The sequence below is a fragment of the Chiloscyllium punctatum genome, chromosome 50 (assembly GCF_047496795.1).
Source record: "Chiloscyllium punctatum isolate Juve2018m chromosome 50, sChiPun1.3, whole genome shotgun sequence".
Lineage (NCBI taxonomy): Eukaryota > Metazoa > Chordata > Chondrichthyes > Orectolobiformes > Hemiscylliidae > Chiloscyllium > Chiloscyllium punctatum.
Window position 1 is genome coordinate 51,351,329 of NC_092788.1, and position 72,089 is coordinate 51,423,417.

Consider the following 72,089-nt stretch of genomic DNA (forward strand, 5'->3'; position numbering starts at 1 on the left):
GGTTTAAAAGGGACTGAAGGGATAGCTTTTTCATGCACATGGTGATGTGTGTATGGAATGAGCTGAGAGAGAAAGTAACAGAGACTGATATTATGACAACATTTATAAGGTATCTGGATGGGAACATGAATAACAAGGGTTTTGAGGTACATGGGCCAAATGCTGATAAATGGGAGGGATGTGCTAGATCTTCTGGTCAGCATAGATACGTTGGACCGAAGGCTCTGCTTCCATGGTATCCATCTCTATGACTTGAAAAGAGTGTATGTTTTAGAAGAGGTGGTGCTGGAGGTTTTAAAACACAAAGGTATGGAAAGCCCTCGGACCTCATTAAGTGTATCACAGGACATTGTGGGATGCTAGGGAAGAAATGGTGGAGCCCCTAGCAAAGGTATTTGTACCATTGACAACCAAGTGTGAGGTGCTGGAAGGCTGGAGGGTGGCATAGTGGACAGTGAAGGAGGTTTACTCAGATTACAAATGGACCTTGATAATATGGGTGAATGGGCTGAAAAACCGTAGATGGTATTCAATCTGAATAAATGCAACGAATACATTTAGTACAACAAACAAGGGTAGAACTTATACAATTAATGTTCGGGGCCTCAGTTCGTGTTTTAATGCAGAGGGACCTCCAGGTTCAGGGAAATAATTCTTGAAGTTTGTATCACAGGATGGATAAGACAGTGCTTGGTATGTTTGACTATTGCTGAGTCTATTGATTGGAGGTTTTGGGACGTCATGTTGAGATTGTATGGACATTGGTGAGGCCTCTTCTGCAATACTCCATGCAAGTTGTGGCCGCCCAGTTATAGGGAGGATATTATTAAGCTGCACGGGTTCAGACGAGATTAACCAGGATGTTGCTGGGTATGGAAGGCTCGAGATTGAAAAATGGCTGGATAGGCTGAGTCCTTTTTATGAAAAAAATTAGATATATAGACCAATTTAATGGTAGGTGCCTTTTCCTCAGGGTGTGGGATTCTCAAGAGGAGAGACCACATTTTTAAAGTTAGAAGAGAGAGATTTTAAAAAAAAGGCATGGGGGCAAATTGTCACACAGAGGGTGGTTTGAGTGTAGAATGAACTTCCAGAGGAAGGGGTGCATGTGGGTACAATTACAACGTTTAAAAGACATTTGCATGAGTATGTGAGCCGGAATGGTTTGGAGGGATTTGGGCCAGCAAGAGGCAGCTGGGATAAGTTTAGTTTGAGATTATGGTGGGTATCAAATGAAGGGTCAGCTTCCATTCTTTATGGCTCTATGACAAGGATATGGGTTAATTCCATTATTTAAGAAAAGCTGCAATAGAAAACCAGGGAACTAAAGACCAATTAGCCTAATGGTGGGTAAGTTGTAGATGTGATCCTGCCAGACAGGAGTCACATTCATTTGGAAAAGGCAAGGATTGATGAAAGATAGTCAGCACGGCTTTGTGCAGACAAAGTCAGGTCTCATTAACTTGATACTTTTGTTGAAGTGGTGACCATACATTGTCTACACTAAAGTCAGCAGGGTCTTTGACAGGATTTAGCAAGATATACTGGTTCATAAGATTAGTTCACATGGGATCAGGGGGAACTAGCCAACTGGATGCAAAATTGGCTTGACAATAGGAGACAGAGGGCGGTGAGAAAGGGTTGCTGTTCAGACTGGAGTCCTGTGACCAGCGGTGTGCCAGAAGGTTCAGGGCTGGGTCCACTGATATGCATCACCTACACAAACGATTTGATTGAGAATATAGGAGTCATTGTTAATAAGTTTGTAGATGATCAAATTAATGGTGTAGTGGGCAGTGAGTACAGTTATCGAATACAGTGAATACACTGACCAACTGGGCAAGTGGACCAGGGAATGAAAGATGGAGTTTAATTCAGGTTTTGGATTTTGTTAAGACAAACCAGGGATGAATGACACAGTTAATGGGAGGGCCCCAGCCAGTGTTGTCGAACAGTGAGAGACCAAGGGGTACAGTTACAGGGTGGTGAAAGTGGCATTTAGGACACTTGCCGTCATTGTCCAGCGCTTTGTTAGATACGTTGGAGATATTTGTAACATTGTCCTAAATAGTTCTCTTGGGCAGAGGAGGCTACGGAGTGACGTTATAAAGTTTTACAAAACCATACAGTTACTAAGAATGGTGAATAGCCAAGGGGAAGTGAGTCTAAAACTAGAGGCTATAAACGGGAGGTGAGAGAGCAAAGATTTAAAGAGGGAGCTGAGGGGCAACGTTATCCACAGAGGATGGTGCATAGACGGAATGGACTGCCTGAGGTACATGGGAGAAACAAGAATAATTACAACATGGAAAAGACATTTGGGCAGGAACATGGAGAGGTACATGGAGAGGAGAAGGTCAGAAGAGAAAAGAGCCAAATGCAGGCAAATGAGACTCGTTCGGTATAGGAAACCTGGGCAGCATTGAGGAGTTGGACCACAGATTCTGTTTCCGTGCTGTATGACTCTGTATGCAGTTAAAGAGGATTAGAGTACCGAAATAAAGCATGTTGTAGACACTGAAGCACTTTACAGCAATAGGGATGGTAATCTAGAATGCAGTACCTTTCAAATATGCAGGGGGAGTACAGGGAAGGGAGGAGGTTACAGGGACAGGAACTGTTCTAGGAGTTACAAATTATTGAAGACACTGGTGCACAAGCCATGCCACAGATACAGTGTTACAGGTACTGAGTCTTAGTGCAGTGTTGGAGGGAGAACACAGAAGAGAAAGATCCCATGCAGCATTCCAAACGTCTTGTGGGAGGCCTGCTTTAACCTCTGTTGTACTGATGCTCACTAAGACAGCAGAGGCCTGGATTGATAGCTCTGAACTCCCGATGCTGTCTCACAACGTAAGTTAAAGTAGATGTGGTGATTGAGCCTGGGGTGTGTCTGTACAATGCTCCCCCTCCAGCACTGCATCTGTGTCATGTCTTGTTTGCCGGTGTTTGGAGCCCACTCATTGCTCCCTGCTCTGTGCACTGTGAGTGATCTCACCTCACTGCAGGATTTATTGAAGGCTCCAGATCTCTCTTCCCTTTGTCTCTTTGGCTGACCAAACATCTTCAATGTGGTGACAGATGAGACACCAAGCAGTTGGGAAGTCTATTGAGCCAGGAACTTCCCGAGTACCTACAGGAGACAGGGAAATAGACAGAATGGGACATTACACAGAATCGGACATTAGACTGATGCATTGAGGGTTACACAAGGAGAATGGTACTGAGTCCCACAGAGATCTGGAAAATCCCAAACTCCATCCCTGCTCTGTGTTGCTGTGTCTTTCTGGAGGTAGAAATCTGTTGACCCAGGATCTAGACTAACTGCAAGAGCAGGAAGCACTGACAGAGACTGCAATTAGACCCACACCGTGAGAGATACGACATAGAGAGATACCGAGTGATATCACTAGAGTGCTGGAAGGTATTGGGATCACAGAATCATGGGTTTAGCTTCATGATGCACTGGTTTCAGGGATGAGCAACCAGTGAGCAGGTGAAGTGATGCCCTAGTGGTATTATTGCTAGAGCATGTATCCCAAACCACAGCTAATGTTCAGGGGAGACAGATTTGAATCCCACCACAGAAATAGGGAATTTCAAATGAATAATTTCAAAAATAGTAAGTAAGAATCCATAAGTAAGTATGAAACCATTGCTGATGTACAAAAAACCCAAACACTTGTCCTTTAGATAAGGACATCTGCCCATCCTCACGTGGTCGGCACGACATACCCACAGCAAAGTGCTTGCCTCTCAATTACCCTCTGAAATGGCCGAGCAAGTTACTCAGCTCAAGGGCAGCTCGGGCTGGGCAAGAAAGGCTGGTCAGCCAGAGACACCCACATCCCATAACTGATTTAATAAATCGTCCATTAGGATGGTCCCACTGGAACTGGGTTGGGAGCAGTGTCCTGGCCAATCATGTCGGTAGGTTTATGGACAGGGCTTTAAACTGACAGAGAGGATGCAGGGCCAGGGTTCAGGTGAAAGGAGCTTTCCAAATCCAAAAAGAAAAGGTGAAGCATCGGAACAGCATGGGAATGTGGCTAAAGACAAGCAGAAAGGAACAGGATGGGACAAAGTTTAACTAAAACTGTACATCAGGGAATCGGTTTGTGACAGGAAATTGTGGGAAAGAGTAAAATATGACTTTTTTTTGGAATTGACGAATTCTCATCAATAAGGTAGATGGATTTGTGATGCAGTGATAAGAAGAGATTTTGTCACCAGGGAGACGTGGTTACAGGGCGAACAAAAGGTGAAACATAAATATTCAATGGTTCACAATCTTGTGGAAACTCAGGCAAAATCAGTAACGCTAACAATAATGGATAACAAAGGCATTACAGAGAAAGCATTTGGCCGCAGATCATGAAGTAGAGTCAGTCTGAATGTAAATTCTGGCTACTACTTGCCAAGGACACAAGCAGCAGAACAGTTTTTAGCCACCGAACAGTATTTCATTGCTCATCACTGCATTGAACAGGAACTCAATGGAATTTTTAACTAAGGCATTGTGATAATTTTGGGAAACTTCAATTTTCGCATAACCTGGGACAGTCAGATGGACAACTGTGATATTGGAAGAGGAGTTCCAAGAATTTTTTTTCAGTGTTGTTTTGAATAACACATTGGGCAACTGGCTAGGAACGTAACGATCTCAGATTGACCGTTGTGCGATGAAACTTAGTGAATGAGTCATATCACCTTAAGAGATCCTCTACGAAATTGTGCTAAGTGCAGTTTTAAGAAATATAATGTAAAGAGACTCACAGAAAGGACAAGTTACAACTAGAAATGAAAATAGCCAATTACTTGTGTTTGAGCAGACAAGTGACCAAGGTAAACAGGCTAAACAGACTGAAATATGTGTCTGTAAATGAACAGTGGAAAACATTTGAAGGAACAGTGTAAAACACTCAACAAAAGGACATTCCATTGAAACAGACAAAACCTCAGCAAGAAATTCCCACTGGTCCCTCACTCAGGACAGAATGCATCATATTAGATTATCAGGCTGAGAGGATCACCAAATTCTGCAATAAGGGAGTGTTTAGGTGTAATTTTTAAAGGAATTACAAAGGGTCGTCTAGCAGGAGGAAGTCAGATGGAAGGGGTACAATTGTCAGGGCTTATTGTCACAAAAGGAACAGGGAGAGATGAAGGGGATGGAGGTGGCGAGTGTTACAGAGAGTGGTCAGGGCCTGAACGTTGTTACAAGGTCAGTACGGATTGCTGCAGCTGGAGGGGTTTGCAGAGGTAGGGAGCGCCATGGGTATTTTTAGTTATTTATTCATGGGATGTGCGTGTCACTGCCTGGACTAGCATTCTTTGCCCCCACTGGTAATTACCCAGACGGCAGTTCAGAGTCAGCCATATTGCTGTGGGTCTGGAGTCACATGTAGGCCAGACCAGGATAGAATGTCAGTGGTCTTCCCTAAAGCAGGTAAGTGAACCAGGTGAGTTCTTCCTACTGATCAACAATGTTTTTTATGGAGGCCTCACCGATGTTTTGTGCAGAGTAAACATGACATCCCAACTCCGACTCTCAATGCTCTAACCAATGAGGGTAACCATCCCAAACACCTGCTTCACCAGCCTGTCTACCTGTGACACTACTTTCAAAGAACTGTGTACCTACATCCCTGGGTCTGATTGACCACACCACCCAGGGCCAAGCATTAACTTTACAAGTCCCACCCTGACTTGTTTTACCAAAATGGCACACTTCACATTTATCAAATTAAACTCCATCTGCTATTCTTCAGCCCACTATCCCAGCTGTACTGTTCATCCTGTAGAATCACAGATAACCTTCTTCACTGTCCACTTTACCACAAATTTCAGTATAACTCAAAAACAAAATCTTACTTTCCAGGATACCAATATTCCCATCCAAACCATTAGTCCAAATGACAAACAACAGGGGACCCACTGCACCGCTGGTCACATGCATCCAGTCAGAAAAACAACATGTCTCTCATCACCCTCTGTCTCCTATCATCAAGCCCAGTTTTGTATCCAGTTCCCCCACTCCTCCTGAATGCCATATCCTTTTACATTGATCTGAGCTCATTACCCACTTTACCATACGGAACAAAGAACACAGGACAGTGCAGCACCAGACCCTTCGGTCATGATGCCATACCAATATTTTATCCAAACGTAAGATCAAACTAACATACACACCCTTCATTTTATTATCCATGTGCCTATCCAGAAATATATTAAATGTCCCTAACTTTACTGCCACCTCTGGCAGTGCATTCCACTCGCCCACCACTCTGTATGTAACGAACCTACCTCGGAAATCTCCCCTTAACCACTCGCTAATCACCTTAAAATTACACACCCTTGTAATAGCTATTTATGTCAGGGTAAAAAATGTCTCTCACTATTCACTCTTTCTGTGCCTCTCATCATCTTGTTCACCTCTGCCAAGTCATCCTCACACGTCTTCACTCCAATGAGAAAAGCCTTAGCTCCCTCAACCTTTCTCCATAAGACATACTCTCCAGTACAGGCAGCATCCTGGTAAATCTCCTCTTTACCCTCTCTAAAGCTTCCACATCCATCCTGTAATGAAGAGACCAGAACTGAACACAATATTACCAGTGGGGTCCAGACAGGGCTCTATAGAGCTACAGCATAACCTCGCGGCTTTAAAACTCGATTCCCCCAGCTAATGAAATCCAACACAATATGTTCCTTCTTAACAAGACTATCATCTTGGGTGGCAAACTTTGAGGGATCTCTGGACCTGTTACCCAAGATCCTTCTGTTCCTCCACAGTGCCAAAGATCCTGCCTTTAACATTGCATTCTGCATTCAAATTCAATCTTTCAAAATGGATGACTTCACACTTTTCCAGATTGACTTCCATCTGCCACTTGTCAGCCCAGCTCTGCATCCTGTCATTGCCCCCTTGCAAACTACAACAGTCCTCCACACTATTCACCACTCCACCAACGCTTGTGTCATTGGCAAACTTACTAACCCACTCTTCCACTCACACATCCAAGTTATTCATAAACTCACAAAGAGCAGAGGTCCTGGAACCTCTCCCTGCAGAAAAACACTGGTCACTGAGCTCCAGGATGAATGCTTTTCATCTGTAATCACCCTCTGTCTTCTGGGAGCCATTAATTCCATATCCAGACAGAGAGGTTTCCCGGCAACCCATGTCTCTGTACTTTCTGAATTGAGCCTAAAAGGTGTTTTGTCACATTCTCAAAAGATTCAATAAGATTTATAAGGCATGATCAGCCCCTTACAAAGTCATGCTGACTATCTGTAATCAAACTATGGTTTGCCAAGGAATCATAAATCCTGTCTCGGAGTCCTCTCCAATAATCTGCACACCACAGACATAAGACTGAGAGGTCTGTAATTCCCAGGATTCCATTTCCTCAACAAGGGAATAAAATTTGCAACTCTCCAATCATATGGTCCGACTCCAGTGAACAGTGAGGGTGCAAAGTCATCGCCAAAGTGCAACAATCTCTTCCCTCGCTTCGTGCAGTAACTTTGGGCACATCCCATCTGGTTCAGCGGACTTATCTATCCTTATCTTTTACAAAATTCTCAGCATATCCTCATTCTTAACATCAACGTGTTCACGCATATCAGCCTGTTTTAGGCTGTCCTCACAAATATCCCTCTCAGCAGTGAATACTGAGGCATAGGATTCATTAAGGTCCTTCCCTACCTCCTCCGACTTCAGGTACTAGTTCCTCCATTATCCCTGACAGGCCCTACTCTCACTCTGGCCATCCTCTTGTTCCTCACTTAGGTGGAGACTGCCTTATGGGTTTCCTTAATCCTTCCCAACAATGATTTTTCATGTCCCTTTCTCGCTGTCCAAAGTCCACTCCTAAGTTCCTTCCTGGTACTTTCAGAGAATCCCTACAGTGTGGAAACAGGCCATTTGGCCCAACACCTCCATATCAACCCTGCAAACAGTATCCTACCCAGACTCATTCCCCCACCCTATTACTCTCCAATTGTCCTGACTAATGCACCACACCTACACATCCGTGAACACTATGGCTAATTTAACTTGGCTGAGTCACCTGACATACACATCCGTGGGCTGTGAGGGGAAACTGGCGCACCTGGAGGAAACCCAAGCAGACACAGGGAGAATGTACAAACTCCACACAGACAGTCGACTGAGGCTGGAATCAAAATGGAGTCAGTGGTGCTATGAGGTAGCAGTGCTAACCACTGAGCCATCGTGCTGCTCTATGTTACCCTCAAAAAAACTTTCTGACCCTTGCTTCCTCAACCTTAAATAAGCTTCCTTCTTCCTCTTGACTGGATGTTCGAAATCCCTTCGAACCATGTTAAATGCTTCGCTGTCCATGTGGACAATGTTGACTGCTCTGCCTTCATCTATCTCTTGGCCACCTCCTCGAAGAGTCAAACTGGTTTGTGAAACAGTGTTTTCCACTCACAAAGCGATGCTGACCACTTCGAATCAACCCTCGCCTTTGTTAATATATGTGGTACCTTTTTCTCATAATCTCCTCCAACAACTTCCCTACCACTGGGCTCACTGGGCTGTAATTTCCTGGCTTTTCCCTGCAGCCCTTAAGTGATGGAACAGCATTATCCTCCCTCCAGTCTTCCGGCAACACACTGCATCTGTTGATAATATAAATATTTCTGTTAGGGGCAGTGCAATCTCTCCCCTAGATTTCCACAATATTTTAGGATACACCTAATGAGCTACTGAGGATTGATCTAACTTTATTTGTTTTAAGATTCCAGCACTTTATCTTCTCTGTTGAGGATTCTTTCTAAGACATCACTATTTACTTCCCCATTTTCCCGAGCTTTCATGTCTTTCACCACAGTAAATACTGACAACACTATTTTGTCTAAAATCTCACCCACCTCCTCTGGTTCCACACATAGGCGAACTTATTCATATTTCAGAGGCCCTATTCTCTACGAAGTTACTCAAAAGCCCTTAATGAAATTTGTGTAAAGGTTTCTGATAATTCAAAGACACCATATCCCCCGTACCACTACACCCCTTCTATACCCATTCAATTCAGCCATTTATATTCACACAAACAAATTAAATCCAACAGGCTGAAAAACAAATTCTCTTTTATAAAATGTGTTTCTAAATGGCCAGTTATTGCATTTTAAAATATTCTTTCTAACAGTTTTAGTATGCTCCCGACTTAATGTCAGGCTAACACTATTTGGTTTCAGACTGGCAGGAGAAAGGGTTATGGGAGTTCTTGTTCATCAATCTAAAAAGGTTAGCTTCCAAGGTCTGCAGGTAATAGAGAAGTCAAATCAAATGCTGGCATTTATTGCAAAGGGAACGGAGTCTAAAAATAGGCAAACTAGCTAAAATTAGGCAAGGTTCAAGTTAGACCACACCTAGAATATTATGAACAGTTTGAGTGCCCGAAGAAAAGATACTGACGCATTGGAGGCAGGTCAGAGAAGCGTCACTCGGCTGATCCTGGGAATGGAGGGATTTTCTAGTGAGAAGAGGTGGAGGACGTGGACGCTGAATCCATTGAAGTTTAGACAATGAGAGTGAAATGGAATGAACCATCCAAGATTCTAAGGGGCTCTGATCGGGCAGATGCTGTGAAGTTAGAAAATAGAACAGTAGAGAACAGCAACAGGCCCTTCGGCCCACCATGGCTGTGCTGTGCAAGATGCTATTCTAACTCTTATCATCTGCCTGCACATGGTCCATATCCCGTATCCCTGTTCATGTTTCTGTCTAAATGCCACTTTGAAACTTTATTCACATTCTGTTGCTACGACCTCCCTCGGTAACCTCCACTCTCTATATTAAAAAAAACTTGTCACACGCATCTCGATTAAATGTCCTCTTTCTCACCTTAAACCTATGCATTCTAGTATCTAAAACTTACACGTTGGAAAAGAGATTCCGACTATCCACATTATCTATCCCTCTCCGTATGTTATATTCTTGTACCTGGTCTCCTGTCAGCCTCTGATACTCTCGCAAAACAATCCAACTTTGTTTAATTTCCTCTTACACCTAACACACCATGAAAAACCTAACACAGGCAACGTGCTGATAAACACCTTTTGTACCCTCTCCAAAGTCTCCCCATAATTCCTATTGCGTGGAGATGAGAACAGCACACAGTACTGCAAATGTGGCCAAGCAGAAGTTTAATACAATTACAACATCAGATGCCAACCACTATACCCAACGCTGTGACCGATGAAGGCCAGTGTTCTATTTGTTTTCTTTCCTGTCTGAAACACTTCTGTTGTCATTTTCAGGGAGTTAATGTCTTGCACCAAGATCTTTCTATATATCAACTTCCCTCAGTGTCCTTAATTTCCGCTTGAATCTGACATCACCTCACACTTGTCCAGATTAAACTCAATTTGCCATTTCTCTGCACATCTTTCCAACTGATCTGTAAAGCTCTGCAACCTTGGACATTCTTGTTCGTTAACCCCATCTCCACCAATTTTCATTTCACCTCCAATAATTATCTTTGTCATTTCCCTTCGTTTCAGTTGTGTGAGAATCTGGAACCAGAGACCATAAAATCCCATCAAGGGCTCATCTATTTAAGATGGAGATGAGGAGGAATGTCTTCACTCAGAGTGTAGTGACTCTTTGGGAATTCCTGACTGGAGGGGGCTGTCGAGGCTGGGTCATTAAGAATATTTCCAGCAGAGATGGTCAGATGTAAATGAATCAGGGAAACAAGGGCTTGGGGAAAAGGCAGGAAAGTAGAGTTGAAGAGTATCAGGTCAGCCATGATCAGATTGAAAGGCAGAGCATCCTCAATGGGCCAAATGGTCTAATTTCACTCCTACTTCTCATGATCGTAGCTCAAACTGAGCATCTACATTACAACATTGTGGGTCTCTGCTCAAAAAAACACCTTTAGATTAGGATTTTTAGATATTTATTATTACACAGTATTTGATCTACAATAGACAATTTTGTTGCTGGCTCCTTGATACGATGTCATGGAAAACCATCTCGTATACAATCCAGGATTCCATCCATTATAGCCCTGATATTCATTAGTTATCCAGTCGGGATGGAGACCACCGTCACACACAGTAACTATACTGCCCTTGCTCCAAGTATATTCAGTGTCCTGATCATAACCATCTTGACATTACCATCATTTTCTGGTGCCCATAAAATAATTCCTGCTAACGGTTGTTGCTGCTGTTTGCTCCACCCAAACAGACTCCAACATTTGATCTTCAGATCCATATGACTGTCTCATTAATGCATTAACATCATCCTTTCTTCACAACTTGTTGCCTTTTTGTATAGATCCCAACAACCCTTCAATATTCCCTTCCCAGCGATGGTGATTCTGCAGCTACATCTCCGGAATGACAGTCCCATCATATCTGTTCACTGTCATTCCATCTGCCTTATGGCGAATACAGGGAGTCATTCCTCAGTAGTGGGGGGTTGAACAGATGGATAGAGGTTACAGAGATAGGGAGGCTTACAGGGACACAAGGATGTTAGAGTTAAACAGAGTACATCTGATCAAGAATGTCAGCGGGACAAAGGTGTTTGGGGATTTGAGGAATTTACAGAGATAGAGGGAGCTGGATTAAATTCTGGAGATAGGGATTGGGATGGGTGTAGGGTGAGGCAGGCAGACTGAGAGGGACAGACAGGGGGTGTTTCCAAGAGAAGAGTCCTAAGAGAGGTATGGAAGGTTGTAGTGACGGAAGACGTTTACAGATATTCGAAGGCTTCTAGGTTCTGAAGGCTCATAGATAGGAAAGCAATGGAGAATGTCAGGTTACTGGGTTGGAGACAATTACACAGATGGGGAGGGTTGCTCAAACTGAAAGAGGTTCCTGTGGTTGGGAGGGTTGGGGGAGAACTAGGGTGAAATGTAAAGAGATTGATTTCTAAGAATTGGAGAAGAATAAGCAGATTATAGGTAGGTTTTGATACTAGATAAACTGGCATTGAAAGTGAGTCTTATCGGAATTGGAGAGTCATAAAGATTGGGGAAACTGCTAAAATTGGGAAATCGCCTGGAACTTCAAGAGATTACCCAACAAGGGAAGATCAAATGGGCTCCATAGATTGGGGGTTTTGACAGGACTAGAAGAGGGAATACAAATAGAGATGGATTTAGGGGTAGCAGGTGTTTATGGAGATAGTGAGGGGTTGGAACAGTTTACATAGACATGCACGTTTTTAGGCAGTACTAAGATACACAGGCTTAGTTAATGCAAGAATGGGAAGGTTAATGGGACTGGAAGACCGAAGAAAGTTACGGACAGTAGTGGTGGCTGCAGATATTAACAGATTACAGAGAGACTTGCAGATTAGAGAGAGTGTGGGCATCAGATTCTGACAAACATTGTAGGAACTGGAGTAGCCTTGGCAAACGGGCAGTTTGCAGTTATAGAAGGTGCTGAAGGGACTGGAAGCAGGAAAAGGTGTGTGGAAGGTTGTGGAGGCAGCTTGTGGTTTGAGATACGGATGGCTACAGAGACTGCAGGAGATCATACTGACAGGGAGTGTTCTCAGAGCAGGAGAAAGTAGCAGAAATAGAGAAAGTGCAGAGCCTGAAGTAGGTTCAGCAATCAGGAGGTTTCAAGCTGCAGGATAATGTTAACAAAACAGGGGCAGTTGTGGGGATTGGAGGACCATACAAATATAGGGAGAGCTTTTGACACTGCAGGATATATTACAGACATGGGGAGAGTTTCACAACTAAAGGGAATTAGAAACACCAGGAGGCTTTGAGGTTATTGGAGCAGCTTTGACTGCTCCAGGGAGAGATGTGGAGGCTGGAACAGGAGACAAAGTTAGGGAGGGTTTTAAGAATAAGGAGGACTTTTCAGAAAAACGGAGGGATGTAGGGATGGGACATGGTGAGAGTCACAGTGAGAATTACGGAAGCTCATGAAGGTAACGGAAATAAATAGTGTAGTCACATGGGGAGGACGTTAAAGATATAAAGGTATGTAGTGACTGAAGCAGATTACATGCACAAGGAGGGGAGCAGGGACCAGCAGAATTTACAGAGATTGAGTGCGCTTTAGAGAGGAAGAGTTTATCATCATCATTAGGATTATAGAGACAAAGTTCCATGATAGGGACGGTTGAACTGGAAGGTTTCTACAGACATGGAGGATGTTATCAGGTGGAGGAGGTTCCTGAAGTCAGGGGTTCCTTGGGAGATTACACGGATAGTGAGATTCTCAGGTAGGAGCCTGACATAGTTTCAAAGACAGGGAGGTATTTAGATCTGGAAGGGATTACACAGATCGGGACAGCTCAATGGAGTGAATAATTTTTCACAGACGAGGAAGGCTTGGAGGAGATGGAGACGTTTACCCAGATAGGAAAGGATGGAGAGGTTAAAGGCAAATACATTTACATGGAGGGTAGTATTGGTAGGAGGGGCTTACAGGGATAAACAGGACTCTCTGGGTTAACCAGGATGAAGGAATTTAGTTTCTACTGGAGACGTATAGGGATTAGGTTGTTAGGGATTGGAGAACCTGTCAGAGATAGAGAGCATTGTGGGGACTAGAAGAGATTCCAAACAGAGGAAAGATGATCGGGAATGGAGGATATTACAGGGATCACTAATACAGCATGGGCCAGGATTGATACCTGGGATCACCTGGGTTGTTTCAGTGAGGACCATACATCAGAGGGGAAAGAAATGTCCTCACAAGATAGTGGGATTGAAGCCACGAATATAGCTGTTCCTTGCCCAGCAGTGTCCCCACTCCCAACAATACAGAACCTCATCACCTCAGGATGTCTCCCACCCACAGCTTCCAACTTCATAGTCCGGGAACTCTGCACGGCCCGGTTCTAACTCCTTCCCAAGATCCACAAGCCTGACCACCCTGGCCGACTTATTGTCTCAGCATGCTCCTGCCCCACTGAACTCATCTCTACCTAACTCGACACTATCCTATCCCCCCAGTCCAGGAACTCCTCACATACGTTCGAGACACCACCCAAGCCCTACACCACCTCGATGACTTCCGTTTTCCTGGCCCCCAACGCCTCATGTTAACCATGGATATCCAATCCCTCTGCACCTCCATCCACCATGACTAGGGCCTCCAAGCCCTCTGTTTGTTCCTCTCCAGACGTCCCCAATAGTACCCTTCAACCGACACTCTCATTCGTTTTGCTGAACTGGTCCTCATCCTTAAGAATTTCTCCTTTGAATCCTCCCACTTCCTCCAGACAAAAGGGGTAGCCATGGACACACGTATGGGTTCCAGCTATGCCTGTTTCTTTGTTGGCTACGTTGAGCAGTTGATCTTCCGTAATTACACCGGCACCTCTCCCCACCTCATCCTCCGCTACATTGATGACTGCATTGGCGCCACCTCGTGCTCCCGTGAGGAGGTTGAGCAATTCATCAACTTCACCAACACATTCCAACCTGAAATTAAAGTTACCTGGACCATCTCTGACACCTCCCTCCCTTTCCTGGACCTCTCCATCTCCATTAATGACGACCGACTTGACACTGACATTTTTTACAAACCCACCGACTCCCACAGCTACCTGGATTACACCTCTTCCCACCCTACCTCTTGCAAAAATGCCATCCCGTATTCCCAATTCCTCCGCCTCTGCCGGATCTGCTCCCAGGAGGACCAGTTCCACCACAGAACACACCAGATTGCCTCCTTCTTTAGAGACCACAATTTCCCTTCCCACGTGGTTAAAGATGCCCTCCAACGCATCTCATCCACATCCCGCACCTCTGCCCTCAGACCCCACCCCTCCAACCGTAACAAGGACAGAACGCCCCTGGTTCTCACCTTCCACCCTACCAACCTTGGCATAAACCAAATCATCCGCCGACATTTCTGCCACCTCTAAATAGACCCCAACACCAGGGATATATGTCCCTCCCCACCCCTTTCTGCCTTCCGCAAAGACCGTTCCCTCCGCGACTACCTGGTCAGGTCCATGCCCCCAAACAACCCACCCTCCAATCCTGGCACTTTCCCCTGCCACCGCAGGAATTGTAAAACCTGTGCCCACACCTCCTCCCTCACCTCTATGCAAGGCCCTAAAGCAGCCTTCCACATCCATCAAAGTTTTACTTGCACATCCACTAATATCATTTATTGTATCCGTTGCTCCCGATGCGGTCTCCTCTACATTGGGGAGACTGGGCGCCTCCTAGCAGAGCGCTTTAGGGAACATCTCCAGGACACCTGCACCAATCAACCACACCGACCCGTGGCCCAACATTTCAACTCCCCCTCCCACTCTGCCAAGGACATGGAGGTCCTGGGCCTCCTTCACCGCACCTCCCTCACCACCAGACGCCTGGAGGAAGAACGCCTCATCTTCCACCTCGGAACACTTCAACCCCAGGGCATCAATGTGAACTTCAACAGTTTCCTCATTTCCCCTTCCCCCACCTCACCTTAGTTCTAAACTTCCAGCTCAGTAACTGTCCCCTTGACTTGCCCGGACTTGTCCACCTGCCTATCTTCGTTTCCACCTTTCCACTCCACCCTCTCCTCCTTGACCTATCACCTTCATCTCCTCCCCCACTCACCCATTGTACTCTGTGCTACTCTCTCCCCACCCCCACCCTCCTCTAGTTTATCTCTCCACGCTTCAGGCTAACTGCCTTTATTCCTGATGAAGGGCTTTTGCCCGAAATGTCGATTTCGCTGCTCGTTGGATGCTGCCTGAACTGCTGTGCCCTTCCAGCACCACTAATCCAGTATTTGGTTTTCAGCATCTGCAGTCATTGTTTTTACCTCGCAGTAATACCACTCAGCCATCGGCTCCCTCCTGTGATCTTCAGTATTTGTTGTTTTCAGTTCTCAAGAAATATGTTCTGCATTAATTTTGAACTCTGTAAAAGCATCCACAGTGAACACAAAAAGCCCATCTCCAGTCATAATGTTTGAGTCTGGATGACTCAGTCAGACTGGCTCATGAGGCGGAGTTATGCATTTTAATATCTGGCAGTTTCTCCGCAGTTTTGGCTGGCGTTGGGCTGCTCTCATTCCTTCTGCGATGAAACAAAGAAATGACAGTCGATACTCCCCACTAAATCTCTAAATTCAATTGCACAGCAACCAAAGTAATTTATTTTAATTCAAAAATGTTTCAGTGAAAGACATTTCAGCAAGCTCACCACCTCCTGTCTCAGTTTAATGGGAAATGGGATCAATTCTGTAGCGCCTAATGTCCCAGTGGAAAAGGCCACTGGTTTAAACCCCTGAACAGGCTATCAGCTGATCGGAGTTTTCAATCTTGTTCTTTGACAGATTGCAACATGTTTTGCACAAGGGGGCATGCAGACAGGACAAACTTCAATTATATTCCATACAAGAAAAGGCAATCCCATTTAAATGAGGCAGATTAATTGAGATCAGGCCTCAGGTGAGGATACAAAACAGTCAAGTTTGGAACTTCCAGAGACCATCAAGATTGTCCATTCAATTACTGAAGTTTGTCTCAGTATTGCTTTCCCAATCAAACTATTTCAATGCATTATGACACCTCTGGAGCAGGTGGGACAGTTTCAGGCCTTCTGGCTCAAAGTTGGAGACACTACCACAGCATCACAAGAGCACTGTATTTTAGGCTGAGTAACTGGTGGGTTAATTTGCCCAATTATTTTACTAATCCGGAAGATACTGTTACCATCCTAATGCTGGGAAATAAGCAAGGTATTAAATGGGAGCAAAGATGTTACAACAGTCTCTCTGACAAGGGACAAAATATCTTCCATCTGTTGTTTTGTTCATCCTTCGATAGTTTGAAATTTTTAAACTTTCTTGTCTACCATCATCTTTGCAGTTTTGTACATCTTTTCTTTCAATTTGATGTCACTCATAATTCCCTCAGCTATGCACCGCTGTTCATCGTGCATTTCTTTCACAAGTTAATATATATTGTTGAGAATAATAAAATAACTGAATATATTCTTCTGCTTTAACATTCTATCTATAGTCCCATTCCAGTTTAGCGAACTACTATCTTATTCCCTTGTGACTGCCTTTAAGTTTAGATACGAGTTGAAGAACCAAATTCCTCACCCTAAAGCTGAATTCTATCATGCTGCATTGCATCTTACCAAAACGGTCTTTTACATTGAGCTCATTAATCAATCATATTATCAGGTCTAAAATAGGTGTTCCATGATTGGTTCCAGAGCATCTGTTCTGTGGAATTGCACGGAGCAGTCTACCTCAAATTGCTTCAGAAGGTAACATAAGCTGAGTGCACAATACTATTTTAACTAACAGAGAACCTTCTGAATACCAGGATTCTGTTAGATCCCCAAAATTACTCATAGCAAGGAATCCCTACGTTGTGGAAACAGGCCCTTCAGCCCAACAAATCCACACCAACCCTGCAAAGAGTATCCCAACCAAACCTATTCCTCAATGTTTACCCCTGATTAATGCACTGAAACTGTGCATCGCTGGACACTATGGCAATTTAGCATAACCAATTCACCTAACCTGCAGTTCTTTGGATTGTGGGTTTGCAGCCCTGGTTCGCAGTTGCTTCGTGAAGTCTGAATGTTGTTGCCTCTATTAGTCCAACAGCACTGTCACTGACACAGGAGCTGTTCCCCCAGATCGGTTTGTGGCAGTCAGAGATCCTGCTACAACCTGCGCACATGCCAACCCAGTCATCTCAATCAGAAAGAATTAGTACAGCACAGATTAGAAGACAACTTAGATCACATTGTGCTTTTGAAATCGGAGGCCCCTCTTCAACCCATCACAACTGTGCTACCTTTTTAAAATAGGTATTTGGCTAGATCCCTGCTCTCACAGTAATACAAACAATTTCTTTTTGCAAGTATTTAAATTAATTTTGGAAATTAACAGTGAATCAGCTGTCACTTCCTTTGCAGCTGATCTCAGATCTTCTTTGAAACAGCAAAACCCAATGAGAACATTAAGGCATCCAATGTTTAAAAAAAATCACATGCTCAGTCACTGTAATATGATGAGTTTTGTTTTACATAATTCTTAGCAAAAGTTAATTTGAAGCAAAAAGGAGAACGCGAAGAGAAAGGTGAACCGCCCGTGGGTAACAAAGGCAGTCAAGAGCAGTACCCACAAGGAAAAGAATGACATAGCCGCGGATGACTAAAAAGGGAGAAAACTGATCATGTAATTAAATTGACAAGAAACAAAAATGAATGACAAGAGTTGTACAGGTATATAAAAATTGAGTATCTAACGTCAGCATCGAACCCTTGGAGGTTCAGACTGTGGAATTGATCATGGGTACAAGGAAACAGCAGATAATTTAAACCGATATTTTACATTGATCTTCATGAAGGAGGATACCGTTATCATCCTAAAGGTAGCAAATAAGCAAGTTAATCATGGGGAGAAAAATGTTATAACAGTCTTTGTCACAAGGGACAAAGTATTGACCAACTAATAGGACTAATGGCAGACAGGACCTAATGGCCTGGATCAAACACTTTTAGGGCAACTGACTGCAGAGATATTCAAGGCATCAATTGGAATATTCCAGAATCAGGGGATACAGGAAAAATCCAGTGGATTGATGCACCTGTTCAAGAAGGGAAGGGAGACAGAAATCAGGAAACTATAGATTAGTTAGTTTAATATCTGTGTTTGTAATATGGCAGAGTCGAATATTAAAGTAATAAATAGCAGGACATTTAGAAAAGCTTATCATTTAACATTGTAGACTGGGTTTTGTGAAAGAGACACTATGACAAATTTGCAACAGTTCATTGAGGAGATAACAAGCAGGGCTGATAAAGGGCAATCCAATGATGTTCTGTATTTGGGTTTTAAAAAATGCATATGATAATGTGCTATAGAAAAGTTAATTGCATAATACAGGAGCTCACTTTGTCAGGGGTAACCTATTTGCATGGAGTGAGGATTGGTTAACCACACTGGCTGTTGCTGAGACCTCACTTGGAGTACTGTACACAATGTTAGCTCCCATATTTAATAAGGGATAAACCAGTATTGGAGACAATTAAAAAAAAATTCAGCTAGCTGCTTCAAGGATGAAAAAGTTGACCTATCAAGAATAGCTAAACAGGTTAGGTCATTATTCAATAGAATCTCGACAAACAGATTACATACAGTGTGGAAACAGGCACTTTGGCCCAACAAGTCCACACCGATCTGACGAAGCACAACCCACCCAGATCCATTCCCCTACATTTACCCCTTCACCTAACACTACAGGCAATTTAGCATTGCCAATTCACCTACCCTGCACTTTTTTTGGATTGTGGGAGGATACCGGAGCACCCGGAGGAAACCCACGTAGACAACGTGCAAACTCCACACAGAGAGTCACCTGAGGCAGGAATTAAACCCAGGTCTTTGGCACTGTGAGATATCAGTGCTAACCACTGTGCCACCCACGTAATATAAGGGGTGATCTTATGGAAACAAGATTCTGAGGAGCTTGACAGGGTAGATGTTGACTTGATCTTCTAGCACCAATGAAGTCTCAAACTAAACATTACATAAGGGAACATTCATTTTGTAAAAAATGTAAAGAATTTTTTTCTCTCAGTGAATGGCTAGAATTTTCTAGCCCAAAAAATTGTGAAAGTTAAATGTGGAAGGGGAATGGATCTGGTTGGGTTAGTCATCAGAGGGTCAGTGTGGCTTGTTGGGCTGAAGGGCCTGTTTCCACACAGTAGGGAATTTATGATTCTGTCTCAAATTATTCTAAAAGAGGCCAGATAGATTTTTGAAATATTGAGCAGTTGAGGGCTATGCGGATCAAGCATAAAAGAGGTGTTGAGGTCTGGGTTGGCCCAGCCATGATCTGATAGAATGGGGGAACAAGCCGAAGGGAATGAATGCCCTATTCCTGTTCTGATTCCTTGAGGCTCCATTTCATGCTTTTTTTATCTCCAAAGAAGAGTGTGATACAATGTGCTGAAGATCTCAGATGTTGTGAAAATGGGGTGTTTATGTACTGGTTCAGATGGCATTGATTCATCAATCACAGCTATGCAGTCATGAGTAGGAAGGCAATTCCCTCCATGAATCAAGGAAATCTACTGCAGAGCTCACACAAAGGGATCCTTCCCCTCAGTGAACTCTCCAATCACATTATCCAACATATCAGCGAAAGCAGGACGCACAGTGCATGCTCGAGCCAACAAAGGGACCAGGGGTGATTGATGTCAGCACCGGACCAATGAAAGGACGGTGGGCGGAACTGGAGGACCAGGGGAGGTTGGTCCTCCAACCAATCAAAGTGAACTAGGGGCAGAACTAGACTAAACCACGTGATCACCCTCGCGCGCAGCGGAGAGTCGCTGTAATGAATTTTCCGGAAGTTATGGAGCGAAAAGATACGGTAAGGAAAGAAACAAATAAACAGAGGGAAACGGGAGAAAAACTGTATTGCTATGAGGGGAGAGGTTTTACAAGCATGTTGTGCACGTCGGAAAACACAAATTTGAACTTCCCAGTCCCGTGTTTGTAGTAAAAGGGAAATTGCCTCAGCGCGGCTGCAGGCCTGAGTGAGCACCGCCATCTTTATTCGGGGCAACGATTCACTGGACACGTGCGCAGCCGCCATCTTTGTAGGGGGCAAGGTGCAGCCAGGTGCTTGTGCAGCCTTTCTCTGGGACAGAGTCATTGGGTAGGATTTACACAGAGTACATTCAAACTCAGAGTAATGAATGTTTATTTCTGGATTTGTTTCGTCATTCATTTAAAGGACTTGCTATCGTAACTGAGTTTGCAGGTCAATCAAAATTGGAGGTATTGTGCATAGTGAAGAAGGTTACCTCAGGTTACAGTGAAATATTGATCAGATACGGATTAATTTAGATAAATATGAGGTGTTGCATTTTGGAAAAGCAAGTCAGGGCAGGACTTATACACTAGGGGAAAGTGAAGACTGCAGATGCTGGAGATCAGAGCTCAAAAATGTGTTGCTGGAAAATCATAGCAGGTCAAGCAGCATCTAAAGATCAGGAGAATCGACATTGCGGGCATGAGCCCTTCTTCAGGATTCCTGAAGAAGGGCTCATGCCCGAAATGTCGATTATCCCGATCTTTGGATGCTACCTGACCTGCTGTGCTTTTCCAGCAATACGTTTTTCAGCCCAGGACTTATGCACTGAATGGAAAGGCCCTGGAGACGTTTGCAGAACAAAGAGACCTTGGACTGCAGGTTCACAGTACTTCCAAGTCAAGTTGCAGGTAGATAGGATGATGAAGAAGGTGTTCAGTGTATTTTCCTTTATTGGCTAGAGCATTGAATATAGGATGTGGGAGGTCATGTTGCTGTACAGGACATTCATTTGGCCACTTTTGTAATATTGTGTGCAATTCTGGCCTGCCTCCTATCAGAAGGGTGCTGTGAAACTTGAAAGGTTTCAAAAAAGACTTACAAGGATGTTGTTAGGGTTGGAGGATTTGAGCTACAGGATGAGGCATAAAAGGCTGGGGCTGTTTTCCCTGGAGTGCCATAGGCTGAGCGGTGATGTTATGGAGATTTATACAATCATGAGGAGCATGAACAGGGTAAATGAACAAGGTGTTTTCCTGGAGTAGTGGTGTCCAAAAGTAGAGGACATTGCTTTAGGGTTAACGGGGCAAAAATTCAAAGGGGGCTAAAGAACAACTCTTTCATGCAGTGGGTGGAATGAGCTGCCAGAGGAAGTGGTGGAGGCTAGTACAATTAAAACTTGTTGAAGGCATCTAAATAGACACATGATATGATTAGGAAGCGTTTACAGGGATATGGGCCAAGTGCTGGCAAATGGGAATAGACTAGGTTCGGATACCGGGTTGGCATGGATGAGTTAAACCGAAGGATCTGTGTCGGTGCAATACGTCTCTATGACTGTGGGATCATAACAGCTTCTACAGCTCTACTTCATCTCTGGGCTCCCTTATGAGCACTTTGTCAATATCTAGCTTGCTCAGTATCAAACAATGGGTGTATTTTTGGTCTGTTTAGTATTTTACGATTACTTTTACAGACATTTTTGTAAGTTAATTTTTCTCTGCCGCCCAGCCCCTGACCATGTGCTGCTTATTAATTTTTTTTCTGGAAAATCTTTGACACTCAAGAATTCTTTTTTCCAATAAGCAAGTGTATTTTCCTTCCATTTCGGACTATCAAATTCTGCACCATTTTCATTCCCTGTAATCCATTTTGCACTCCCTGAAACATCAACTGTGTTTCTCCTTCCACAGATACCAGTGATTAATGCCAAAGCCCTGTTGCTTGTGGAGAGGGTGATGTTTGACTTTCTTGTACAGCTGCAGTTTGTGTGGTGAAGGTACTCCCACAATGTGGTTAGGTAAGAGATATTACAGAGTATTCATTATAGCAACAGTGATGATTTGAAGGTAATGTCCAAATCAAGAACAGTTTGTAGTTTTATCATCATGCTTATAATTTCACAAAAATATTATTGGGAACTTTAGACATAAGGTCAGAGACTGATGATATTAGGTCAGGTGACCAAAAGCATTGCCAAATAAGCAGGCTTTGAGGAATGTCTTAAAGGAGGAAAGCAGACCTGTGAGGTTTTGGCTGCGAATTTCAGAAAATGATGCTTTGGCAACTGTAAAAGCAGCCACACAGGTGAAGTAATGAATTAATAGATCATTGGGAGTCTCGAACAGAATGGGTTGTCGAGGTCTTCACGGATGTCTGATGCGGCAAGCTAGGGATGATCACAATCAGGAATTAAATCAAGGGTCAGAATTTTAAATTGAGGGATGTGGGCCGGATGCTGGCAGGTGGGACGGAATTGGGTTGGAATATCTGGTTGGCATGGACGGGTTGGATTGAAGGGTCTGATTCCATTCTGTACATCTCTGTGGCTCTATGTTGTTGATTATGAATAGGAGCCTTGTGATGGATCAACAAGTTTTGGTACGAGGGAGTACTTGGGCAGCAGAGATTTAGTTTTTCTTAAGATTACAGGGAGATTGAATGTGGGAAGCTGGCCAGGAGTGTGTTTGGATACTGACGTCTGGAGATAACACAAGGTGGATGACAGTATATGAGCTGAGACAAGGGTAGAATCAGCTAGAAATAGTGATCTTGGAGTGGGACTGGGCTGTCACCCTCACCTCACCTCTGGGATTCAGCTGGTTGTCAGGTTGTGAATCAGGGCCGTAACACAATCGGGAGCTGAGTGACCCTGGTGGAGCCTAAAATGAGTGTCACTCAGCTGGCTGTTGCTGTGCAGATGCTGCTTGATACCCCTGTTGATGACATCTTCCATCACTTTACTGCTGATCGAGTGTGGACTGATAGATGGAAATTGCTTGGGTTGCATTGCCCTGTGTTTTTGTGCTGAAGATCCCTGGGCAAGGTTCCACATTGTCGCTAGATGCCAGGGCTGGAGCGGTCCTTAGCTTGGTGGGTGGCAAGTTCTGGAGCTCAAACCATCAGTATTATTGCCAGAATATTGGTAGGGCCCGTAGCCTTTGCACTACTTAACCATTTCTTGATGTTATTCACACTGAATCAAACTGGCTTAAAACTCACATCTGTGATGTTGGAAATCACTGGAGAAGGCTGAGATGGATCATCCCACTTTGCACTTCTGGCTGAAGATTGCTGCAAATGCTGTCATCTTATCTGGTGCGTGGGCGTGTGAGACCCCTTCACCGGTAAGGGTGGGGATATCTGTGATGTTTCCTCCAGTGAGTTGTTTAATTGTCCATCACCGTTCACAACTGGGTGTGGCAGAACTGCAGAGCTCCGATCTGATCTATTGGTTGTGGGATCGTTTAGCTCTGTTGCTTGCTGCTGATGCTGTTTGACATGAAATAGCTTCAGGAAATGGTTTAAGTAGAATCCAAAGAGATCAAACAAATATATCACAGGCAAAAGATTAACTGGACCAGAGAATAGGACCCCTTAAAGATTAACGAGGCTGTCTATGGAACCACCAGGGGTGGGAAAGATATGGAAATATTTCACGTCATTTTTACTGGAGAAAGATATGGAAGCTCGAGAGTTTGGAGAAATAAACAGAGAGAACTTGAAAAGTATCCATGTTACAGTGGAGGTGTTACTGGATGTCTTGAATCGCATCAAGTTGAATAAAGCCCTGGGACCTGATCAGATGTATCCCGGAACTTTCTGGAAATCTAGGGAAGTGATTGTTGGGCCTCTCCTGAGGTATTTGTATCATTGATAGCGACAGATGAGGTGCCATTATTTTAAAAAGGTGGTAAGGAGAGGCCATGGAACAAGAAAATAGTGAGCCTGAAGTCAGTGGCAGGCAAGTTGTTGGAAGGGATTCTGAGGGACAGGATATCCATCTATTTGGAAAAGTAAGGAATAATCATTGACTGTTGTCAATGTGGCTTTGTACGTGCACAATCGTGTCTCACTAACTTGACTGAATGTTTTGAAGTGACAAAGAAAATTGATTAAACCAGGCTGTGAACGTTGTTTATATAGACATTCGACAATGTTCCACAAAGCAGACTGGTTAGCAGGGTTACATAACATGGAATGAAGGGGAACAAGCCATTTGGGTACGAAACTGGCTTGATGGTAGGAGACAGAGGGTGATGATGGAGATTTGCTTTGTGGACTGGAGGACTGTGAGCAGCAGTGTGCTACAAGGATCAATTATTGGGTCCTTATATAAATGACTTGGATGTGAATATATGAGATATGGTTAGTAGCTTTATTCAAGACACCAAAATTGGAGGTGTAGTGGACAGCGAAGAAGGTTAGTTCAGAATACAACAGGATCTTGATCAGATGGGCCAGTGGAGCAAGGAATGGCAGATAGAGTTCAATTGAGATAAATGTTAGCTGTTGGATTTTGGAAAGACAAATCAGGGCAGGACTTATACACTTACTGGTAAGGTCCTGGGAAGTGTTGCTGAACAAAGAGACCTTGGAGTGCAGGTTCATAGTTCCTTGAAAGTAGAGTCACAGGTAGGTAAGGGAGTGAATGCAGCGTTTGTTATGCTCTCCGTCATGTTGTTGCTGTACAGGACATTGATTAAGGCTCTTCTGGAATTCTGTTTTCAGTTCCAATCTCCCTGTTCCAGGAATGATATTGTGAAACTTGAAACATTTCAGAAAATGTTTGCAAGGACTTTGACAGAGTTGGACAGTTTGAGGGCAGTGCATGTTTGGAGTGAGCTGCCAAGGGAAGGGGTGAAGGAGAGTACAATTACAACATTTAAAATACATTGATTAAGCCACTTCTCGAATTCTGTTTTCAGTTTGATTTTCCCTGTTCTGGGAAGGATGTTGTGAAATGTGAAAAGGTTCGGACAGGATTTACAAAAACGTTGCCAGGTTTGGAGGATTTGGGCTACAGGGAGAGGCTGAATAGGTTGGGGTTAATTTCCCTGGAGAGTCCAAGACTGAGAGGTGACTTCATGGAGATTTATAAAATCACGAGGGGCATGGATAAGGTGAGCAGCCGGGGTTCTTTTTCCTGAGGTTAGGTGGGTCCAAAACTGGAGCACATGGTTGAGAGGGCAACGATTTAAAAGGAATCTAAGGTGCAACGTTTTCAAGCTGAGTGTGGTGTGTGTATGGAATGAGCTGCCAGATGAAGTAGTGGAGGCTGATAAAATCACAACATTTAAAAGGCATCCGATTGGGTACGTGAACAGGAAGGGTTTTGATGGATACAGGCCAATAGCTGGCAAATGGGACTCCATTAGTTTAGGATTCCTAGTTGGCATGGATGAATTGGACCGAAGTTCTGTTTCTGTGCTGTATATGTCTATGACGTTAATAAACTAAGATGCATTCCTCTTTTGTGGAGAGCAAGCTGAAGCACAGATAATTGTCCTTGGAGCTGAGAAGGTGAAGCAGTGATTTTGACCTGGTGCAGATTTGGTTCCAAGGTCTTGAATTTGAGGAGAGAGAGGAATTGTTAACACTGTCATAACTTTTAGTAACTACTTTCAAGTAATTGGCAAATAATACAAAGTGAAAATGTGAACATTATTGTATTCAGTAAGTTATGAGCATTTGGAACAGTCTGAACGACACAGATTCAGCAGGTATTCTGAAAGAGACTTGGAATTTTAATTTTTAAGGAAAGATTTGGGGGGCTGTGGGCAAATAGGAGGGGATTTGGGACAGATTTGCAGCATCTCCAGAGGGAGAGAGTACAGCCCCAATGGGCTGAATAGCCCCCAGGCCCTGTGCTCTGTGGTACTGCCCCATTCACTGTGAATGATGAAGCTCATCCCAGGGCAGAGAGAGGGATTAGCCCTCCACTCTCATCACAATGGGGCCCGGCTGATTGACGGCAGCTCCAGACCAATGGGAGGAGAGTCTGTGTGGTCCTGCAGCCAATGGGAGTGAATGAGGGGTGTGGCCAGCAAGATGACACAGGTCCATGAGCTGTGCAGGTGCCGTGTCACTGGTTGGGGTTGGGAGAGACAGCAGAGACTGGGACAGAGGCTGTTGGACCTGAATTACAAACTCCCGGTAAATTAGAACCAAAAAACTGTGGAAGATGTAAATCAGAAAAAACAACCAGGAGGTTCTGGAAAAGCTCAGCAGGTCTGGCAGTATCTGTGATGAGAAATCAGAGTTAACATTTCAGATCCGGTGTCCCTTCCTCAGAACTGATACTGAGAGAAAAAAATGTTGGTTTATATGCAGAGGGAAGGGTTTAGGGGAGGATGTAAGGATTAAAGGATAGGTGGGAATAGAGCGAGAAGAAGGGTTGGATAAAGGAGTGGATAACGATCTAGCTGGGGGAGGGCTACTAGCTGTTAGTGGAAACTGTTAGTGGCTAACCATAGGTAGTGTGTAATGACAGGCTGTGAGAACAAGGACTGGTGTTTGGGGTAGGGGGTCTAGGACATGGGGTTGCTAAACTACGGTTAGCCACTAACTGTCTCCGTCGTAAGCTGTTCTCCACAGACATCACTCCATGATTGGAGCTGCAGAGGACAGAGTTGCAGATGGGCGGCACGCTGGCATTGTGGTTAGCACTGCTGCCTCACAGCGTCAGATACCCGGGTTCTATTCCCACCTCAGGCAACTGTCTGTGTCGAGTTTGCACATTCTCCCAGTGTCTGCGTGGGTTTCCTCCGGGTGCTCCGGTTTCCTCCCACAGTCCAAAAATGTACAGGTTAGGTGAATTGGCCATGCTAAATTGCCCGTCGTGTTAGATGTAGGGGAATTGGTCTGGGTGGGTTGCTCTTTAGACGGTTTGTCTGATCTAAAAATCTCTTAAATATCCTTCCCAACCCCCTCTATACTCCTCAAAGATGTATCTTAAAGTTGTTCTCTTTAATCAACATTTCCAGCATTCGTGAAGCACTTTAGGAGATTTGTCAGTGTGAAAGGCTCCATACAATGCAGGTCGTTGTTGTTAATGTCTGACATTAGGAGAAACAGGAATGAACACTCTCTCTCTTATACCTGATAAACAGCAGCAAACGCAGGAAGCACTGAGCATGCTCCAGCCCACAAAGGGCCTCTGGTGATTGATCTCAGTGCAGGACCAATAAAAGGATGGGGACGGGGCTGAAAGACAAGGTAGTGCCGGTTGGTCTGAGTGAATGAGGGGCGTGGCTACACTCAACCACGTGATAAGCCTCTCGATTAGTGGTGCTGGAAGAGCACAGCAGTTCAGGCAGCATCCAAGGGGCAGCATCCAAGGAGCAGCAAAATCGACGTTTTGGGCAAAAGCCCTTCATCAGGAATAAAGTGATACCACGTGATAAGCTTCACTGGCAGCACTGTGATGTTGTGATCAAGGCATTGGAAATGTGTGAAGGTGCAGGGCATGGTTAAGGAAAGACATATTGACCAGGAAGAGAAGGAAATTTTAATGGAACGGGCTGAGACGTTTTACAGAACTTAGTGCACATCGGAAAACACAAATTTGAAAATCCCAGGCCTGTGTTTGTGGAAAACGGGAAAATGCTTCAAATGGTGAAAGGTGTGAGTGATCGCCGCCATCTTTATTGGGGGCAGTGATCCACGGGACATGTGTGTGGCTGCCAACTTTGAGAGGGGCAAGCTGTAGGGGGACGCATGCACAGCCTTCCTTGGCAGGGAGTGATAGGGCAGGATTTACACAGTGTCAGAGTCAGGATGTTTTCAATGTCAAAGAGTGTGATGCTAGAAAAGCACAGCAGGTCAGGCAGCAGCTGATTGGTGGGAAGGAAGATGGAAACGTAGGACAGGTCAAAAGGGCAGTGCCGAGTTGGAAGGCTGGATCTGGGATAAGGTGGGTGGAGTGGAAATGAGGAAACTGGTGAAATCCACATTGATCCCATGTGATTGGAGGATCTGAACACAGATGATGAGGCGTTCTTCATCCAGGCATCAGATGCCTGGGATTTGGCGGTGGAGGTGGCCCAGGACCTGCATATCTTTGGTGGAGCGGGAAGGGAGTTAAAGTCTTTGGGCACAGGCTGTTTGGCTTGTTTAGTGTTTTACTGTTACTTTCACAGACCTTTTGTAAGTTAATTTTCCTCTGCTGCCCAACCCCTGACAATGTGCTGCTCTCTCAACGGACTAAATTTTCCACAGTATCTTTGCCAGTGAATAAATCTTTTTTTCAACAAAAGAGTGCATTTTCCTTCCATTTCTGACCATCAAATTCTGCAACATTCTCACTTCCTGTAATGCATTTAGCACTCCCTGAAATATCAACTATGTGTTTCTCTCTCCACAGACACCAGTGATTAATGCCAAAGCCCCATTGCCTGTGGAGAGGGTGATGTTTGACTTCCTTGTACAGCTGCAGTTGGTGTGGTGACTTGGGTAAGAGATGTTACAGATTATTTACTCAGTGACAGTGAAGAGTTGACAATGTGTGTGCAAATCAACAACGGTTTGTATTTTTATCATTTTTATAATTTCACAGAAATTGAGAATTTCTGACATAAGGCCACAGATGGGGATATTAGGTCAGGTGATCAAAAGTATTGCCAAATAAGCAGGTTTTCAGGAATACATTAAAGGAGGAAAGCAAGTCTGAGAGGGTCAGGGTGCGAATTCCAGACTTTGTTCCCTTGACCGTGTCGAAACAGCCAGACTGGTGAAGCAATACATAAATGCATCTTTGGGAGTCTGAAAGAAAATGAGTTGTCGAGGTCTCTCAGGTTGTGTGGTGCAGGGAGACAGGGATGTTCACAGCCAGGAATTACATCAAGGGAGAGAATTTTAAATTGTTGCTTGGAAGGAACCTTTTGATGAATCAACAAGTTTTGGTGCAAGTGAGCACTCGGGCAGGAGGGTTTTCGATACTCTTGGGATTATATGTAAGTTGAATGTGGGAGGCTGGCCAGGACTGTGTTTGGATAACGTAGTCTGGAGATAACACAGGGATGGACGAGCATTTCCGTAAATGAGCTGAGACGAGGGTGGAGTTGGGTGATGTCACTGATGTAGGAATAGCAGTTTTGGAGTCGGGCTCCTCCTCATCACTCCCCCTCCCCAATTCACAAATATTGTTCGTTGTCCTGTCTGTCTTTTCTGGTTATGTCCTTCTCTCCAATTCTGCTAAGAACTAATATTTGACCTCCCGGTTGTTGGAAAATCCTGCTCCATCTCCACTCTCCCTTTCCTTTCTGAATTCCTCATATGTAGTGTCCATCCAGGATCTATCTTTGTCCCCTCCTGTATCTCACCTACATACTGCCAGGAGGTGAGATCGTATTGGTTTCCCATCTACACTGACAATGCCCAGCTCTCTCTCCCTATCATCCCTCTCCATTGCTCCACTGTTACTCATTCATCAAACTGCTTACCACACGTTTGGCTGCAATTTCCTCCAATGAAACACTGCAATGGTTAAACCCCTTGCCTTCAGTTGCTATTACAAATTACTTTCCCTTACTGCTCAGCCCCTCCCTCTTACTGGGAAATGCCTGAGGCAGAACTTAACAATATTGCTCTCATGTTCTGACCCCAAGGTAACCTTCTGATCAGACATCTACACAATTGCAAACACCTGGAATTCCAATCTCTAAAATGTTGCTTTTCTCCACCTCACCCCAGCTCCATTGCTACTGAAACCCCTTACCCATGTCTGTGTTGCATTAAAGTTGACAAATCTAAAACAGAACCCTTGATTCTGCAACTGACCCAGAATCTGGTTCTAGGTTCCCTCATGATGGGACACATCCTCTCAGTATTTACCCTGACATACCCCTTAATAAGCCTATGTTTCAATAAGATCCCCTCTCATTCTCCCCCAAATCCAATGAGTCCAGTCCCAACTTCTTCAGCCTTTTCTTAAAAGATAGTCCCTGCAAACCAGGGATCATCCCAGTAAATCTTCTCTGAATGCTTCCGATGAAGTGATGTATTTCCTTAAATAAAGGGACCAAAATTTCTCTCATTACTCCATATGTGGTCTCACTCGCATATATAAAGTGGCTCTCAGGTATATACTCCAAACTCTTATACTGCAAATCCCCTGAAATCAGGAATAATATTCCATTCCCCTTCCTGATGACCTGTTGTAACTGTGTGCTAGCTTTCTGTGTTTCCTGCACAGTTACCCCCTGGGTCCCTTTTGTGTTGCAGCTTTCTACAGTTTCCACCATTTAAATAGTCCTCTGTTCTTTTATTACCTCCTCCAAAATGAACAACTTCACATTATCCCAAGTTATGCTCCATTTACCAACTTGTCCACTTCTCCGAATCCATCTCTGTAAACTGTTTATAATCCTTTTGGAATTTTACTGTTCTACATTTTCTAGGAGACTCCCCCCTCATTCTTCTAAATCTTTCCAGGGAGCACCAGGCAGTGGGAAGCATGCTGAGTTGCTGTCTTTTCAGAGAGACTCTTTGGAATGACTGGGAGGATCTTGCTGCCCTTTGGTCAGAATGGAGACAACTTGCCCATCGAGCTGCATGAGCCTTTCACCCCCCCCCCCCCCCCCCCATGTCTTATTGATGAGGCACAGCGGCAGAACGAAAGGAAAGAAAAGGAAGGAAATCCTGCTCTCCAAATCTCACTGACTCTTGGAACATTCTGTCCCATGTGTCAAAGATCTGCCCTGTTCAGTCACATGAAGTCCCAAGTTGGAAAATCATAGAAACCCACACAGATTTCCCCCTGAACTGACTACTGACCTCCACAAGGGATAATATGTACAGTCATCCTGGACCAGGAGGAGGGGATGGTGTGAGTTTCTAACCTGAACTGACAGTGACAGATTTTATAAATTTGTATTACAGGATACTACAGGTGGATATTCAGATGGCAATCTCAGTAACTGTAATGCCAAACTCTGATTGAATTACTCCATTCATCAGGACCTCAGGACCTGGATATTTGCACTGTGTGTGAGTATTTTGTTCCAGCTCAATTCCATTTTCTGCATAAAAATTCTCCTTTGAATCAAACCGTCCTGTCAATAGATCTCCCCAAAATCTTAAATATATGTCCAGTAATCCTTTTATGATGAGTTGATGAGTGCAAGGTTTAACATCCTGTTGTATATGTTTTGTAAGCACTTGTCTCTCAGCTCCCCTCAATTTCCTTTGCTACAACGAGAACACCTCAGTTTCCCCAAACCCCTGATTCCCCAGTGTCTGTTTGCTCTCTAAAAGGTACACATCAGGATCGTGTTGGAACATTCTCCACTTGCCTTCATCAGTGCAGCCCTCAACAGTATTAAAGAAAGCGAACATCCTCCAGGACAAAGCACTGTGCCTGAGTGGTGTCCCATCCACCACCTTCAGCATTCCCTCTCTCCACCCCCGATGCACAGTGGCATCACTGTGTAAAAGGTAAAGTCAGCATTGTCCTACCAGACCATAGGGCTGCTCTCTCATTAGGGAGAGATGTCTGGTGGTGGTTTAACCTGAAGGTTACCACAGCCCAGGCAAGGGGAGAGGTTGAGAACAAGAGTCCATCTATTGTAGATGGATATTCTTGATATGTATTAACAACACCCATGTCCCTGCAACTAAAATCCCCCATTCCTTGAACCATCCTGGTAACTCTCCTGTGCCCCCTCTCAGGGACCCTGCCATCCTTCCCAATGTGTGGGCAAACTCTGGTTTGCACAGACCCAGCTGCTCTGTGTTCCTGTGGGTGATGTCATCATCGAGCAACACTTGCACTAAACCTCACTGTCTGTGAGGGTGGGAGACACAAATCCCGAAATCATTTGAGATGTATTTAGTGTGCACTTGCTATGCCATGATAGATGACACTTTTCCACATGTACTGGAAAATAGAGGAGGATAATAGTATGGTGGTAGTTTTCAGTCGTAGTTTTCTTTCTCTCAGATTCGATGGACCACCAGAGCGTTTTTCTGTTCTGTAGACCGCTGAGATGTTTATTATAGGAATATGACAGGCTCCATTGGACATCAGGTCAGAAACGGTGATACTAGAATAGATGACACATGATTGGTCGATTTTCTTGGGAGGAAAGTGAGACGCAGAGATTTAAGAGGAAATTCAGAAGCTCAGCGCAGGAATTGTAAAGGGCAATCATCAAGTGAGAAATAAACATTGGGCATCCTGAAAGCTGGAAATAAAGAAAGGCACATATAGCAGAGCTTTGAGAGACTGGAAGGGATTAGACAGGGGGAGGATAATGAAGCTGGAGGAGATGCAAGTTGGAAAGGATTGTGAGGATGGAGGATGTTACAGAGATAGAGATATTTGTGATAGAGGTTTTTGAATTTTGAGGCTGGAGTGGAATTATAGAGATGAGGAATATTTGTAAGGCTGGATGAGATGGCACTGATAGGGAGAGTTCCAAACATAGAGGAATTTACAGAGGTAACGAGTCATAAAGTTACACAGCATCGACACAGAACATGTGGTCCAACCAGTCCGTGTCGACCATAAATTCGAACTGAACTAATCGCACCTGCCTCCACTTGGTCCAAGTCCATCCTAGCATTCCCTGTTGATATACGGGTCCAAATGTTTTTTTCCTATTAGAATCCCATTCCCCTACCCTTTTGCTCTACATTTACCCCGACTAATTCACTCAACCCAATCATTCCTGAACACTATGGGCAATTGAGCACGGTCAGGTCACCTCCCCTGTACATCTGTGGATTGTGGGAGGAAACGGCAGCACCTGGAGGAACCCACACTGTCATGGGGAAGAATATGCAAACTCCACATGGACAGTCACCCAATACAGGAATTGAGCCTGTGTCCCTGGTGTTGAGAGGTAGCAGTGCTAACCGTTGAGCCACTGTGCCACCCTGAAATTGTAATTGCATTCACATCTACCACGTCCTCTGCAAGTTTATTCCACATGTGAACCACTCTTGTGCAAAAACAAAAAATAACATCGGAACTTCTTTTTAAAGCCTTACTTTTTAATTTGAGAAAAGGATGTCCCCAATCTTGAATCGCAACCCCTCCTGGAAAGGGCACCTGCTGTTCACATTACCAAAACTCTTCAGGATTTTATAAACCTCTAATAAGTTCACCCCTCAGCCTCCTGTGCTCCAGTGAAAAAGGACCCAACCTATCCAGACTCTGCTTATAATTCAATCCCTCCGTTCCCATCACCATCCTGGTAAATCTCTTCTGAACCTGCTCCGATTTAATAATATCCTTCCTATAACAGCACAAGCAGAACTGGGCACAGTATTCCAGAAGAGGCCTCCCCAACATCCTGTACAACCTCAACATAATGTCCCAACGCCTATATTCAAAGATCTGAGCAATGAAGGCAAATGTGCTAAACCCCTTCTGAACCACCCTGTCTGCATGTGACACATAGTTCAAAGATCTGAACCCCTCGGTCTCTTTGTTCCATATCACTATCCGAGGCCCAACTTTTAATCAGTCTAAGTCCAGCCTTCGTTTGTTTTACCAAGATGTAATATTTTGCATTTATTCCAATCCAAAAATCACAAACATCCTTCGAGTATAGAGGCAAGAGGAGTATACTTAAGAGTAAAATCAGTAAGGCAAAAAGGGGACAGGACACCGCTTTGGCGAATAGGGAAAGGGTTTTTACAAATACATTAAGAGCAAATGGGTCACTCGAGAGAGAATAGGCCACCTCAAAGATCAGCAAGGCAGCCTATGTGTGAAGACACAGGAGATGGAGTTGTTGGGGGGGATACTAAATGAGTGGCATCAGTTTTTACTGTGGAGAAGGACAGATTTGTGGGGGTTGTCAAGATTAGAGATCGTGAGGGTGGGTGATGAGATGGGAGGCAATTGGAGGATGTTACAGAGATGCTTGTGATACCAGAGATAGTGATGGTTCTGAGGCAAGAGAGGATTTCTAGAGATAAGGAAGAGTTTAGTCTGGATGAGGTGACAGTGATCTGGGGAGTTGTGAGCATGGAGGAATTCAGAGATAGCGAGAGTTTGAGTCCTAAAATGATACAGAACAGAGACAGACCCTGTGGTTAAACCAGTCCGTGTTGACCATAATTCCCAACTAATCTAATCGCACCTGCCTCCGCTTGGTCCACATTCATCCAAATATTTCCTATTTATGGACTTGTCTAAATGTCTTTTAAACATTGTAATTGTATTCACAGCTGCCTCTTTTTCTGGGAGTTCACTTCACACATGTAAAGGTAAAAATAAATCCCCAATTTATTTTTTAAACCTTTCTCCTCTATTTTCAAATTGTATGCACCCAGGTCTTGAATCCCCCCCTCCCCCTTATCTACACGCTTCATGGTTTTATAATCCTTTAAGGTCATCCCTCAACCTCCTACGCTGTAGTGAAAAAGCATCCCAGCCTATCCAGCTTCTCCTTGTGACACAATCCCTCCATTCATGGCAACATCCCGGTTAGTCTCTTCCGAATCCGCTCCAATTTAATAATATCCTTCCTATCACAGCACAACCAGAACTGGACACAGTATTCTAGAAGAGGCCTCCCCAGCATCCTGTACAGCCTCAACCTAAATTCCCAACTCTGGTACTCAGAGGTCTGAGCAATGAAGATAAGTGTGCTAACCACCTTCTTAACCACCCTGTCTACATGTGACACAGACTAAGAAGACCTGTACCTCTCAGTCTCTTTGTTCCATATCACTACTCAAAGCCTTACTTTTAATTAGTGTAAGTCCTGCCCTCGTTTGTTTTATCAAGATGCAATATTTTGCATCAGTATTTACTGTGGAGAAGGACACGGGAGATGTAGAATGTGGGGAAATAAATGGTGACATCTTGAAAAATGTCCATACTACAGAGTACGGGATGTCTGGAAACGCATAAAGGATGGATCAATCCCCAGGCTTTGATCAGTTGTACCCTAAAATTCTGTGGGAAGCGAGGGAAGTGATTTCTGGGCCTCTTGCTGAGATTTTTGTATTATTGATAGTCACAGCTGAGGTGCCAGAAGACTGCGGGTTGGTTAATACGGCGCTACTATTTAACGAAGGCAGTTTGGACAAGCCCAGGAACTACAGATGCTGTGCTAGACTAGGTTTTGGAGGGAGCCCTGAGCGACAGGATTTGCGTGTATTTGGAAAAGCACAGACTGATTAGGGATAGTCAGCATAACTTTCTGCATGGGAAATCATGTGTCACATACTCGATCTGGTTTTTAAGAAGTAACAAAGAGGATTGATGAGAGAAGAGTAGTAGATGCGATCTATATGGACTTCAGTAAGGTGTTCGACAAGGTTCCCCATGGGAGACTGGTTATCAAGGTTAGATCTCACGGAAGTAGCCATTTGGATATAGAACTGGCTCAAAGGCAGAAGACAGAGGGTGGTGGTGATGGATGATTGTTTTTCAGACTGGAGGCCTGTGACTAGTGGAGTGCCACAAGGATCGTGCTGGGTCCACTACCTCTCATCATTTATATAAATGAATTAGATGTGAACACAGGAGGGATAGTTAGTAAGTTTGTAGATGGCACCAATATTGGAGGTGTAGTGGACAGTGAAGAAGGTTACCTCAGATTTCAATGGGATTTTGATCAAATAGGCAAATGGGCTGAGGAGTGGCAGATGGAGTTCAATTCAGATAAGTGCGAGGTGCTGCATTTTGGAAAAGCAAAGCTTAGTAGGACTGATACACATCATGGTCAAGTCCTGGGGAGTGTTGCTGAACAAAGGGACCTTGCTGTGCAGGTTCATAGCTCCTTGAAAGTAGAGGTGCAGGTAGATAGGATAGTGAAGGTGTTTGGTATGATTTCGTTGATTAGTCAGAGTATTGAGTAAGAGAGTTGGGAGGTCATGTTGCGGCTGTTCAGGACATTGGTTTGGCCACTCTTGCAATATTGTGCGCAATTCTGTTCTCCACCTATCACAAAGATGTTGTGTAACTTGAAAGGTTCACAAAAGATTTATAAGGATGTTGCTAGGGTTGGAGAATTTGAGATATAGGGATAGGCTGTACAGGCTGGGGCTGTTTTCCCTGGAGCGTCAGAGGCTGAGGAGTGATCTCAAAGGTTTATAAAATCATGAGCATCGATCAGATAGATAGACAAGGGATTTTCACTGGAGTGGGGGAGTCTAGAACTAGAGGGTATAGATTTAGCGTGAGGGAAAAGATATAAAAGGGACCTAAGGGGCAACTTTTTCATGCGACGGTGTTGTGTTTATGGAATGAGCTGCCAGAGGGAGTTGTGAAGGCTGGTACAATTGCAACATTTATTCGGCATCTGGATGAGTATATGAATAGGAAGGGTTTAGAGGGATATTGACCAAGTGCTGGCAAATGGGACGAGATTAGGTTCGGAAAACTGGTCGGTATGGACGAGTTTGACTGAAGGGTCTGTTTCCGTGCTGTATGTCTGTGACTCACAGCCGGGGATCAGCTCAGTGGGTTTCAGTCTCTTCAAAGGTAAATCTTACTCTGTTTTACTTTTTCAAATCTGCAACATTCAGTAGGGTGAGTGTTTACTAGTTTAAGTGCCTCTGTTATGATCTTTTGGTTGAATGTTTTAAATGTAAAATACAGGTACTAATGTATTTGAGAGTAGTCTTTTGTAAAGCTGTAAGACTCTGCCTTTTTCTGGGTCTACAGATTAAGGTGCAGAGATGGCCATTCGTACAGTGATGTGCACTTCCTGGAGGAGAGTAGGGGGAGTTTGAATGATCCTGAGGATAGCCTACAGGAAGTGATGCAAATCCTCTTGGATCACATGGATCAGATGGAGCGGTGCTTAATGGTAATGAAGAATTTACAAAAGTCAGGATGTGTGATAGGTGGCAGTTTCAGGCCGAAAAACTGCCGATACAGTCAGGTAGATGGGTTACCTCTCGGAAAGGTAGGAGAGGGAGGTAGGTAGAGAAGGAGTCTCCTGTGGCTATCCCCATCTGAAACAAGTATACTATTATGGATAATGTAGGTGGTCATAGACTCTCAGGGGAATTTTGCACTGACAGCCAAGTTACTGCTACTGAGACTGGCTCAACTATAATGAGAGGTATATCAGATTCCAAACGCTCAAGGATGATAAGGGACTCTGTAGTTGGGCACAGACTGCCCTTTCTGTAGCTGACAGACATCAGAATGGGGTGGTACCTCCCTGGTGCCAGGATCAAGGATGTTTCGGACAGGTAGCAGAATATTCTCAAAGGGAAGAATGACCAGTGAGAGGTCATTGTACATTGGTACCAATGACATAGGAAGGGGAAGAGATGAAGTCCTGATGAGAGAATATAGCAAATTAGCCTGGAATATAAAAAAGTAGGTCCTCGACCATAATATCTGCATTACTTCTGGTGCTACATGCTAGTGAGACTAGGAATAGCAGGATGGAGGAGATGAATGATTGGCTAAGGAGCTGGTGTAGGGCAGAAGGATTCACATCTTTTGATCATTGTAATCTCCTCTGGAGTAGAGTTGACCTGCATAAGAAGGATGGATTGTACCTGAATTAGAAAGTGTCTAATATCCAGGCAGGGAGATTTGCTAGTGTTACTCAGGTGGCATTAATCCAGTGAGGGTAAACCCAAAGAGATGGTGAGAAAAGAGGTAAGTCTGAGGCTGGTACAGTTCAGAAGTCAGACAGTCAAGACAGGCAAGGGCAAGGCACAGAACCAGGTAGAACTGACAAGTTACACTGCATTTACTTCAATGCAAGAGGCCGGACAGGGAAAGCAGATGGGCTCAGGGTATGGTTTTGAATGTGGCACTGGGATATCATGAGTATTACAGAAACGTTGCTCAGAGATGGGTAGGACTGGCAGTGTAATGTTCCAGGGTATCGATGCAAGAGGAAGGATAGAAAGGGGGACATGAGAGGGGGCGGAGTGGCCTTTTTGATTAGAGGTAGCATTACAGTTGTGCTGAGGGAGGATATTCCTGGGAGTACGTCCAGTGAAGTTATTTTGGTGGAACTGGGAAATAAGAAAGGGATCATCACCTTGTTGTTACTATCTGCGTGGGTTTCGTCTATTTGCTCTGGTTTCCTCCCATTATCTAAAGATATGCAGGTTGTGTGGATATTCCAGGCTGAATTGCCCATATTGTTCAGGGATGTGCACGCTAGGTGGATTAGCCATGGGGAATGCAGTGGTAAGGTAGGAGTCTCTGAGGGTCCGTGTGGTTGTGATGAGCTGAATGGCCTACTTCCACGCTGTCAGGGTTCTTTGATAATTCTACTAGTTTTAAAATAGTTACAGAAAATAATAGACCAGATCTAAATGGTGTTCTTAATTGGACAAAGGCGAATTTTGACAGTACAAGGTATTCCTTTGCTATTCCCAGGCTGGAAAGTGGGAACATAAGAACATAAGAAAGAGGAGCAGGAGTAGGCTACATGGCCCCTCAAGTCTGCTCTTCCATTTAATAAGATCAGGGCTGATCTTTTCTTGGCCTCTGCTCCACTTTCCTGTTCTCTCACCATAACCCTTAATTCCTTTCCTGTTCACAAATCTACCTTTTGACCTAACGATAGTCAAGTCGATAACCTAAACTGCTGCACTCAGCAGCAAATTCCACAGATTCACAGATTTACCTAAAGAAGTCCATCCTGAACTCAGTCCTAAATCTGATACCCCCTTATTTTGATGCTCTGCTCCCTAGTTTAAGCGCCCCCTAGCGGAAATCACCTCCCTGCTTCTATCTTATCTACTCCGTTCATAATTTTATTTTTTTTCCCATCCAACCTCCCATATTTCGAAATTCCAATGAGCATACTACCAGTTTCCTCAATCTCTCTGCATACGCCAACCCTCTGAAATCCTGACTGAAACTAGTGACCCTCCTCTACACTCCCTCCTGTGTCAGTACATCTTTGCGAATGTAAGGGGACCAAACCTGTACACAGTACTCCAGGTGTAGCCTCCCCAGCACCCTGTACAGCTGCAGCATAACCATCCCTCTAGCAATGAAGGACAATATTCCCTTCACTGTCTTAATTACCTGCTGTACCTGAAAACCAACTTGCTGTGATTCGTGCATAAGGACACCCAGCTCCCTCTGCACAGCAGCATGCTGCAAGTTTTCACCATTTCATCATCAGTTTGCTGTTAGTCTGACCAAAATGGATGACTTCACGTTTCCCAATCTTGTCCTTCATCTGCCAGATCCTTACCCACTCACATAGCCTATCTGTATCCCTGTGCAGACTTACAGTGGCCTCGGCACACATTGCTCTACCACTCATCTTAGTGAAGTCTACCTTTCATGAATCGATGCTGTGTCTGCTCAATGAGATAATTTCTATCCACATAGCTCACTATTTCTTCCTTAAGAGATCGGGCATTTTCCCCACCAAAGAAGTTATGCTAACAGGTCCATTTTAAAATATTCGCATCACATTTGTAGCTTGCCAATCTGTCAGAGCTGTCCCAGAGTCCAGCAAATTTTAGTGAATTATCACGAGTGCATTTGCTATTTACCCACTGCCATCTGTTAACGTCCCCTGGGATGCACTCCATCACGGCCAGGAGACCCATCTACCTTTCGGCTGTTATCTTTCCCAACACCACCTCTTTACTGAGAATGATTGCTTCTTTGTCCTCATCTGCCATTGCGTCCATAGGCCTGCAACAACGAGAGTACACAGACAGTATGTTCCTGTTAAGGCCTTAATAGGTAGTGTAGGGAATGCTGCCTGTCGAGAGAAATTGAGAGTCTCGTCAAGAAAATGAAGGAGCGATACGGCAGGTGCAGACAGCTGGGTTTGTGTAAATTCCTGGAGGAGTATAGGGGCAGTCGGAGTCTCCTCGAGGGAAACCAGGAGAGCAAAAACGGGACATGAGAGAGCTTTGGGAAATAGGTTCCCAGAGAATCCAGAGATTCCAGAAATACACTAAGGATAAACGAGTAAGCAGGCAGAGAATAGGGACCCTCAAAGATCAAGAAAAAGGTCCTATTTGTCCGAGATAAGTATATACCTGTCAGGCAGGGCGGAAGCTGTAGAGTGCAGGAGCTGTGGTTTACAAAGGAAATGGAATCTCTCTTCAAAAGGAAGAAGGCGGCTTATGTTAGGATGAGATGTGAAGCGTCTGTTAGGGCGCTTGAGGGTTACAAAATAGCCAGCAAAGTCCTAAAGAAAGAGCTCAGAAGTGCCAGGAGGACACATGAGAAATTGTTGACGGATAGAAACAGGGTAAACCCTAAGGCTTTCTATAGGTATTTAAAGAATGACGAATAAGATTAGGGCCAATCAAGGATAGTAGTGGGGAGTTGTGTGTAGAGTCAGAGGAGATAGGGGAAGCACTAAATGAATATTTTTCAACAGTATTCCCTTTAGAAAATGACAATGTTGTTGAGATTACTGAGATACAGGCTACTAGACTAGGTGGGATTAAGGCTCATGAGGAAGAGGTATTAGAAATCTTGCAGAGTGTGAAAATAGATAAAACCCATTTGGCCCAGTGAACTTATCCCAGGATCCTCTGGGAAGCCAAGGTAGAGATTGCCGAGCCTTGGCATTGATCTTTAAATCATCATTGTCTACAGGAATAGTGCCAGAAGACTGGAGGATAGCACATGTGGTTCCCCTGTTCAAGAAGGGGAGTAGAGGCAACCCTGGTAATTATAGACTAGTGAGCCTTACATCAGTTGTTGGTAAAGTGTTGGAAAAGGTTATAAGAGATATGATCCAGAAAAGAATAATTTGATTAGGGATAGTCAGCACGGTTTTGTGAAGGGTAGGTCGTGCCTCACAAACCTTATTGAGTTCTTTGAGAAGGTGACCAAACAGATAGGTGAGAGTAAACCGGTTGATGTGGTGTATATGGATTTCAGCAACGCGTTCGATAAGGTTCCCCACAGTAGACTATTGTACAAAATGCGGAAGGGTGGGATTGTGGGAGATAAAGCAGTTTGGATCAGTAATTGGCTCGCTGAAAGCAGACAGTGGTGATTGATGGGAAACGTTCATCCTGGAGTCCAGTTGCCAGTAGTGTACCGCAAGGGTCGGCGTTGGGTCCACTGTTGTTCGTCATTTTCATAAACTACCTGGATGAGGGCGTAGAAGGATGGATTAGTAAATTTGCAGACAACACGAAGGTTGGTGGAGTTGTGGATAGTGACGAAGGATGTTGTAAGTTACAGAGAGACTTAGATAAGCTGCAGAACTGGGCTGAGAGGTGGCAAATGGAGTTTAATGCGGACAAGTGTGAGGTGATTCACTTTGGTCAGAGTAACTGGAATGCAAAGTACTGGGCTAATGGTATGATTCTTGGTAGTGTAGATGAGCAGAGAGATCTCAGTGTCCAGGTACACATTTCCTTGAAAGTTGCCACCAGGTTGACGGGGTTGTTTAGAAGGCATACAGGGTTTTAGCTTTTATTAACAGGGGGATCGAAATCCGGAACCATGATGTTATGCTACAGCTGTACAAAACTCTAGTGAGGCTGCACTTAGAGTATTGTGTACAGTTCTGTTCCCCACATTATAAGGAGGATGTGGAAGCTTTGAAAGGGTGCAGAGGAGATTTACTAGGATGTTGCCTGGTATGGTGGGAAGGTCTTACAAGGAAAGGCTGAGGGACTTGAGGCTGTTTTCGTTAGAGAAGAAGGTTGATACGTTACTTAATAGAGACATACAAGATAATCAGATGGTTAGATAGGGTGGACAGGGAGAGCCTTTTTCCAAGAATGGTGACGGCGAGCACGAGGAGATATAGCTTTAAATTGAGGGGTGATAGATATAGGACAGATGTCAGAGGTAATTTCTTTACTCAGAGAGTAGTCCGTGTATGGAATGCTTTGCCTGCAACGGTAGTAGATTCACCAACTTTAAGTACATTTAAGTCGTTATTGGACAAGCAAATGGACGTACATGGAATAGTGTTGGTTAAATGGGCTTCAGATTGGTATGACAGGTCGGCGCGACATTGAGGGCCGAAGAGCCTGTACTGTGTTTTAATGTTCTATGTTCTATGAGCAATATGCTGTAAGGATCGTTTCTGGGTCCACTGCTTTTCTTCATTTATGTAAATGTTTTCTATGTGAATATAGGAGGCATGGTCAGTGACTTTACATAGATACCAAAATTGGAGGTGCAGTGGACAGGGAAGAAGGTTACCTCAGATTACAATGGGACTTCAAACAAATGGGCTTTGGAGTGGCAGATGGAGTTTAATTCAGAAAAATGTGAGGTGCTCCATTTTGGAAAATCAAATCAGGGCAGGACTAATATACTTAATGGAAAGGTCCTGAGGAGCGTTGCTGAACAAAGATCTTGGAGTGCAGGTTCATAGTTCCTGAAAGTGGAGTCATAGATAGGCAGGGTAGTGAAGAAGGCGTTTAGTATCCTTGCCTTTACTGGTTAGTGGATTGAGTACACAAGTTGTGACGGCATTTTGTGGCTGTTCAGCACATTGATTCAGCCACTTCTGAAATTTTGCTTTCAGTCCTGGTTTCCCCGCTATCGGAATGATATTGTGAAACTTGAAAGGGTTCAGAAAAGATGTGCAAAGATGTTACTAGGGTTGAGGGTTTCAGCTATATAGGGATGGGCTGAATAGGCTGGGGCTGTTTTCCCTGGAGCATCGGATGCTGACAGATGACCTCAGTGGTTGATACAATTGTGAGGGACATGGATAGGGTGATCAACCAGGATCTTATTCACAGGTTAGGTGTGTCCAAATCTATGGGGCACAGGCTTAAGGAGTGAGGAAAACAATTTATAAGGGATCTGAGGGGCATTGTTTTCAAGCTGAACGTGCTATGTGTATGGAATGAGCTGCCAGAGAAAGTGTGGTGGCTGGAACAATTGCAACATTTAAAAGGCAACATTTAAAAGATTGGGTAAGTGATTAGGAAAGGTTTAGAAGGTTATGGGCCAAGTGTTGTCAAATGGGACGAGATTAATTTAGAATATCTGATCGGCATGGACAAGTTGGACCAAACGGTTGGTTTCTGTGCTGTACATCTCGATAACACTGAAACATTAAAATAAGATACGTTTCTCTATGTGGAGAGTTAGCAGAAGGTCGGATAATTCTCCTTGGAACTCAGAAAGTTAAGCAGTGATTTCAACTAGGAGCAGATTTCTTACAGGCAAATGGGAGGTGAGTTGGGACAGACTGGCACCATCTCCAGAGAGAGAGAGTACAGCCCCAATGGGCTGAATAGCCCCCAGTCCCTCTACTCTGTGATACTGCCCCCTTTCACTGAATGTTGAAGCTCATGCCAGTGCAGAGCCATAGAGATATACAGCATGAAAACAGCCCTTTTGGTCAAACTAGTCCATGCTGACCAGATATCCGAACTTAATCTCGTCCCATTTGCCAACACTTGGCACACATCCCACTCCACCCTTCCAATACATACACCCATCCAGATGCCAAATGGTCTAGTTTTACCAACTTCCACCACTTCCCCTGACAGAAGATTCCATACACACACCACCTGCTGTGAAAAAAGTTGACCCTCTGATCCCTTTTATATATTTCCCCTCGCACATTGAACCTATGCCCGCTAGTTCTGGACACCCCCACCCCAGGGCAAGGACCTTGTCTATTTATCCTATCCATGCCCCTCATGATTTGATAAACCTCTATAAGGTCACCCTTCAGCCTCCAATACTCCTGGGAGGAGCGCACAACTCGTGTCACAATGGGGCCGGTGAGATTGATGGCAGCTTCAGACCAATAGGAGAGTTGATGTGATCCTCCAGACAATGGGAGTGAATGAGGGGTGGGTCCAGTGGGCCAACATGTGACCATAAACTGTGCAGGTGCACTGTCACTATGGTGCGGGTGTACTCCGTGAGTGTGAAGGGAATGAGAGAGACAGCAGAGATTGGGAGAGAAATTGAGTTTGTATGGACTGGGAATGTTGATAAACACACGGTTTTAGGTGGCTAGACCTGAATTAGAAATTCCTGGTAAATTAGAACCAAAAGAGCTGCGGATGCTGTAAATCTCACAATAACCAAAAGGTACTGGAAAAGCTCAGCAGGTCTGGCAGCATCTGAGAAGAGAAATCAGAATTAACATTTTGGATTCGCTGAGCCTTCCTCAGAGCCGATGTGACTGAAAGAAATGTCGCTTTTTATGCAGAAGGTAGGGGTTAAGGAGTACATGATATGTGGGGATAGAGTCCAAAGAAAGAGATGGGAGCAGTTGGACAACGGAGTGGATAACGAACTGGCTGGGGGAGGGTGAATAGCTGTTTATGAGGACTGTTAGTGGCGAACCATAGGTAGTGTGTAATGGCATGCTCTATGATAACAAGGACTGGTGTGTGGGTTAAGAGGCTAGGGCGCTAGGACATTGGAGAGTTCAGGGCCTAAAATTATTGAATTTGATAGAGGTGTTCAGGATGTCCAAGTAGAAAATGAGGTGTTGTTCTTCCAGCTTGTGTTAAAGTGTGGCGCTGGAAAAGCACAGCAGGTCAGGTAGCTGACCTTCAGCACTTGATCACCCTGAAGCTCTACTTTCCAGGGACTGTACACTTGTTCTGAGCCCTTCAGAGGGATTGAAGGGGATAGGGAGAGAACAGGAACAGGGTTGTGTTGTAATCTACAAAATAACGGTCACCCTCCCCCTCTCGGTGTCTCCCCTCTGTCTCCCATCCCCCATCATGCCTCCTCCCCACCGCAGGGAAAAGATCTTGTGTATTTTCCCTATCCATGCCCCTACTGATTTGATAAACCTCTATAAGGTCACCCATCAGCATCTGACGCTCCAGGGAAAACAGTGTATTCATCCGCTCCCTTTGGTTCAAATCCTCCAACCCTAGCAACATGCTTGTAATACTTTGCTGACCCCTTTCAAGTTTCACAATATTGTTTTGATAGGAAAGAGATCAGAATTGCATGCAATATTCCAAGCATGACCTAACCAAGGCCCTGTACAGCCGCAATATGACTTCCCACCTCCTATACTCAGTGCTCTGACCAATAAAGGAAAATATACTAAACACCTTCTTAACTATCCTATCTACCTGTGATTCTGCATTTCAAGGAGCTATGAACCTGTACTCCAAAGTCTCTTTCTCAGCAGCAATCCCGAGGACCTTATCATTAAGTGTATTCACCCTGCTAATATTTGCTTTTCCAAAATGCAGCACCTCACATTTATCTAAATTAAACTCCATCTGCCAGTCCTCAGCACATTCAACCATCTGATCAAGATCCCATTATAATCTGAGGTAATCCTGTTCACTGTCCACTACACCTCCAATTTTGGGGTCATCTTACGAACATTACTTCCTATATTCACATCCAAATCATTTATATAAATTATGAACATTTCAGGATCCAGCACCGATACATTGTGACATCCCACTGGTCACAGGTCTCCAATCTGAAAAGCAACCTTCCACCACCACCCTCTGTCTTCTCCCTTTGAACAAGTTTTGTATCCAAATGGCTAGTTGTCTCTGTATTCCATGAGATCTAACCTTGCTAACCAGTCTCCCATGGGGAACCTTGTTGAATGCCTTACTGAAGTCCATGTAGATTATTTCTACCGCTTTGCCGTCATCAATCCTCTTTGTTGTTACTTCAAAAAAATTGAATCAAGTTCATGAGACGTGATTTCTCACACACAAAGCCGTTATTAATATCCCGGACTTAACTCTGTACATTGGGGTCTGCGTCACCCAGTTATGGTTGTTAATATTCTGGATAAATTTCACATACACCAGCTTTGTGTTGGTGACTGTGTACTGAGTCTTGTTAATAACACCAACACAGATGAGTTCCTTTTGAAAGGCAGTCCCTATATCCCTAACCCCCTTCCAGTTGCTCTGTCTCCTCCATTCCCACCGTAGACAGTAAGTGGGAGGAGCTCATGGAGTTTCCATGTGAGTGAGATTGAGAAAATCTTCCCTTCTTTCCACTAGCCCACCAAGAAATGGCGGTAGTGTCCTTACCTCTGGACCAAGAGAATCGGGTTCAGAGTTTGGTAACAGCGGCTTTGAAGAGGCTGATTGGAAATCATGCCCAAGCCACCAGGCCATACTGTCTCCCAGCTGTCCCTGCCTGAGTTTCCAAACAGAACCATCCTGTCGTTTCTCTCCTGTCAGACTCTCCCATTACTCAGTTTGTCCAGGATCCCCTCCTGCTGCTGCACTGCTCCTGTCCCTCACTGACCTGTCCATCCCCAAGTGTCCTCCACATTCATTCGTTGTTTACAATCCCATTGTCTCTGTCCTCCAGCCCCGCCCCCTCCACTCTATTGGGCACAGCTGCTGTCAATCACCCAGGCACCTGTGTGATCTGGAGCATGCTCTGTAGGAGGGGAGACCTGTGCACGGGCGCAGTGCTGGCCAATTGTTGGCGTATGTGCAGTATGGGTCAGTGCCAGCGAGGGAGGCTTTGGATGTGTGGGATTAATCTGTCATTGGCTGCTCCCTCCCTTCCTCCCTCTGAGAACAGGACCCAGGGGACTGGTCCCTGCCCTGGTATCGTGACAAGTGGTCGGCGTATCGGTGGGGGGAGCATTTTGCAGAAAGTTATCAGAACTCAGGTGAAGATTCAGGAATGTTATGGAAAGGAACAAAGGTAGGCCTGCAATTAAAGTTCTAATTTGGTTCATTTTAGTTCAACCAGATGTGATTTGTCCAGTGTGTGCAGGATGGTTCTTATCAGAGGGTTGGTGTGGAGGAAATAAATAAGAGGTTCCAGATTGGAAAAAAAAAATCAATGTTGGTCTGACTAGGAAACCTTGGGAGGTGGGGGGAGGATTCACCAACACCCAGGAGACTCCGAGTCAGATTCATTGATTTGATTAGATTAGACTTCCTGCAGTGTGGAAACATGCCCTTCGGCCCAGCCAGTCCACACCGACCCTCGGAAGTGTAGCCCACCCAGACCCATTTCCCTCTGACTAATGCACATAACACTATGGGCAATTTAGCCTAGCCGATTCACCTGACCAATGCATCTTTGGATTGTGGGAGAAAACCGGCGCACCCGGAGAAAACCCACGCAGACACGGAGAGAACATGCAAATTCCACACGGACGCTGTGGGGCAGCAGTGCCATTGTGCCACACCTTTGTTTTGGTCCTTAGTCTGCAGGCAGGAGCTAAGAAGCTGAATTCAACGAGAGGAGAGAGCATTAGAACTGGGTGTGGAGGAAAGGGGTGAGGAGATTGGTTTGGATTTCAGTTCACAGAAGGGATAAATTGTGAGACTGAGAATTAAAGCTTTGGGGGAACAAAGAAACTACAATTTAATACTATAATTGTCTTATGAATTTCCATCCTGTGTTAATGGTGGTGACTTGTTTTCTCTGTTGTAGGGTACTGAAAGGGCAGATTTGTGAATGAGAAATTCAGATTGAACTTCATGTTCAGTTTTGACAGTTACTTAATCCGTGCCGATCTGAATATCATTGGCCTTTTCATGTGGAAAGAAAGGTGTGTATTCTGTCCGTGGGCGAATATTTCAAGTGTCAATGTGACTGGAAAAATTACTGAGACACAGCCAAGTCCATGTCAGCGTGGTGAATGTGGAGAGAGCTTTCATTTGTTTTTAAAAGTCTGAAAATACATGTCACATTTCCCAGGAATAATGAAGTTACAGATTTGTTTTGTATGAGGACAAGTTTTTAATTAACCATGCAACCAGAAAGACAGAAGGATACCTGCACCATGGAAAATACAATGAAAACGGGATTGTTGTAATGGGGTTAATTTTCGATCATGGCTTGTAATCCGTTGGCGATGTCACGTCTGTTCCAGCGCCGTGGGGAGACACTGGAAATGTGATGAATGCAGTGAAGATTTCGGTTATTCAACTGGATATGGTGCAGAAGAAATGGGCTCAGGGGTCTGAGTTAGAGGGAGAGGTTGGACAAGCGAGGATTCTTTTTTGTTTAGAGCAGAGGAAACAGAGGGGAGATCTATTTCTGGCAGTGTATAATATTGTGACAGGCTTGGGTAAGGTGAATGCACTCAGTCTTTTTCCCAGGAAATCAAGGAGTAGAGGGCATCAGTTTAAGGTGAGAGGAGAAATTATGAAAGGGAACCTGAGGGGCAACTGTTTTACATAGAAGGTGGTATGTATATGGACTGAGCTGCCAGTGGAAGTGGTTGAGGTGGGTACATTAACAACATGTAAAAGACATTTGGACAAATACATGGATAGCAAAGGGTCAGATGCAGATGGGCCAAGTGCAGGGAAATGGGTTCGCGTGGATGGACATATTGGCCGGCATGGGCCAGATTGGGCCAAAGGGCCTGTCTCTGCTGTAGGACTCTGACTCCAAATATATTTTCTATTTCTCCCGCCACCTCTGGTAGTACCCTGGGATGTATTCCATCAGGGCAAAGAGACATGTCTACCTTTAGCTCCATTAGCTTGCCCAGCTCTAACACTTTCGTGATAATGGTTGTTCCTTGGTCTTCACCTTCCTCAGTCTCCTTATCAATTACTGGCATGTTCTTCGTATCCTTCACTGTGAAGACTGACTGCTGTGTACTCATATTCCTGAACCCTGCTGGATAGGAATAACTGGGCACAGAACTCTGAGAGGTCTTCTTTGAGTCTTTATTGATGAGACATGGCAGTTACCTGGATAGTGTACATGCAGAACACCTCCAGGCAGCATCAGGTAACTCCCCGCCTGTCCGATGTGCCGCTCCCATTCTTATACCTTTGTGGTTTGTGTTTTGAATGGACGCTGTCTCTCAATATTATCTCCATGGCAATGGCAGTTAAAAAAGTCGAGTTAAGCTCAGCACTTTGTGGTTAAACCACATACCCCTCCCTCACGGCCCTGTGGCTCAGTCAGGTATCTGACAGGCACTTCAGTTTCCGTGGGGCTGTCTATCAGGATTCTGATGTGGAAGAACTGGTGTTGGAGTGGGGTGGGCAAAGTTAAAAGCCACACATCACCAAGTTATAGTCCAACAGGTTTATTTGGAAGTACAAGCTTTTGGAGTGTGCTGAGATTTTGCACTTGATCAGGATTATCTCTATGGTAACAGTTAAGTGCTTCAACAATTACAGAGGCCATATGTTCCCCAAATAATAGGTTCCCCTTTAGCAGTGTAAACTGCTATTCCAGCCCTGGGGATAGCTACTCATCACTTTTCTCCCCCAATCCCATCCAGCTTTCTGTTGATCTTTAAAGTTTTTCTAATCTCCTAGTTTCTTCTTGGACTTTGCCAATTTGAATGCTTTCTATTTCAGTTTGATAGACTCCCTTATTTCCTTATCCACCCACGGCAGATTATTCCATTTCCTACAGTCCTCCCTTTTCACTGATATATAATTTTGCTGAGCAGTTTGAAAGATTATTTGATATTCCTCCACTGTCTGTCAACTGTCCCACCCTAAAGTCTTTGCTTCCAGTCTACATTAGCCAACTCCTGCCTCATCCTATTGTAGTCTCCTTTGTTTAAACACAGGATCTTGGGATTGGATTTAATCTTCCCGCTTTCCAACTGTATTCTAAATTCAACCAGATTTATCACAAGTCTTTTATCAGATTACGAGGTGAGGCCATGTTACCTGGATGTTTTGGTTTTCATTGTCAGAGACCTTGGCTTTGTAATAAAGTACAGGATAGATGTTCAAAACAGAGTATTCTGGACGGTGTGAATGTACTGAACAGTCTAAAACCATAAATCACTGTCTCCCCTCAGTTTACATGATCTGGAGATGCCGGTGTTGGACTGGGGTGTACAAAGTTAAAAATCTCACAACACCAGGTTATAGTCCCTCAGGTTTAATTGGAAGCACACTGGATTTCGGAGCGTTGCTCCTTCATCATGATCCAATTAAATAAGTTGGACTATAACCGGTCTAACTCACCTCAGTTTAAAATTGAAAAATCATTTTCTCCCACATGCTTCCTTACTTTCGAAGTTTGAAACGCTAATCCACCTGACTATCCTGCTTTTTCCAAAAATCTCCTTTGGTGAAGGTGGTGAGTTTTGGATTCAGCTTTTCCGTTATTACCGCAAGAAGATAAGCACTGGGCACAGGAGAGGCAATGCAGCTCCACCATTTAATACCATGCTGATTGAGCTCACCTCGGTCTCAGCTGGATTTTCCTGCCTGCTCTCTCTTACCCTTCAATTCATTGCAAATTCAACATCTGTATTTCTTCAGTAAATTTGCTCATTGTCCTAGCATCTACCGCATTTTGAATAGGGAATTCCACAGATACACAGCACATTGAGATAGGTACATTCTTCTATATGAGAATGGAATAGGAGCCCTACCGTGCAGAAATAGGGTAATCGTCCATGGAGTCCACGCCAACCCTATCATGAGCATCCCATTCACACTCACCCATTCCCTGTATTTCCCATGGTTAATGGCTTAACCTGCACAGGTATGGGCACTGGGAATTTCGCATAGCCAATCCACTTAACCTGCACATCTTTGGACTGTGGGGTGAAACTCGAGCACCCAGAGGAAACCCGCAGTGACGCAGGGAGCACGTGTAAACTCCACACAGTTGCCTAAGGCTGTAACCAAATCCAGGTCTCTGACGCTGTGAGTCAGCAATGCTAACCATTGAGTCACCTCTGCTTAAAATCTCCTGCTCCTATTATTCTCGCCACACCCGAGTTGGCTGAATCTATATTCCTCACATCAGAAAATCAGGTTGTGGAAGCAGATGTTTCAATAAAACCCAGTGACAATCCAAATGTTATGTGTGTCTGAATGGGGATCAGATACACAACACCCTCCAGTCTACACTTTTCGTTGACTTTCCAGAGACAGGGCTCCAATGGCGTCATGGGGACTACAACTCCCACAATCCCTGAGGCAGGGACCACACGTGTGTGGGGAAACACGGCACTGTACATGTACAAAATGTGTGCGGGTTTTGGAGCATGTGCTTTGGGTAAATATGCTTTGCGGAAAGTTTTTCACACTGTGATTGGCTGGAGGAGGAACGTATTTACTCATAGTATTGATCTGTTGGGGGAGGGGGTCAAAGTATCACTACATCCATGTAGGACCACTCTCCATCCCCAATTCATTGTAATGGTCGGAATCAACTAATGGGGAACGAAGAAGGATCTGATCCATTCTCCCAGATTGAAGGTTCCTCTTCTGTCCAGGATCTGCCACCTCCCTTTCTTTCCTTTTGTTTCATTCTGCTGTTACATTATTCACTTGCAGCAACTGAAGGGAAAGGAAGTGAACCCAGAAAGGGTGCAGAGTCTAACCAGGGACGGGAAGTGGTGGCATGGATCTGTTTATCAGTTACTCCATGGGAATGGGGAGGGTGTACATTAGGGGGTAGCAGAGTCAGAATGGTGGGAGAGAGTAAGTGGGCTGGAGGGTTGCAGCTTTGAGGGAAGAAAGGGAAAAAGAGTAAGTAGAATTGTCTGCTCTGAATTTCTAACATGTACATATTCCTTTATACAGGGTGCTAGATGGTGAAGATTTGCAGACTGAAATCTCAAAGTCATGTGCAGATCATGATTAAGTTAACCAGCATTTGAAGAAGCAAAGACAGAGAATCACTCAGCCAAAGTCCTGCAACACTCTCATCGCAGCATTTTCGATCTCTCTGCACCAAATGGACTGTGAATTGTACAAGACAGCAGCTCCCTACCATCTTCTCAAGGGTAACTAGAGATGGGGAATAAATGCTGGCTGAGCCAGTGATGCCCATATCCTGGAAATGGTTTCTATCTCTAGTTGCTGAACCCCAGTTGATGTTCCTGCAGGATGATGAGGGACGCTGAGTGCATCCTCCAGGAGGTAGCACCATCACATTACCCCTGCCTACACCCACACAGTAACACAGCAACATCACTGGAACAAAAGGCAGTGAAGCCAAAGGAGGACTTAGATATACTTCTTCAAGGTAAAGTCATGAAAAGGGATTGGAACACAGCAGGAGACTGAGCTGGATGGTCAGCTGTTTCCCATTGAATGGTGGAGCAGGATTGAAAGGCTGAATGGTCTCCTCCTGCTGCTATCCCCCAGGTCTGTATATAGTCATGGAGCCTGGGCAGGAAGGAGTTCGCAGGGATTCTCCAGGAGATTGCACTTCCACAACAGTTTTCAGTGAGGGATGGTTTGATGGATTTTATTTAACATTTATCTTTAACAAAAGGTTTGTAAATTTTGGTTTTAAAATGTTGTAAAAGTTATTTTGCACAGCAAATAAAATTAAAGAAAATAACGTAAACTGTCTGAATATAACAGTTTTAAAACTTTCAACCCTTGTAAAACAAAATCCTGTCTATTCCTGGACACAATCACTTTCCAGCTACTCAAACTCCAGGGAAATATTCCCTCCCTGTCTGAACCTTTGGTTTGATTTAACTGCTTTTCAGTTCTCGTTCTGTTCGCTGTGAAGCATTCTTTTTCCCCATTTCTCCGACCCAGAAATGTGAGCACAGCAATCTACCCACCATCAAAATCATCAGTACGCCATTTTGCTTTTGGTTAACATATAATCACCAGCAGTGCAAATGTGAGGACTGCAGATGCTGGAAACAAGAGCCTAGATTAGAGGGATGCTGGAAAAGGCCTTTTGCTGAAATGTTGATTTTCCGGCTCCTCAGATCCTGCCTGACCTGCTGTGCTTTTCCAACACCACTCTAATCTAGACATATAATCACCAGCAGTCAACCATTTGTGTAACCAATTGAATATTTCCAAACAAAGCCCATTTCGGGCCAAACAAACCATTACAAGTGTCAGAATGAGAAGGGACTAAATCAAAGTAGAGTTGTGGGGAGGGGGCAGCGATGGAGATAAAGCACTATATCCCCTGCGGTGCCCACTTCTATCTAAAGGCATCGAGAGCATTGATCCACACCACATGCTCCTTCTCCAAGGACACCCTTCTGTGTAGCATTTATCCTCAATCATAGAATAGAATCCCTACAGTGTGGAAGGAGAGCATTGGCCCATCAAACCCCACCGACCATCCGAAGAACATCACGCCCAGAGCACTCCATCACTGTAACCCTGCATTTCCCATGGCTGATCCACCTTGTCTGTACAATTCTGGATCCTGTGGACAATTTAGCACGACTGATCCACCTAACCTGCACATCTTTGGACTGTGGGAGGAAACCAGAACACCTGGAGGGGACCCACACTATCATGGAGAGAATGTGGGAACTCCACACAGGCCGTTGGACAAGGCTGGACTCCAACTTTGTACCTGATGCTGTGAAGCAGCTGTGCTACAATCACAATTTAAATCAAAACAGATGATCCCTGCTCATTGTCACATTGCTGTTTGTGGGGACTTACTGCCCAGAGAGACATCCTGAGGTTCAGAAAGTGGCAATGTAAGTTCAGTCACCTCCAGCCCAGTTAATGTGGTTAACAACAACATCAATACTCCAACAGTGTCATCATGTACAAGGTCCACTCCTGACTCTGATGGACAGTAACATCAGAATCAGAGTCCTGCAGTCCACATGGAGCAGGGGGATGACCACTTCCCTGTGAGCACTCACTGGGCTCTCAATCGTGTTGAAGACGCAGCAAATCTCTTGTCACACAGAGGGGTGAACAGCTCCTACCCAGTGTGAACACGCTGGAGTCTCAGGGGGTGGGATGAATAACTGAATCCCTTCTCTTCACTGAGCATCTGAATGAGATCTGCCTCAGTAGATTGTGAGGTCGAGTAAATCCCTTCTCATACGTGGGGCAGGTGAAATGCCTCTCTGCAGTGTGACTGTGTCGGTGAGTGTCCCACTGTTCGGGTGAAGTGAATTCCTTATTCTGATTGAGCCCGTCCTCCTGTTTCTCTCAGTTATCATTGACAATCTCACACCAGAACTTGTTCCAGAGAGTGTTCCAGAACAGGCAGAATGGTCAGCTGCGGCTGGTCACCTGACTTGTCACTGGTCCTGAAAGGTTCACTCTCCACAAATGCTGCCAGATCTGCTGAATTTTTCCAGCAATTTCTTTTATTTTTTTCAGTTTTTCCCAGCATGTGCAGATGTTTAGTTTTCCAATTCTCATCTTGTCTGTTGCAGAGGAGTTTATTGATGAAATTAGAGGGTTTTGAAAATTGTACGTTATGTCACACATCAGCTATGATCATCATGAATGGCAGAGCAAAGTCGAGGGGCTGAATGGCCTCCTCCTGTTCCAAGGAAAGTTTTCCATTGTCAGCTTGTGGTAACATTTCCCGTCACTGCTCAATTCACCTCCATATCGAACACATTGTTACTGACTGAACAAACCTCCTGTGTTTGAAATAAACTTACTAATGCTCAGTGGCTCCCTCTCCTGCCACCCGGGTTTAACTTTCATCATTGAATACTGTCGTGTATTACTGCAGGAATGCCCACAAAGACTAATCCTGGAGTCTGTATCCCCTAGGATCCACAATCACCTTTTATTGACTTCTTCCTATTTCATTCTGGCTATTGAACTCTTGGTTTCAATCCAATCTCCTGTCATGCTCTTCAACATGTCCACATGGGTGGACTAGAGGTAGCTGGGATTTAATGAAGGGAAGTGGGGATTAGGTGGAAGCACGAGGAGCGGTGACAGCAAAGACAGTTCTCATTGTAACAGCAGAGTTTCTCCATGACCTAGTGAGTGGTGAGGCAGCTGAGTTTGTGGGCGGAGACAGTTTCAATCAGGGATTTGGTAAGACACTCAGACATTGACCTGTCCAACTGATTGTTAACTCAGACAGATAGAAAGAAAGATGCACATTTAGATATCACCTTTGATGATCTGGGGCAATGAAACATGCTTCCAACCTCAAAACTCTGAAAACACAGACACAATGCTTTCTGTTTGTACCAGGCTGTCTCTGAGGCTCCTCTTTTCTTGTGAAAAGCGTTTCGACCTGTTCAGCCTTTCCTGGTGATTATAATCGCTATGTTCCTGTGAGATTTGTGACTGAACCTTTATTTTCCTCTTCCTTGTGAGTGATGAAAGTAGCAGAAACAGTTCCTGACCTGTGAGGGGTTTTGATTGGAGTATTTATATTTACAAATCCATTCCCACCCTCACATACAGTGTGAAATTGATGTAAAACTGAAGGAAATGAGTGAGTGAGCACCCACAGAATCATAAAGGAATCATATGTATCTGAGTTGAATGAACAACAATCAAAACTAGTTAGAATCACAGAATCCCGTGGGTGCAGAAAGAGTTTATTCTGCCCATCGAGTCTGCAATGACCTGCTCACCCACCCTACCCGCATAACCCCACATTAACCATGGCTAGCCCAACCCACCTAAATTGCACACTGCGACCATGTTAGCATGGCCAATCCAGTGACGTTACACATCTGTGGGAAGGTCACAAATTACATACAAATGCTGAGAATTGTGGAAGATGGCTCACAAATACTAGAATCTGACACAAATGCTCTGCTTTTCAAAATAAAATCTGGGGGACACTGCAACCGGAAAAAGTTCTGATTTTCTTAGGAGGAAGAGAATTCAAAACTCACGCCACTGACCCAGGGGGGGGAGTGAAAGTTACAGAGGTCTCGGAACCATCAGAAATGTAAGAGGTTGTGAGCAAGGTGGGGGTGAGACAAGGACACAAAGACAGTCTGTCACACGGGGGAAGGCAGGAAAGGTTCAACAGCAGAAATGGTCGTCCCTCAAGGCCATGGAGAATGGAGTTAGAGCTGGGAAAGAAAAAAGGGAATAAGGTGTGCAGCTGCCAAAGGAATATGTTAAAAAACAGATTATAAAAGCATAGAGGGCAGAGTTCAGTCTGAAATCTTTGCTCTCAATGATGAGTAAAAAAGCTGTAACGCCTGGGGAGTTGTATTTCAGCCAACACTTACCCAGGATTGGCCAAGTGTGCTGTCATTTTCTGATAATTTTTTTTCTGGCATTTGTAGTTCAAGTCTGATGACGCTAGTAACTTTTCAATTTGGACTGGAGTTTAAATTTCTGGAGAAATGTCAAATAAATCACATTGATCACATTCTGCACATCTTAGTCCATTACCCTGCATGTTCCAGTATTTCAGTGACATCCATGTCCTGCCGGTGGGACAGGACATACAGGGATGGTGACGATGGTGTCTAGGACATTGTAAGCTATGATTCTGTGCGTATGACTGTGTCGGCTTGTTGCTTGACTTGTCTGTGTTCCAGCTCACCCAAGAAGATGTTGGCAGGGTGAGACAGTACAGTTGGAGATCCTCTGCTCGCCAATTCCTTTCCTTTTTGTTTTTTTAGAATTTCATTCTCTCTCACTCTCCCCTTTGCAGACTCTGACAATCATGACAATTTTTTTTAAAAAAAACATGTCTCTATTAGAAAACCAATCGAGGAAAATATATTATTCTTGCATCAACTGCATTTTTAAACAAAATCCATTGTGTTCAATAAACACTGTCTCATTTTTTCCTTCAATTCTATCAAGTGAGCTATTATATTTTGTCCCTCAGTTTACCGATCTTAATAAATATCCAATCAATTTCAGAGCAACATGCTGACAAAGTATTGAAACAATTAATCTGTTTAGGTTTTAGCATTAGTTATAACGTCATTACAATTACAACAATTGCAGAATAATTGGTCTGGGTAACAAGTATACTGATGTTTACAATTTAATTTATTGATTGTTTGAAAATTGGTACAATATATCCTTTTTTCAGGATTCTAGCAGTAATTGTTAAGGCAATTGTTAGTATGCTTTAGTTTAGTTTTGCTAACAACTACAGTGATGTTTATATTTGAATTTAATCCAATCTTCCATAGTACCTATATAGTAATATAAAACTCCATTTTATTTCCAATCAACACCCCTACAAAAGAATCCATTATTTCTGATGCAATGCGCACTGTTCAAAATATGACTTTTGCTCATTTGAATGATCTGTGTAATCCCAGCCTTATAAATTTAGAAAATCCTATTTACTTTTCCCTGCAACAATTCCTGTTCATTTTTTGCAGATAGCACAGTCAAATAGCAAGATGAAATTTATCATTATTCTTAAGTATGCCAGTAGAATTTTGAAAATCTCTATGTTGCTAATATATAATAATTGTTCATTTCAATCCATAGACTATAGAACAGTACAGCACAGCCCTTTGGCCACGATGTAGTTCAGACCTTTTATCATACTCTAAGATCAAACTAACCAACATGCCCTTCATTTACTATCATCCATGTGCCTATCCAAGAGTCGCTTAGATGTCCCTGATGAATCTGAACGTACTACCACCACTGGCAGTGCATTCCACACACTCACCACTATCTATAAAGAAACTATCTCTGACATCTCCCCACAACTTCCCCCATTCATCTTAAAATTATGCCACTTTGTGGGGAAACGTCTTTCATTATCCACTCTATCTATGCCTCTCATCATCTTACACAAAGCTATCAAGTAAACTATCATCCTCTTTCATTGCAATGACCAAAGCCCCAGCTCTGTCAATCTTTATTCATGAGACATGCCTTCCAGTCCAGGCAACATCTTGATAAATATCATCTGCACCTTCTCTAAAGCTTCCGCATCCTATGTCTTATGAGGTGATCAGAACAGAACACAATATTCCAAGTGTAGTCTCATCAGGGATCCACGGAGCTGCAGCATAACCTCGTGGCTATTAAACTCAATCTCGCCACTAATGAAAGCCAACACCCTATGCACCGTCATAATAACCCTATCACCTTGGATGTCAGCTATGAGGGATGTATGGACGTGCACCCCGCGATCCCTCTGTTCCTCCACATTGTCAAAAATCCTGCAAATAATCTGAAAATTTGCATTCAAATTTGAAATTCGAAAATGAATAACTTCACATTTTCCCAGGTTGAACTCCATCTGCCACTTCTCAGCCCAGTTCTGCATAGTCAATGTCCTCCAGCAACGTACAAAAGCCTTCCACACTATCCACAACTCCACCAACCCTCGTGTCATTGGCAAACTTCCGAACACACCCTTCCACTTCCTCATCCAAGTCATTTGTAAAAATCACGAAGAGCAGAGATCCCAGAACTAATTCCTTCAGAACACCATTGGTCACCGTGCTCCAAGCTGAAAACTATCTATGCAATCTCACCCTGTCTTCTATGGGTCAGCCAATTTATTATCTAACCAGGCAGGTTTCCCTATATCCCATGCCTCATTACTTTCTAAATGAGCCTACCATGGGGTACCTTATCAAACACCTTGCTAAAATCCTTATACACCACACCCACTACTCTGTCCTCACCAATGTGTTTGCCACAACATCAAATAATTCAATGAGCCTTGTGAGGCATAACCTGCCACTCACAAAGCCATGCTGACTATCTCTAATCAATCTAAGCTTTTCCAAAGAATCATAATCCTGTCTCTCTGAATTCTCTCCATATATTTGCCCACAACTGATGTAAGACTGACTCATCAATCATTCCCAGGATTATCTCAATTTCCTTTCTTGAATAAGGGAATAACGTTTCCCACCCTCCAATCATCTGTTATGACTCCAGTGGACAGTGAGGATGCAAAGATCATTGCCAAAACACAGCAATCACTTGCCTCCCTTCTCATAACAAACTATGGCCCAGGGGACGTATCTATCCCCATTATTTTTAAATGTTTTCAGCACATTCTCTGTCTTTACATCAACCTGTTCGACCATATCAGCCTGTTTCATGTTGTCCTCACAAGGAAAAAGGTCCCACTCACTCGTGAATACAGAAGCAAAGTACTCATTAAAGACCTCACCAACCTGCTCAGACTCCTGGCACAAGTTTGCTTCACTATGATGCGTATAAATGTGGAATTATGTCTCAGCACTGAATTACTGTAAAGATATTGCAGTGTACAATCACTCGACTACTTTGAATATTGAACGGTATTTTAACTGAGAAAACACAGTTGAATTCATTTGATTATATTTCACTTCATGCTAACATTTATTGCATTTAGGACAACAATAAGAGTTTCCTTTTTACATATATGAAACTTACTTAAATTAATCACACGTTTATGTGAAGAAAATAGAATTAACATCTCCTTGTTCCTTCCTTTATCAATGACTGTTCATTTTGAAATTGTGGAAGTTGTACATTGTTGAAAGGAAGGGAACTTGTCGTCAGCTGAATATTCACATTGAATGACTGATGTATATTTAAAATTAAAGTACAATGATCATGCAGTTTTGTCAATTTGTCTTTCAAAGAATTGCCATGAGATTCCTCTTTATTTAAGACTATCATTCATTTATTCTATTGTTATTGTAAAATATTGTTTAATTTCCAGTCCATTACACACAGAAACCAACGAATTAATTCCCAATCGAATTACTACAATAAACAGCTGATTAGTTTTCATTTGTGTAACCACATTAAACATAATATTGCAGTTCTGACCGTCCTGAGTGGGAATATTATGAAAGGAGCCTGTGGAGCTGTGGCAGTGTCTCTATTACTAGACCCGAGGGAAGGTTTCAAATCACACCTTCAACACAAATATATCAAGAGCTATCTGAATGTTGATTAGAGAGTACCTAAGCACAGATTGAATTGCTTTTCAATCCAACATTAGATCTGCTTTTATCTATTATATCAATAATCACAAAATCTGATACTTATTTGAGTCAGGTTACCAAGAAATATGTGTTGGAAAATTCGTTTTAGCCACTTTGCTTTTACAAAAGACTTACATCTGTCCCTGTTTTCTCTAACTGAAATAAATCTGAAGAGGATTTTCACTTTTACGAAAAAAGGGGAGGTGTTTCCCATATAAATTAATGCTTCTTCGATTTACCCCTTTTCAGTTTGTGTAAGGTTTCATAATAACGCTCGACTTTCGGATAGTGGAGATACCTGTATCTAATTCTGTTGCTTATAAGTTCCTGGAGAGTATTTGAAAATGCTGCAGAATTAAAGATTACGATGTCTAAGTAATGAGATTGATCTTTTTTTGTTGCAAAGGGGCAAGTCCAAACAATTGAAACACTTTAAACATTATTCTCTTGTGCTATAAATTTGAAATAAAGTTGATATCTTCTTCAGTAAACTAACGAATGCTACCACCTATTACTTGTCAGTCAGCTGATTATCTACTTTGTAACTAAATGTTGTGATTCATCTAAATATTACTCTGTCCTTTGATGAAAGTGAATTTGTAACTGTTGTTCAGTTTATGAATTGTCAGAAACTTGTTTTTATTTTCCCATTCACCTGTTCATTTTGACCGTAAGATTGAAATGCTTTGAAAATATTGGAGTTTGTTCATTTAAAAATAAGGTTTGCACATCTCTCACATATCTCACTTCTTTTATTATGATTCAAGAATGTTTTCTGGTGGAATTCTAGTAAAGACCAAACATTTGTTGGCTTCAAATAAGGTCTTTAACATCCAGTTATCCATCTGTTGTTAATGTTTCAGCTGTTACATTGACATTGATTAGGTACTCATTCAGAGAGATCAACTGACAATTATAAACTACTTGCAGGATTATTGAATTGAGAAAAAGATACAGACGTGGAAACATTTTTTAGAAGGAATTGCTTTTTCATTCAAATATGTAGGCTGTTCAAGCATTCTTTCACGCCTTCCATTGGTTTTGTTGTCGAGAATGTAAATTTATAATTCATGTGAATTTTAATGTGTTCTGTATTTTAAAATTTGTATCAGATTTAAGAAGAAAAAGAGGTGCAATTAACATGAAAACTTCAGTGAATAGAAAGCACAGTAAATTAAATTGACAGAGGTAACTTTTAGTATTGTCTCTGAATATTCAGTCAAATATTTCTAATGGCACGAGCATTGTGCCGGTAAAGCACAGCAGGTCAGGCAGCATTCAAGGAGAAGCAGAATCGACGTTTTGGGCATAAGTCCTTCATCAGGAATCTTTTCGATACTCCTGCTCTTTGAATGTGCCTGCACTTTTCCAACACCACAGCTTTCCTCACTTTCTCCAAATATGCTTAATGAACATGAACTGAAAATGTTAGCATCAGCAGTTGAACAAGACCAAATAAATGCAAATTTTTTTACAATATTTATCGTGAAAACTTGTTTGAGAACATGCAACAAATCAGGTCGAACAACATCTCTTGCCGTTAGAACCCTTGGCCATTCATAATAAAGAATAACCATGCTTTGAACAACCAGTATGGTGTATAACGACTGAACTGAAATACCAGAGGACAACTACTACATTTATTGAAGGGAATGATAACCAGATCCTTACTGTGATAGTGGGGATTGATCTCAGTAACAATAAAATTTTACTGTGATTATTCCACTGAACAGTAATTAGATGGTCGTGAAGATCTTTGTGTGGCTTTATGTGCAGTGTTTTGTTTGAACATTGATTTCAGTAACATTGAGATATTTTACAAGATTGACAAGTGACAGTTAAAGATAAGTTTTAAATGCAACATTTCAAAAAATTGTCAGTTTTGTTTAGCAAAACACAATTCTAATTATATGGAATCCCTACTGTGTGGAAACAGGCCATTTGGCCCAACAAGTCTACACTGACGTTCCAAAGAATAATCCACTCAGCACCATTCTGCTCTCAGATTACTGGACATTTACCCCTGACTAATGTACCTAACCTACACATCCCTGAACAGAATGTGCAGCTTAGCATGGCCAATGTACCTAACCTGCATATCTTTGGATTGTGGGAGAAAACCAGAACATGCAAACTCCACGCAAACATGTGGCCGAGGATGCAATCAAACCCAAGTGCATAACACTGTAAGACAGGCGTACTAACCACTGATCCTCTGTTCTCAATGCCCAACCCCATGCAAGAAGTGAGTTAAGTGAGAGACGTGCAAAGTCAAATTTCAAATGAACACTCTCTGATGTTGCCAAAGCATATCAATCTTGCATTCAATATGAATAGGTGAATGGAAAACAAAAAATAAAAACCCCTGACAAAGCATTAATGTACAATAATGAGAAAATTAATGTGATCAACGGGCACAACAATATTTACGTGAATTGCATTGTTTAATTAAAAATTTGGGAATTAGCTAACTTAGAATAATGGAAATTGACATTTGTTTATTTCACTGATGATTAAATTTACTTGCTTTTCATCTTTGTAACACTGCAGAATAGAAATTGATGTGCCTGAAATGTTTGAATTAGCTTTTTCCAATTAAAAAAATCAATAAAATTAGATTGACTTCTTCAGCTTTAAGACTGCAACAATATCAAATACTTTCCAGGAATTTAGAACCAGCAGAATTAATTAATTTGGTTGCTTGGGAACTCGAAGAGAATAAACAGCAGATTCTGTGAATTAGTCATTCAATGTTATTATTCAGCTGAAGGCAATATCCCTTCTTTGCAAAAATGCTCAACTTCGAAAAATGCAAAATGCATTGTCATTGCTAATGAAACAAAATAGAAATGTTAATTCTTTTTCATTTGACTTAACAAAACGCAGGAATTTTACATGATATTGTGTCATGAAAAATACTTAAATCTTATTATGGTTAGAAATATAGTAAATGTTCGCATCAAAGTGAAATATATTTAAATGAATTCAGCTATGTTTCCGCAGGTAAAATAAGAATTAATATTAACAATGATTGAGAGATTGCACCTTACAATAGTTATTCATGTAAAGAACCATAATTCCACATTCATAGCATGTACTGGATTGAATAATGTTTAGGTTTGAGCAACAACTGAATTATAAAATTCGACAAATGAATTTAGAAACAATGAGAAATCTCGTTTTGCTATGTGACTGAGGAATATGTGCAAACAAACTGGAATTATTGCAATGAAAAGTAATTGCAGGTTTGTGAATTTAAAGTCTGTGGTTACGGAGATCATTCAAATAAGCAAACATTAGGCATTCACAATTAATGTTGGATGAGAAGTCATTGGATCCATTGTGGGAAACTTGACCTGAAAATAAAGTTTCATATTGCAGTGTTGGTACTTAGAAACAATTGGTCAAATTAAAATGTGAATCTCACTTTACTTGTTCAAAAGATTTTCTCAAACAATTGTGCAATTATTATTATGACAATGACTTGATAATGTTGTTATATGAGCAATTAAAATGATTCATTATATCAAAAACACTTTGCTGTTATGTTGATAGGATATTTATTAAAATTGGTAAATTGTGGAATTAAATATAGTAACTAGCTTTATGAATTGAAGAAAAAATGAGCCATTCAATGATTATGGAAACTTTTTTTCTTTCATTGCTAAAAAATGAAGGTAACACAAGAAATATGAATTTCTATCAAATGGTTTCATCATACAGACATATTATTTTAATTTAGATGATTAATGTTATGATCAGAGTTCAGACATTTGTGTTAGAATTTGGAAGCAAGTTAATAGATAATGAAAGTGAGCATGAAAGTGAACAAATGATGCAGTCAATGACATTTGGTACATAAAGGAATTATCATAATTGTTCATTATTGTACAGTGATGAATAGTGTTGGTATAGAAAAGACAAAAAGAATCGACATGTTCAAAACAGTTATTTTCTTACAATTAAATGAAACCAATAATCATTTTGCAGAGCGCGTGATTTGGAAAAAAAAAACTGTTATTTAATGTGTTATATAAACTGAAAACTACTTCCGTTTTGCAAAAATGAAGACTTTCCCAAATTCAAATTTAGGATTGCTGAATTATGCAACAACAATGGTTGTAATTTGAAATATCTCTTGCAAACAAATTTAAAATAAGTAAACTTAAAGATTTTTAGAATGACAAACGTTTGTTGTTTGCATGATTGTATTACAGTCAATATCCGTAATAAAGTAGAAGCATTGTTTTAAGCAACATAAATCATCTTTAACTACTGAACTGAAATAGAAGATATCAATTGCACTTGTTGCATGGAATAGTAAACAAATGTTTACTGTTGTCATTGGTTTCAGGAGCAATAAGGTACTTACTCAGGTTATTCTACTGAAAAATAATCAGATGGCGATGGAAGTCTTTGTGTTGCTTTGTGTGTATTGTATAGTGTTAACATTGGGTTCGATAAAATTGAGGTATTTGTATGAATTAAGAACAAAGTGATAATTGGGTGCAAATGATCTGATTTAAAATCAGACAGTTTTTGATTTTTTCGAGGATTGCTGAGTGAAACGTTCTTAAACCATCATGCAATCAACGGGATAAGTGAGAGATATGCAAATTGAACTTTCAAATGAACAAACCCTGATATTTTCTCACCATTTCAATATCACATTCAATGTAAATAGATGACTGGAAAACTAAAATTAAATCTCACACAATTCATAAACTGACCAATAATTATTAATTGATAAATAATAGCAAGTGACATTTGTTTACTTTACTGATATGTAAGTGATCTTTTCTCATATTTATAGCACTGGAACATAAAATTCTGTGTTGTTTTAACTAAGATCTACAGAACAAGAGAAAATTAATGACTATCGTGACTTTGTATATTTCAGCTTTATGACCACAACATTCTCAAATATTTTCTGAGGCATATTGATTGAGTGGAATTAGATACATTTTGCTATGAGTGACCAGAAGAAAGAATATAGCAGATACTGTGATTATTGGAATGGACGATGATACCTCCAAATAATCTACTGATATTGTGATTGTATATACAGTAAGTGTCAGCATCGAAATAAATTATAATCAAATCATTTAAAAAATGTTTGCAAGTTTAAAATAAATACAATTTTCACAATGATTGAGAGATTGTACTTTGTAATGACCTTGCAGTATTTATTGTACTGAAGCATAATTCCACATTTGTAGCCCTTACTGGATTGCACAATTATTAGATATAAGATATATTAGCAACAAACGGATTTTAAAAATCATATTCGTGAATTTGAGAATAATGAGATATCCCATCTTGATATTAGACTGAGTAATATGTAGAAATGAAGAGTAATATTGCAGGGAAAAGCAATTGGAGCTCTCTGAATTTCAAAAGCTGAGATAATTGTTATATTTCACCTGAGCAAAAATCAGACATTTACAAAGAATTTTGCAAGGGATATTATTGGTCGTTTGGTATGTGTATGTGCCTGAACATATTGGTATTAATAAAAAATAATGAATGAAATTTTTTAAAAAACTGCATTTTTACAAAGTCTATGTTAAATTTCTGTGCAATTATTGTAATTGATAAATTGATTTTAGAATCCTGACAGATAAATTGACTTAATATTTTGAAAACACTTTGATTTGATGTTGATTGGATATTCATTAAGATTAAGAAACTGAAAATTAAAGCATAACACTTAGCTGTATGATGTAAAAAAATCATTCAGCAACAATTGAAAAAAAATGATTTTATTTAAAAATGCAGGCAATGCAAGATTTATATGCTTCCAATGGTTTTCTTGAAGAGTCATGCCAATTTTGTTGATGTAATTTTTACCACAATAAATGCTTCGATATTTATTTCAGAATTAGGAGGAAAAGAATTAGGCCATAAAAGTGACTATTATTGTGAACAAAATATAGAGTCACTGACATTTGATACAGAAAGGAATTCTCATAATTTTGTGATTATTGTTCACTGACACCTAATATGGGAGGAAAAGGAAAATTGTCAACAATTGTCCAAGCAATTTTTTCTTATAATGAAAATAAAAATCATTTTGGAGGGCACATTGTTTGAAAAAAGGAAACAGTCATTTCATATGACATTTGAGCTGAAGACTCGTTCCCGTTTCCCCCATTGTAGTCTTTACAATAATTTAAAACTTAGTGTTGGTTGAACAAAAGAACAAATGGATATAATCAAAACGTTTTCTTGTACACCAAACAAAGTAAATGTAAAGCAATTTTATCATGAAAATTAAATCACTCTGAATGTAATCATTTCACACACAATAAAAGTTTGTATTGAATTGAAATGTCATCATAGTGTAGAAGTGCTTTCCCTGACAGAGAATGAGGACTCAGGAGGCAGGCTGAGCTCAGGCATGTGGAAGATGTTTACTCATGCAGCAACTAGTTAATGAAGGGATCATCCCCCGAGGCCAATCTCGGAAGGGAGATCCATAACACACTGTAACATGCACAGTAAAAAAGCAGCATTTTTATGCACTTTCTGCATCACAAAGGCCACATGCAATGTGGTTACAGCCCTTCTCTCCTCATCCAGCCACCCAATTGAAATACATAATCGCAGATGGGCATTCTAATGGACATCCCCAGATTCCTATTGGGATCTTTCTATGCATCTTATTAACTTAGATTCCAAAGTTATTCCTGAACTCCCTCGCGCCTCTCAGGATACCTTATCAGTTGGGACATTTTGAATTCTGCTATTCATCATATTTTATTTTATGAAAGCCAATTACTCCTCATATTGTTCACTGTCTTAATTATATATGTACAAACAAATAGAAAAGACAGTTAATTTTAGCTTACTTGCCATAAGATTAGTAATATGACTTATGTTATAAAGTTCGTTATATTGTGCAAAATTATACAGCTACTCTTTCTGTCAGGACTTTATAATTAATGGGCAGTCAACATCATACCGTGAAGTTAATTCCTAAAACTAGCTAACTTCAAATCTCAGTCTAAATGCTTTTCTATAATGTTTTTAGTAGGCATTGGTTACATGTATCAAACTTATGTTGCAAATTTCCCCTATTATACTCAAGAATCTGTAATTAGAACCTTTGTTTAATATTCTGAGTAACTGTAAAATAATAACTATATCTGACAAATGAACTCTTCTGTTGTCATGATAGCTGCTTAGTGAGGTAACTGGGCTGCACCCTGCAGCTGCTGTGTATTCATTTCCTGCGACAATAATCCTTTCATTTATGAAGATCAGGATTGGTCATTTGTCTGCATGTCGGCATGCTCTTATTAAGAAATGTCTGGAATGCTGTTGTCCTGGCGTTGGAGTAGGTCAATTGGTAGTGTGCTTTCTTTTAATTTAAGGCTGGAACAGAATGTTAGTCTAGTTTATCATCCCCTGACACCTTGTATTTTAGTTCTAAGGTAGGCTGCCTGTTTTTGATTGTCAGGCATTTTGTATGAGCCAATATGGACCATTCTATTCCAGGTTGGGGCAAGCCATGCCCAGGACAGCAAATTAACTAAGATTCAAGTATTGAAATAAAAATCACCATTCGCTATCATTGGTTTCTGTACAATGCAATACGTTTACGTTACTGAGCCTTAATTTCACACTTAAAGCTGGATATACTGGAATTGATCAATTCTTAAATATTAGATATAAGCAACAATTAATCTTAGAAACATTTCATAGCAAACTTAAAAATGATTAGAAATCTCATATAGCTGCCCGTCATGTGTAAAAATGAACAGCATTTGTTGGAGTGTAAAATAATCAGACGTCTCAATATGTAAGGACGAATATTAATCCAATAATTTCTGTGAACATTCAAATGAGAAGGGACCAGATATTATCTTTGAGTGTTGGATAGGGAATCATTAATTAGGTTGTGTTTGTGTTATCCTAGAATAAGGGAACTACTATCCTTTTTTTAAATATTAACACTAAGAAATACTGGAATAAATTAAAATGTGAATTTGACGATGTTTGTTACAAAACCTAAACTGAATTGCTGTGTGATTTTTGGAATGACAATGAATTGATAATTAATTTTAGAACTTTGGCAAAGTAAATGATTCAATATTGCTAAATGGATTTGCTTTGATGTTGACTAGATATTTCTTAATCTGTCAGCTGAGACTGCAAATTCTGGCATGATGATATGGAAAGACATTAGACATTCAGTGGATGTTGATCAGAAATGGTTTGTCATTCAAAATTCTCAGATCTTCAAGATTTCTATACTTGGTTTCTCTACTTTTCTTCTGGAGAAATACAATATATAACAAGAACAAATTCTGCATTGTATTTAATTCATGCAATTTTTCATATCATCAATATTTAGACATTTGAGTCAGAATTATAAAGAAAATAAGTCAATAAGGAAGGTTTATTTTCACAGAAACATACAGTCAACAGCATTTATCAACGTATTTGTTTCAATAGTGTCTCTGAATAAACAGATAAATACGTTTAATGGGAATCTGTTGACAATGAATGAGCCACAATTACATTGTTATCATAAGTTTTGGATTGGAAATCTATCAGAAAAAAAATCCTATATTCAGGACTAGCTTCATCTCGATAAATGTTACTCGTAGTATCCTCAGTCAGAAGAAATAAGGTGTCATCATGGGTCTGGAAAAGATCTAGTGTTTAAATTATAATAAGGTTTCTCTTACATATCTTTGGATCTGGTGAGACTGTGATGTTTGCTGTGATAATTAAACCTGAGAACAATTAGACACGTACAAAGTGTTTTTCACCGAACAGTAATTAGGTGGTCTTGAAGACCATTAGGAGTACTTTGACTTCAATAATGTTGAGCTGATTCCCATGATCAGGGAAATGTTTCACAACATTTTACCAAAATTCTGGATTCTAAGCATTCAATGGGTTTCGTACAAAACACCCTTCACTTGTCATAATTTTCAAGCGAGGTGTATAACGCTCAGACATTGGATGCAAGTCAAGGTGCCAGGAAGTCTGCTTCAAACTCTCCAAAGCACAACTCTCGGGCTGGTTGTGATTGGATCTCTCGAACCTTTGTGACCTCTTTGACTGGGCTTTCCACAGTTTTCTAGATCTGATTATTTTGTCTAATGTTTGATTTAGTTTGGCCTTTTTAGCTCCGATTTCTCCAGCTGTAGGAATATTTAGAATGTTCAATTATGGGCGATAGGTCACTTGACCTTAGTGGACAGGTAAAATATGGTTCACTTATTGTTTTAATAACGAATTGAGAATGAATCTTTTCATTTTAACAAATAAAAGTTTCAATTTTTTCGGTGGTTTGCAATGACATTGATTAGATACTCATTAAGAGAGATCAATTGACAATTATAAGCTATTTGCAGGATTAATGAATTGAAAAAGGATACAGACATCCAAAGATTTTTTTGAAAGGCATTGCTTTTTCATTCAAATATCTCGGATGTTCAAGAGGTCAATATAGCTGTTTATTGGTTCTCTTGCCCAGATAATAATTTATAATTCATATCGCTTTTATTGTGCCTGGAATTTTGAGATTTGTCTCAAAGTTAAGAAGAAAACGAGGAGCATTTAATATGAGAACTTGAGTGAATAGAAAGCACAGTAAAGTTAAATTACAGAGTGTGAGAAACACAGCTCACTCACTTCAATAATTTCAGTCCAAGACCAGATCTGAAGCAATCAGTATGTTTATTGGACGCTTGCAAGCGTGGTGCCTGGAATAAGGCACACAGTGTTTAGCAAATACATATCTTGTATAGGATTCACTACTCCAAATCGGGTGCCCATTACTATTGTTTCTCGCTTGCCTTATCCGGCCTTGTGCATAACAATGTACAAGTTTTATTTCGCCATTTCACCGGATCCTGCTGCGGCCCACTGTTAGGTATATCCTCCATCACCTCTATCTAAATCCATCACTTGTGACATTTCCTCCCTTTTCCCAACCATATTGATCCTTATGACCATTTAATTGGGGTTTGCTTTTGTGTTTTTGCAAAAGTGGGCAACAGATGCTTATAACTACTGCTTGTACAAGCATATTTGGCTTAACCTACATCCCACCAGCACCTTATCTCGTTGTCTGTAATATCTACCATTGTTTGCAGGCACGTTTCCTTCTTGTATGCACATTTTAGCTAATACTAAAACAATTATATATTTCCTCCACATAATTTTCATTCTTGTTGATTCAGCTCTTGGTTGAAACAATTATACACTGGTGTGAGTGCATTTACCTTGCATAAATAATTATGATTGCAGAAGTAACACTGCTTTACCTAGATCCTACAATTTCCCCCTTTTTCTTTAATTACCATTTGTTATCTTCTGCACTTTTCTTTTAAGCATTGCCCCCAAAATTCACAAGCATCATTCCGGAGATTTCATCCATCTTGGTCTCACTCATCCCTCATTATTTAATCGACAAAGTTCCTCTGCCTGATTGCCTTTTCGGGGCATTTGTTTTATTAAAGCTGTCTCAATCAGTCTTTGGGTAAGTCCTCGTATACAGGGCATGATACAACAGCCAATGGCTACCAATACCCCGACTATTGCTATCAGGGAAGTAAGGATGGAAACCACCACCCCCTTCCATTTTCCAAACCATGATTCAATCCATCCCGTGAGAGATGTGTCTACTCCTGAACTCTCAGCCAGTTACTCTGCTAAGGCAGTCAATCCCCTTAATGCCCGAGTAATTTAACCAGCAGGTGTAGTGTTATTAGGAATAAAGTTGCAACAGCTTCCTCATGACATCACACACACACAGAGTTTTTCTGCTAAAATCATACCAAGGGCCATTCTGTTTTCCCATGCCATCCTACTTGTCACATCAAGCTGTTCTGATATTCCTTCAACTGCATCACTTGTATAATTTATAAATTTCTGTTGATTATAGAAAATGTAATTTATCCAATCTACACTTTCTGTGCCTCTCTTAACAATTCATCTAATGGTGTTTCGCTCCTCCCTTCTATCTTCAGTGTCTTTCTCTGTGTCTGGCCATACCTTTGTCACAAAATGTACTTTGAAAAGACCCACTGGGTCCTCAGGATTCATTCCAGAGTATTTCTGCATTGAGTCTCTTAATCTTTGTAAGAAAGCTAAGGGAGTCTCATCTTTCTCCTCTGTAACTTCAAAGGCTTTATTCAAATTCTGTGACTTCGGAACTGACACTCTTATACCTTTTAGCATCAGGTCTTTCAATTCCCTCGTTTCTTCCCTATGCTCTGGGTTTTTATTTTCCCACTGGGTGTCTCTGAGGGGAAACTCCGTCTCTTCCTGTCCAGTATCCCCATCCCCAATGGGAAGTTCCCTGTCCCATATTTTAATGGCTGCTCCTGGCAAAGTCCCCTTTCTTCCCCAGTAAATAGTATATTCAAAATAGACATTAACTCAGTCCACGTATACAGACAGGGCCCCAAGAATTGATCAATTTTTTCAGGCAACCTGACCGGATACTCAACCAGGACCTTCATCTCCTTTTTAAACGTTCTGACCTCCCCACTGGTGAAGGGGGCACTTACAAACCCAACCTCTTTGTACCCTATTGGTACCTCCCGTTCTTCCCCTTTTTTTTGCTTTTGTTTTTCCCCCTTAGGCTTTGGTTCAGATACTCCAGAGGCCTTCTTTACATCTACTTTATCTTCCCTTTCTTTTGCTGAGGATTGAGGGTCGGGAAAAACAACATCCCCGTCCACCGCCCCTTCGTCCTCCTCTTGAGGGTCATCCATTACCTGTCCCTGTCGGTCTGTCTCTCCTCCTCCCCCATTTTCACCTCATCTGATTTTATGGTACGTGGGGGGGCGGGGAGGGGGAGAGTGCAAGCAGGCAAATGGATCCCAGGGAGTGGGTGGGGCAGAGGGGGAATCCTTTGTCTTTACTACCATCATTCCCAAACTGCCCTTCCAACAGGACACATAGTCCGCCTCCTCTTGACTAAAAGTTTGTTTTTTATTCGCATGCAAATCTAAATTCTGAAATACACAATCGTCATCCGAATATACTTTGGCCAGAAGACAGCCGGATGAAGAATTGGTTCTTTGGTCCATACTAAACAAAAATATTTAATCATTTTCTTTTTATCTTTTTCCCTTGTACAAGTCTTACTTGTCCATTCCCGCAACATCCTCCCCAACGGACTTTCAGGAGGAATGTTACCAGGGACGTTTTCTTCCTTTACTCCGTGACAGTTCGACTTACTCTGTCTACCCCCCATTTCTCGGGGCCCTCACCAGTCCCTCAGCAATTAAATACCCCTTTTCCCGGCCACCAAGGCAATACTTAAAAGTCAGTTTTCTGACGTTGTCTGTGCACAGAGTTGCCTGGCCCTTTTTTTCTCAAGTTTTTTATCG

At 42.4% G+C, this 72,089-nt stretch overlaps 1 long non-coding RNA gene across 6 annotated transcripts; it reads left to right on the forward strand.

Moving 5' to 3' along the window:
* The first annotated feature begins 20,293 nt into the window (after positions 1-20,293).
* LOC140470018 (uncharacterized) lies at positions 20,294-52,439 on the forward strand. 6 transcript variants are annotated; one of them, XR_011956310.1, is made up of 7 exons: positions 20,294-20,365; positions 22,222-22,328; positions 28,674-28,762; positions 31,190-31,297; positions 31,565-31,744; positions 47,574-47,691; positions 51,668-52,439. It is a non-coding gene; the product is annotated as an uncharacterized lncRNA (long non-coding RNA). The 6 variants fall into 6 exon arrangements; XR_011956313.1 differs by lacking the exon at positions 31,565-31,744 and adding an exon at positions 34,490-34,528; XR_011956312.1 differs by lacking the exon at positions 31,565-31,744 and adding an exon at positions 36,939-37,083.
* The last annotated feature ends 19,650 nt before the right edge of the window (positions 52,440-72,089 follow it).